A 72089-nucleotide genomic window follows, 5' to 3' on the forward strand; every position below is an offset into this window, starting at 1 on the left:
GCTCCAGTTGTGCTGCTGCTGCATTTCAGACGCTAGGCCTAAAACGCTCAGCCACTGCCTCACCTTGAATGAATCTCAAAGCGAGACGCTAGTCACGCAAACGTTTAGAATGAAGGGAAGAAGTTTAATCAAAACTAGCTAGTGCCAACGCCACGACACTAGTGCCAGCATCACGACAGCATTGAGTTGCTATTGGTGAGCTTTTGCCAACAGCTTCATGCTCAGCAAAGGTGGTTCTGAAAAATCGGTACCGGAGCAATTCTGAAAACGTGCTCCAACCGTTTTTGCAGCTGTAAACCTGTGGATCCCTTCACGTTTTTTTTGGGTCCCCTTCCAGTGTGAATGGGACATTAGGGTAAACACCCAGTGAAATCATTGAGTGACCCATGTAGAAATGTCACACTTTCGATCGATGACAACTCATAGATTCTGGGGACGCATTTTTCCCTGAACAGCGCTGGCGGTTAACATTGTTTGTTGTAAGGGAGAAAGGATGTTGGGTGTACCTTTTCAACGTAGTCAATAAATAAGCTTCATCTGTGATCAGTAATTGCAGTCAAGCTTCTGCTCCATACAAGACTATCAGCAGCAGCATTAACAGCACCCGTGGTTGAGACAGTCAAATGCTAATGGTGGCCCAGCCAGTGTTGCCTGTTGCCAACATCATCAAACACAGCTTCCTGCGGTTGCCAGCAGCGATTCCTGAAGGATCTATTATTTAGCACACACCCTCTTTCCGTACCAGGGCCCTCTGGAGGTCCCTATTCAGCTCTGTGACGATCTGCAGCTCTTCTTTTAATCTTCGAACTTTGTTCTTCGCTTTCTTGTACTTCTCGCGAAATTTGGCCATCTCATCAGCGTTCTGGGTAATGATACAAGAAAAAAAGACGATTAAGACAGACACATCACTGCATATGCACATTTACTAGAGACATTCGAGTTACAGAACCTATAAACGTGCCTTAGAAAGAGATTGAGATGTTTTGACTTCCAACACTTCTGGGTTCCCCTTTCGCCCCCTCCCATTATCAGCGACGCCCATGGTGATAAAATATAGAAGGGTAGAAAACATCAAAATTTGCAGTCCAGGTGCAACTAAGGCCCATGCCAATACTGAAGAAAATCAGCTTGCGACATGTGAAACGTTACTGGTTTCGCGCCTCGCTGCTGTTTTCGTTAGGCATAGCGTTTCTCCTTTTTAGCACACTGTCGTCTTTCATGGCACTCTTCATCGCTTAGCTTGTTGCGTGCCATTGTAGACAACCTACGAGCGCAAATCCTCGCACTCTGTTCGCGACTTCACGCGCCGCAAGCACGGGTGGCGTGACGTGCCACTCGGCTCTCGGCCGCTGCAGCGGAGCGCGAGCACGAATGCTTGTGCTCTGCAACCATGTTCACGCGCCATAAGCATGGCGCGCGACATTTTTAACATTACTGTCACAACCACACAATGATTTCTGCGTATGGCCCCATTCGTTATCATTATCTACACTTTAGCTTTTGCTGTCTTTCGTGGTACTATCACGATCAATATGATTGTAAACACCGCTCCGCGTGGCCCGCGGTACTATCAGTGCCCCCGGGGCGATTTCTCTTAGTATAAGTGCACCTTGCGGTCGAGACATATCGTCTCTAGCGATCGCCGCACCACTCTGCACTTTCGGGTCGTCTGCTAGTGGAAAACGGTCGCTCGGCGAAACCGCGAAACTGTTCACCAGTGATGAAGCGCATTTTTCGCTAGCAATGTGTGCCAGCAGAAATAACTTGTCTAATAATTTTTAAGGAAGTTTTAGTAGATTATTTGTATGACTCTGATAAAAATATCCGATACTTCGCCGGCGCCTTGTAGCATGCATTATATTGCTATCGGAGGTATCAAAAGAATCAACTAAGACTGCCTATTATTTCCTTCGAGTGAGTTTTGCGAGAGCAAAGGATCACCAATAAGCAGAGGCAAGAAGTTAGTGCGGTGCAGGGTTGGGCAGAAATACTCAAAAATGTATTTGGAAATACAAATACTGGGATACATTAAAATAGTAGCTGAAATACTGATACTGAAATATATCTCTAAAAGTGTATCGCGATACGTATCGGAAATATAGTTTAAATAGAGGCAAAAAGTATTTAGAAATACAAATACAGGAATACATATTAGGGAGCGCAGAAAGACAAATACAGAAATATTGATACTGCAATACATTTTTCAAATTTGTTTGAGACGCAACAAGAGATGAAGGTTGAAGTTGGAAGTGGAAGATTTTGATCCTGAAATTACTTTCCCGTAGGCTTGGCACTTTGCCTTGAAGGTAGTGACTTCGGACGACAAGGTGTTTTCAATGGGCTCAAAAAAACGCTCCATCAAGGATTGACCACGGTCCCTTCCCTGACATTCTGTCTGTCTGACAAGGAATGCGAAAAGACTGCGACCTTTAAATAAATTCTGTGTCATCCTAAATCCCATCAAAGCGTCACCACGCCCCTGTCAACATTTATCACATGACGTCACGGTGGAATGAACTGCTATTCTTTATCTGTAGGTTTGGCCTTGAACATGACACTTTACCACGCATATCGTATGAAAGGAAAATACGTATGTACTTTCGTTGTAGGTTACCTCGTTGAAAATCGTGCAGGCAGTGTCATTTGGAATTTTCGAGAATAGCAAACCACCTGAAGCACCCTGGAACACATGTCTTATCTTCTGTTACGGTTAAAAAAAACAATACGGTGGCATCCCTGTTGTGAAGGTCCTTCCTGCCGACCTTTCGCCACCGACGCATGAATTGCAGTCCTCAAGTTTCGTCTTGCATACTCCAAATAAAGACCTCGTGGATTGCGACATATATATTGCCGGCACAGGTGCGAGCTCTCCGAGAAACAGCGCGCTCGAGACGAGTCGCAGGTGTACGAAGTTTGGGTCGGCACAGCGAGGCCACGTCTGACGTCCTTCCTGGGTTTCGGATCACCAGAACAGCGGGTCACGTACATGTCGGCTGATGACGTACCCTTGAGCCGTGCGATATTACAGGCGCAGCCGCAAACACATTCCAATATGTGTTGAACTTCACAGCGTGAGTCATTCTACTATTTCAAGTCAACCACCGCCAGGCATGTGCTGCAGCGGACTGTGACTCAGCTTTGCCGGCTGGGTGTACTCTGTACGCTAAGGCAAGAGAGACGGTTAGCAGCGGGCTTTGGGTGCCAGCAAACAATGGCTCAAGAAACCCCTGCCTAAGGACCTGCGGCAGAAGATGCTCTGACTCCTTTCCTGGCACGCCACCTGGTTCGAGTCCCCGACTATGCAACACTTCTCAGAAGAGAGAAGAGCACGCATAGAAAAAGAGTTCGGAGAATCGGAAGGAACCTTGGTCAGTATGGTAACAATCCCCCAGCACCTCTTGACTTTTGTGCTTTCAGAAAACAAAACGTGTTTGGATTTGGATTTTTATTGGGGGGGGGGGGGGGGGGGGGGGGGTGAGTATTTCTCAAAAAATGTAACGAAATACATTTCACCCTGATTGTATCGCGATACAAAGGAACATTCATAATGTATTTCGATACAGCAATACAGATACTGGTGAAAAAAAATGTATCGCGATCAGACTTGTACCGTACTCATTACAAGTAGTCAAATTACTTGTAATCGATTACTTTTTAGAGTAATTTTGTAATCAGTTGATTACTTTTATTAGGCAGTAATCACAAGAGTAATCTGATTACTTTTTGAAGTAATAAAATTACTTGTAACCGTTACAATTTGTCCACGGGACCCCCCCCCCCCCCCCCCCGGCACACGCCTTTTTTTTTATGAAAGGACAAAAATAAAATTTCCTTTTTTTTCCGATCGGAAAAAAGAAAGATTTTTGCGGAGCTGTAGGAAACGAGGTCAATCTCTTTCTATGTACAGTTTCTGTAAAATGTCAATTTTTTTTTCTTTTTTTTTTTTTCGAGTTGGGACTGGGAGTGGGAAGCCCCAGAAAAGCCACACTGCGTGACAAAGGCCATTTAGGGCGAAGTTTGAGGAAGCAAAATGTAGCTTTGTGAGTCCTTCGTTCAATCTAGCCCCCTCACGCACACACATACAGAAATAAAAAAATTAAAAAATCCTGCTCAGGGTACCTACTCGCAGCCCGTAGGGGAACCAGAACCGAAGAATTCCTAAAGCGGATGCAAAGTATAACAAAGGCAGTTGACGTATTTCCCCATCTCCCCTACGTGGTCTTTGTCACAAGCAATGTTTCGAGTTGAGAAGTGGTCGGGGCGATCTCTTCCGCTAATGGATACTACACATGATCCGTTTTAAATTCTGGAGCTGCTGCTCTTTTGTATAACATGCGAGCTCATCCACATGTGAATAGTAAAATGAGCGACGCAAACTTTGAGCGACAACCCTTGCTCAAGCTTAACAAGATCTAGAACCCCCTCCGCTCCCCCCCCCCCCCCCCCACACACACAGACACACTGCCGAACGCACAAATCATTAAACGTCTTCAAACGAATTCTATGCTTGTGTCCGCATTGTGAAGGTACGACGACCACGAAGAGGGAGCCAGTTTTTCTTCTTCAATACTTGTGCAAATGTGAAATATAGGTTGGAAGTAGTTCATTGTTATGAGCGCTTAAGATGTGTCTTCACCCAATAAAGTAATCGGAAAAGTAACGATTACTTCTTTAAGTAATGTCCAATTACTTTTGCCGTCGAGTAATCAAGTAATCTAATCGAATACTTTTTAGCCAAGAGCAATAGTAATTGTAATCGATTACTTTTTTTTAGTAACGTGTACAAGACTGATCGCGATACAGAAATACAGATACGATATGTGTTTCTGAAATACTATCGCGATAGATTTGTATCGCGATACTGCCCAACCCTGGTGCGGTGCGAGCTTGGGTGATACGCTTCATCATGGAAAATAGCGAGAAATAAACGACGATGACGTAGAAGAAACACACAAAATGCCCGCGGCGTATTTGTTTTTCTTTTTTTGCCCCGTTTTTCATGATGAAGCGTATCACCCACGCTCGCACCGCACAAACTTCTTGCCTGTGCGCATTTGTGGTTCCTTGCTCTCGCGAAACTCACACAGAGGAAATAATAAGCAGTCTTAATTGATTGTTTTAATATCTTCGATAGCAATATGATGCACGCTTTAAGGCGTCGGCGAAGTATCGGTTGTCGTTATCGGAGTAATGGGAATAATCTACCAAAATTCCTTATAAAAAAGACGACCCTAAAATATTTATACTTGTTATTTCTGCTGGCGCACATTGTTAGCGAAAAATTCGCTTCGTCCTTTGTAAACAGTTTCATGGTTTCACTGACCGTTTTTCGCTAGCAGACGACCAGAAGTGCAGTGTGGCGCGGCGATCACTGGGGACGACATCTCGACTGCAATGTGCACTTCTACTTCAAAGAGCAATTGCCAGGGCGCACTGATAGTACCATGGACCACGCAAAGCGGTGTTCGCACTTACATTGATTGTGGTAGTACAGGCACCCCACACCCCCCACCCCTTTCCCCCCTGCAATAGTATGCCCCGGGCTCTGAGAGTCATAAAATCAATAAGAGTATTTCAGTGAGTTAGCTGCCGTGCTTGGAGAAACACTTTGGACAGGCAATTACTGCATTTCTTACCTCATCATCAGAGATCCAGCTGGCACAGGTAAGTCTCTACCCGCAAAAGCGGGATTTTTTCGTACCTTCTTCACTCTCAAGAAAAGAGGGTGTCAAAAGGTGTATCGTTACACCCTTTGTCCTACATAATACACCCCAAAACTTCAATTCGACGTACAGCGCCCTACAGTCGAACAGACAGCCCAAAATTTTACGATGGGCTTGATAGCCGTGAAGTACAACATTTTAAATAGCTAAAGTACGTGTCAAAGACCACATAAAGAAAACACTGAGCTTTTACAGTAGGGCCAAGAAAACCCTGATTATTTTTTTTATGTGGTCAGTATAACGTACATTAGCTGTTTTAATAAGTTGTACCTGACGGCTATCAAGCCCCTCGTAAAATTTGGGGCCATCTGTTCGACTGTAGGGCGCTGTACATCGAATTGAAGTTGGGGGGCGTATTTAATGGGACAAAGGGTGTAACGATACACCTTTTGATACCCTTTTTTCTTGAGAGTGTTGTTGTGGACATTCAGGATCTCGTCCCAGTTTGTCACCTGGTCAAGAGCTGCACTAGCCTTTCGAGTCTGCAATAAGAGAAAGGACAGATGCCATATTAATTTTTCAGATGAGCACACTGATAACAATGAATGTATGTGCTATTCTTTGCGAAACCTAATACTGTAAACGACTTAAATTTCGCGTAGACCTAAATTTGTGAATTTCGCGAATCACCTACAATTCGCGAAAAATAGGTCCCGCGAACAATCTTGGTAAAATGTAAACACATTGGAATCTATACTGAGATCCCACCGCGTCCCGAAAATTAGAGCTCGCGAATTATTCCAAAACTTCAGCTTTGACCTCAATCGCGAAATATTGAGCCCGCGAAAAATAAGTCGTTTACAGTACATAATTTTGTTAAGCTGCTTTGACCACACCAATCAATTTGGTGTCAAGAAGTATAGAAACAAGCATAGGCATCACATGTTTCTTGCCAGTATTATATGGTGAAAATGTCAGAATGAGACTGTCTAACAAACACCAACTCATACTGATGGCCTATATGTGCAAGATGTCGCGCATTAAAAAGGGCATTCGCTATTTAGAATGGTGGCATGAATCTTATGCTTCATCATTGCAAGAGTATTCGCCCAGGATGGTTAGTGATAGCCAGCAATCGCAAGCATCAGTAGGGCACGCATGCAAATCTGTGCGTGATATACTCAATGTTCCTTCCAAGACAAACAAACATATTAAAACAAGGGAACTGGCGTTAGGGCACTTTCAATAATGCCTTCAGCTTGCCCAAACTAGTGGCCACAAGGAAAAGGTTGCTTGTGCAATTAGGTACCTAATTAACAAAGATATCTTTGGTAACTTCAATTAGTAAAAATACACGTGTACCGGTGTTCCGGGTCATGAAATTGCGCCACGCCCGCAAAGATTTCGTTTCTTATCCGCTTTTTCGCTCCACCAACCCTGTGCCTGCATCCAACATGGCGACCTTATGCTACACTAAGCTTCATACACAATCCCAATCTTTCTAAAACTGACTACTCGGGTGGTTTTTAATTATGCCCAGCAAGTTTACAACTGGAACTTTGTGTTTTTAACTAATAATTAAGATAATCATGTAAAACAATTAAACAAATTAATTACCATAAATGCTTTGTGCCCCAATAGGTCCCTAGAGTGTGGGTAATATGGTGCCAACCCTATTTGTATACAATTCATAGTTTTTACATTCAGCAACTGTTACTCTTATGTGAGACAGGGTGTTTAAGTACAGTTGACTGCAAAATTTCGCAGGACATGGAAGCGACAGCCGAAACGCATCGCTGCGCCGCCTCGTCGCCCGCTGTCTGGTACCGAGACCTACACATTGCGCATGCGTGGCCCTTCGTACTAGCAGGCATGTCCTCTTCCAGGGTGTCTAGCAAATTAATATTTTGAAATTCCCTGACCTTTCCAGGTTTTCCCTGACATTTTCAGGTGAAATTCCCTGACCAATGTAGAGGCGGTTAAATATATAAAACCATTGCAACACAAGACATTGAGCATTGAGCACTGTGGGGATCATTTTGCACGGACTTAATCCAACCTGCATATTCCGAAATATTCGGGTTCGTCCAGTCCAGATTAAACGAGCACTTTCTTGCCGACATCGTCAGTGGAGAGGCCACTTCCGGAAACACAATGAAAATACGATGCTCAGCCACACACGTCGATAACCGAATGGCAGCATAGCTCTGAAGGTTTCCAGCTGAACGTAGACGTAAAACCAAGGAGTGGAGAAAAAGAGACACACTGCTGGTTTTCTCCACTCCTTGGTTTTACTTCTACGTTCAGCTATAAACCTTCAGAATCATGTCATACCAACCGGCTCAGCTCCAGGCAGGCAGCATGGCCGCCAGATGAACTCTTTCAGATACTTTCGGCTTAAGAATTGGATTAGATTGGGGTCTGCGGCTTTCCCATTTGTTACTAAATCTAGTAGCTCCAACTAGATTTAGCCTAGAGTCGCGCCCTCAATCTCATGCAATTCAAGGCTTGAACTGGATTTGTCGGCTGTTCCCTTTGCGTCGGGTAGCATACTCTACATCGGGTGAGCAGAGTCTGCGCTCCGCTCTAAGCAGACTTTGTTGCCTATTTTTCTGCCCCCAAGTCCTCAAGCCTTTGCTCAAGGCACTCAACGGCGTTTCCGGCTCATTTTCCCTGACTGGGCTTGCTTTCTGACAATATCCCTGACAATATCCTCATTTTTCACGGTAACTAAAATTTCCCTTACATTTCTCGGTTTTCCCGGTCGCTAGACCCCTGGGTTCCGTCCGACATTGTCCGACGAGGGAAGAGGACACGCCTGCTAGTATGAAGGGCCGCACATGTGCAGCGCGTGGGTCTTGATACCAGGCAGCGGTCAACGAGGCGGCGCACCGATGCGTTTCGGCTGGCACTCTCATGTCCCGAAACATTTTGCAGCCAACTGTTCATATACACCCTGTCTCACATACAAGCAACAGTTGCTTAAAGGGGCCCTGCAATTATATTTAGCGTCTACCTTTTTCGCGGTTCCCACATCTCTTGGGGCGCGGGCAAGCCTGCGGGCACGAAGGGAGTAACTAAATATCAGCGCACGATATTTTAACCGGATGACGCGGAAACCTCCTCCACCTACGGGCACGCGATGCGTGACGTGTTCGGTCCTGGGCTTACTACTGGTCAGAGCCGCTAAAATCTTCTTATGAGTCAAAATACAAAATATAAGTGGTGCGAACCGTTCCAGTTATTAATGAAAGTAGTTTTTGTTCAGTATTTTGAATCGGAAAATAACAAATGCAGTTTATAAAGTACGGAGACAAGAAATGACCCGTCGGCATACCCGCCACCAAGAGGCGCGCAAAAGGCGGCACATAATAGAAAGGGGTAGTGGGATGAGGCACCGACGAGCGCCGAGCAAAGAAAGATCCCGGATGTTTGCGGCGGCGCTGCGGTCGTAAACGGGCTGGAGGATCCGACCAGTTCCGAACGTTCCACAGGCTGTCAGCGAGCAGGTTTGGCTTGCGGTTTGGCCGTATGGCAGCGCGAAGTGCCTTCCGTTCTGAACTGATCTTTACCCCGTCTTTGCTGTCGTTAGTGGCCAATGAAGTGTCATGCCGAATTAGTCTTTAATCGCGCAATTAATGCAATGCGAACCGCCATGGCCGCCCACTTCATACAGCCTATCCGGCACATGCTCTAGTGGCACCCTCTCGAGCTGTTGACACGCAGTGCGGCAGCCGTGAGCGCTCACTGAGCTTACTTCTAGTTTACGGCCACTCAAGCAACCAGGGATGCCATGAAGGAGGTCATTTTTTGCTTGTTTTCGTAATTTTAATTTGCCTATAGGTTTTAAAATAAAGCGAAATTCGTGAAAAGAAAACTTTCATCAAGTTACTACGTTCAGTGTGCTCGGGTTCGGTACAAACCAAAAACCAGTAAAAAAAGTCTTTGCACGGCCCCTTAAATGTCAAAACTCTGAATCATATACAAATAGGGCTGGCACCATATTAGCCACACTCTAGGGACCTACATAACGGGGCACCAGAAAATAATAAAAAACATGAGATGACCGGGCATGTTTTGAGACTTCTTCACAATATTCTCAGGCATGATGTGAATACCGAGCACTCCTCCGCCAAACCAAAATTAAAAGCCGTGCATGCCGGCCCAGCCAAGCGACTTGTCAAAAGCAAAGCAAATTGGACACTAGGGTTTAGACAGCGTAAGCCCAGCCTCCCAGTGTAAGGCGACACTGGTTTACGCTACAGATGACAAATTTAGCCAGTGTGGTACAAATTCTGCCCCAGAGTCTGCATGGTGCGCACTATGCAGTACTGACAACTACCATACCTGGGTTCTGCCATGCGAGGTTTCGCTCCATGTGCTCCGAGCTGGTGTGCGCTAAAGGCTTATTGAGACGATGCATCTTTTCAACGCGCCACAGTTCAGCGTAACCAAGATTTCGTGAAATCGGCCTGATCACACGTGGAGTTTGGCGCGCGAAACCTGCGACGTATTGACTCACGAGAATTACGCCAAACCTTGTCATCTGCACCGGGAATACCAAGCGTTTCGCATCAAAATGGTATGAAGTACCCACAGTGTGAAGAGACAGTCTGTTTTATTAATAACACTCAATAAACTTCCTCAGATTCGGCTTACTGGGTTCACTAGTCCTGCCAAACCCGGGAAAAACCGCGAAGGTCAAAGAACAGTCAGAAGATCTCCAAACATTTCTGACATTTTTGCACCGCTAATAAAGAATGTTATCCCCAGTCATCATGTTTATATGCGGTGCTTGCACTCGTCCCGACTGTTGATGAATCTGCACCGTGCCACCAACCCGTACTGTAGGCGCCGTTCACACACCTGCGACCGAGTAAGACCAAGACTCGTCGCCCGAACGTACCGCTTCTCCGCTTGTCGCTCGCCATGTTTGTTTGTTTTCTTTCGGCTTCGACTCTGACACGGAATCGGCCAAAAATCAAACTCCTCCAAAAGCTCGCTCCTCCTCGAAGGTCAGACGTCATAGCGAAGTCGAGCGGCCATTGGAAGCGTCGACGTTTCTCTTTCGGGTGATTGACAGGCGTCGGTGAGGTTTCAGCGAAAAATTGCTCTAGAAGCGAGGAACAGGCGCCACTTTTTTCGGAGGCGCGCCACTTTTTCGGTTGCGTTCAGACGGAGAATTTGTTTCCCGAAACCTAGTTTCGCGACACAAAATTCGCCAACAAGATGCATCGTGTGAATAGACCTTGACACACTCGGCCACCGATCTCTCCAACAGACTTGTCCTTTTCTCAGAGCAACATGGAATTTATAAAAGCCGCCCAGCTTCCCCGCCAGCCACTGTCTCGGCCACGCACTCCAGGTGGGTTGTCATATTGCAAAATGCTGTACTTAAAGTCTCGGTGTCTGACGCCTGGCAGTGCATGCGTTACATCTTCCTTCCAAACAATCTTGGAGAAGAGTAATTTTCAAAAGGGTCAATAAAGGTTATGGTCTCTAATGCTTTGGGCACATATACCTTTCCAAGTGTCTTGGCACTTTCTTTCGCCCCAGCTGCAGAAACTTCGGCAATCCTGGTGCTCCTGATGCTCTGGGCTTCTTTGAGTGTGTCTATAACATGTTTAAAATAGATGGGGAATGGAGGTCACGTAACCATACTAGGTAACAAAAAAGTGAGGACAAAAGCACAACACAACGTCAACAATACCGCGGTTACACGAGATCATCCGCGATGCTGCATGCGTTCTTTTTTTTTCTTTCGTGCATATCAATTAAAAATTAGGAAGTTTCTACCCCCCCCCCCCCCCTGGCCCCACCCGCCGCCGCACGCGCGCGCGCCCCCCCCCCCCCTCCTTTTTTTTTTCCTTTTCCTTTCCCCCGTACTTTGAGGTGGGAAGTGGCAGTGATCGGCTCTCCTATCGACCGATAACAGAGCCGACTGTGTACGTTTTTAACCGGCGAAATTCAGCGTTCCCGCAACAGAGGCAAGAAGAAAAAAAAAAAAAACGCGTCAAAGTTTCTGCCGAGAGCGCACATGAAGGCACCCTAGCCACAACAGATCCAACCCTAGACAAAAACAGCCCAGCTAGCGCGAGGAAGAAGGTGCACGCAAAAGATCGGCGTGGACCAACAAGCACTGTGGCGCGGTGCTATAGCCAGAATGAAAAAATAAAACAAAGCAACTCACCAATCAACTGCAGCACTACTCCTTTGTAATACTTCACCCCTTCCGGTGGTTCTTGATTCTTCAAGTTGATGTCTACACACCACGCGATTTTATATTTTCCGTGCTTCCTGACATTCTCTGCTTCCTTGTTCTTTACATAGTCGATGGGAACTACTTCGGAAATATCGTCATCGTAGTGTACAAGAACAAAGTTCGACATTTTCGGGCAGCAGAGACAAGGTGACAACCATGACAACAGCGACGCGAATAAAAGAAAAGCGACATAAAACAAAATGGCGTCCTTGGATTTAGATTTGACTTCGAATCCGTTGCGCTTTCTGACTAGACCGCTAGACCGGCCAGTAGCAGCGTTGATGCTAGTCGCGGTGTAGTGCCAGTGAAAATTTTATTAATGACAATACCATTTTTAATTTTACATTGAACCAGCGTATGTTGTGAATTGCACAAATATTCAGAAAATGCAAAACTAGCCTACGAAGATGAGTACAGGGTGTTTCACGAAAGGTGGACAAATTCGATATTGCAAAAACTACCCGTCGCAACAAAAAAAGGCTTGTGTCATTTTGGTCCTGGGCCAGGGGCCTATTCAGGAAATTTTACTAAATAGGCCCCTGGCCCACGACCAAAACGGCCTTTTGTTGTTGTTGTTGTTGTTGCAACGCGTAGTTTTCGCAATATCGATTTTGTCCACTGTTCGTGAGCGAGCTGGACAGGAATGACGAAAATAATCCCTGGAGAAGAAACACAAGAGGGACAAAGGACAAACACAAATCTCCAAACACAGCTAGGTTACTGGTGCGCGACCCAAAAAATCCGCCGGTCCGGGTTCAATACCCGGACACTGCCACGCCGGCACCGCATGAGGAACAACAACAAACAGTAACACATGTCTGTTAAGGAAACAGAAGAACACCTAAACGCCTAAACGAGCGCCTACAACTCGCAGATGGATATTATGCTGGTACCAGGCGCCGCAGAGTGTAACGTGCCCTAAACACGTAAATAAAAAATAACAGGCATTATTAGGTTATATATGAGCCCGAGCAGCTAAGCCAAGAGTGAAGCCCCGGAGAATTCGATTGAATCAAGGAGATTATATTGGACGGTTCTTCGGAACCGCCAAGGTATGGCAAGCGGCCCCGAGGCTATACACCAATCGGGCGAAGCGGAAAAATGATGCTCCGGTGTGCCTCTCAAATAATCGAACGCTTGCTCGTGTCGACGAAACGATTTGTCGATGAAACGCTGTTTGATGAACTGATTGGCACCGAGCCAATTACTGTTCTCTATATGTCTACAAATACATGCTTTAGGTTCCGGCTTTACAAAAATAAGTAGCTATACGTTTTATGCAGCTGTCTATGATTTCGAAAGTGCTTTCTTGTCAACGTATCAAGGGCATGGTAGCGCTTTTAGACGAGGACAAAGAAGAGACCTAGACACACACGAGCGCTGACTGCAACTGAATGAATAGTTGCAGTCAGCGCTTGTGTGTGTAGTCTCTAGGGGGGATCGGTGGCAGAGTGGGCTAGCGTACACCAGCTCGGAGCACGTGGTGCAAAAGTTCGCGCTACAGAACCCAGGGATCCTGGTTTCAATCCCCACCCCCGCCTGTTTCGATGTGGATGAGCATCGCACCTGCGTGCGGTCGTGTATCACTACTGTGTGGTGCACGTTAAAGACCCCAGGCTAGCGGTTGTACTGCACTGGCGAAATTGCTCATCTATAGCTGGGAGACTCGTCGCCCGTTGAGGCAGACCAAGCTCTAGGCTGTATAAACATACACACAACCCAATTTTCTAGTCCCTTCTTCGTCCTAGTCTTAAAGCGCTACCGTGCCCTTGACATCCCAATACCAATCTAGCCCAGCATTCTGCATTGACAAGATATCAAATGCGGCATGCTCAGCTAGGGTTGTAATATCGGATTGCTCTGGACAAAAACTTTTGTACACATATATCCTATCCTCGGAATTCGGTAGACATCTTCACAAGTCACAGTAATAAGTTCGCGTATCACGCTGTCGGTGTCTTTCCTCTTGGGGGACCGTAGGACCGCTGCGCGAAGATATAAGTACTAGCAAAGCCGCCTGGTACGTATGCCGGAGAGCGCACACGAATCATGGCGCCCGATAAAGTAAACAATACAGGCCATCTACTCAATGCACGCCATACAGTACTACGTTTTCTGTTAATAAGCTCATTTGAATAAGAAATCAGTCGATTGATCATACCTAATTGTGCTGAAGTTTTGATGTAGAGATGGAGGGCGTGAAATGTCCATGACCATTCTCCGGAACCTAGGAGCTGACGCTCATGCAGGAATACTTAAGAAATAATCGTTAGAAATTATTTGAAAGTAAACAGATGAAACCTGAACAGATAGTTTTATTGAATATTTAAGAAACTTGTCGGCGCATTCGATTGTAACATGTGTTGCGTACTATTTCCAACTCTAGCATGCCCTTTTGATCACGTAGCTCGTGCGTACTTAGGTGCATAACATAACTATATGAGCGAATGGCGTTTTAACTAACGACTATTTAGCGAATAGAAATCCTTTGAGCGAATGGACGTTTCCGCGAATGACCGTTTAAGCGAATAGGCTCTTTGTAGGTGGTGGCAAGCTACGCTTCTAGACAGACCACCTCTTGCTATCCGTCGTGGTAAATAAATGTAATATGAAGTTCGAGGGTGCCCCGCCTAGGGTTCACCACCAAGGGTTCGGCAAGCTAGGCTGCTAGTACTAGCCAGTGTTGTACGGAACGGCGTTCCAGGGAACGGCGTTCCTGGAACGCGTTCCTTTTAGGAGGAACGAAGGAACGCCGCCGTTCCATTTTGCATCGCTGGAACTGGAACAGGAACGCGTTTCATTTTAACTGGAACGGAAAGAGTAACGGCGTTCCTTTTTTCGTCTAGTGGGGTGATTCCTATTTTATTTCTAACAGGGAAAGTACGAAAGTACAAAAACAATATCTTTACGAAGTGCAGGATCTCTTTAACGTTTTGGCTACTAATCTTGTGAACTATTTTGTGTGGTCCTCGCTTGCTAACAGTTTCGGGTGCAGGAGAGCTGGCGGGCATTGATGCTTTTTTGAGTGCCCGAAACTGCGGGACAAAAATCAAAACTTTTAGTCGTAGGAAAAGGCAAAGAAAGAGGGTTGTTGCAAACTCAGGTACTTTCTTTGGTTCTACGAATCCTCATACACCCAGAAATCTTTTTCCGATTACATCCATTTTTGAACTTCAATAACGAGACCTCCAATTACAACAAGATCACATATTGTCAGATATCGGACTCACCCTCCTATCCCGACCATTATTCACTTAAAAGAAACACAAAAAATAACCTTTATTCCTTTCCTTGCACCCCACCTTCAAACTGAACAACAAATCTAACCTTCACAACGAAGCATTTGTAGCTTTCAAGACTGACGTTCCAAAAGCCCTAGCCTCTCCTTCACTTGCTCGTCTTACGGACAGCAACATCGAAAAGCAACTGTTGTTAAGTTCTAACACGGGACCCTGTTGAATTGAAACGTGTGAAGTAGTTGTAAAACGCTCGTGCAATCTTGGATAAAAGTACATTTGGCTCGTTCAAATTATCCTCTACAAACATGGACATGGTTATTAGCTGAGATTTTTAACATGAACATGTCAACAAATGAAACCCTGCTTCCGCGTGTTTTCTTTTCCTTGTGCCCTTCCATCACGACATACAAAATCGTATGCTGACTATTCATGGGAGAGATAAAAAATAAAAAAAAAACTGTTTGATTTAACTAAATATGGCAATTAGCAAAAATTACAAATGTAACGTATATGTAACGATACGTTCCATTTTCTAAACTGTAACGGGAACGAGTTCCTTTTTCACATATGGAACTTGTAACGGGAACGCGTTCCAAAAATCAGAAGGAACGAGGAACGAGATTTCGTTCCTTTTTTTGAGGAACGTGTACAACACTGGTACTAGCACAGAGCCATTCGCCAATGCGGAGTGCAAGCTTGTCTTCTACTTGTACAGTGGTTGCGATGATGTCAGAACGCCGAGCTCTTGTTGGCTGATTGAAAAAGAATAGTGGGTAGACCTCGAGGTACCTACAATTGAGGGCTGCCCACTGTCTTTCAATCAAAGCCGATCGGAGCTCAGCGTCGATCTGATGTCCACGCAACTCCTGCGCAAGAAGCAGACGACTTGGTCTGGTTTCGTTTTCGTTCGCTAAAACATCTTACGATCAACTAAGTGCCGTCCTGTGAACTGAATGTTCATTTTCTCGACTAAATGTTTTGTAATACTTAATTTGTTGATTAAATTATCGCTCTACGTTGTTTAAATGATATTTGCTGCTTTTGCTGGCTTGGAATGCCTGCATTTTACCAATTTTACCGCCGAGAAAAATTTGTCACATATGTTATCCAATCCAATCCGACCCGGCAGACGCACATGGTGCCAGTTATTTGTCACCGGGTCTGTGGGTGATTGCTGGTGTCTCTTCGTTTCATTTGAGTAGCTAAAGGCTTTGATCAGGTCAACATGTCTGGCACGAAGCGAAAGCAGTACTTGGAGCCTGGAAATGAATTTGTGCTACCGAAAGCAACTGCCTGGCGCAAGCAAATGAAGAAAAACAACGATGGAACTGCGGAGGAAACCGATGAACCCGTAAGTCAGAATTGTTTGCAGAAGATATGAATAGACGATTTGGTAAATTTCCCAATTACCAAGGACTAGCAGCGAGTATAGTTACACGAGCTGCACGCGCTCGCCTTGCACATTGAACATAATCGAAGTAAATAACAAAAATAAGACGACAAACGCTCGCGAAACGGTGCACTTGTTATAGTAGTAGTAGTAGTAGATTGGGGTTTTGTGGCGTAAAAGCAACTAAGGCTATGATGCGCCAAGAAATGATACTATTGCAGAAAAGGGTTTTGAAGAAGAAAAAGCTTTAGTAGCTGGTAATTTCAAAAATGTATAAAATAGGACTAGGACCTTATATTATATATAATGCTACAATTTGTGCTACAAAACCTGGGTGGGTGGGAGTAGTGGCTCATTTCCAAGCAACACACATAGGTGTAGAGGAATATGCTCTTTGTAGAGCTGGGAGAAGTAACGGCGGCGTTTATCATCATGCGCAGGGCATTCGAGAAGAATATGCAAGACACTCAAATGTTGCTGGTAATGCTCACATTCCGGAGCGTCCTCCCCACGCAAAAGGTGTCCATGCGTCAGCCGCGTGTGCCCAATGTGTAGACGACAGAGGACTACCTCATAAAACCTGTCTCTGTGCCTAGCACTCTCCCATTCACTAAGAAAAGGCTTAATCATGTGCAGTTTGTTGGACACCTGTAGGCTCCATTATGTTTGCCACTGAGCTTTAAGATGCCATTTGACTAGGGCACAGTAATCTCTAAATGGGATACCACTAATGTCCACAGTACGAGTGCCACAAGTGCCCGCAGCATGATCTACCTCTTCATTTCATGGGACTCTGACATGGCTCGGCACCCAGCAGAATAGAACATTACATCCCTTCCTGGTCCCTGCTACTATTTTGCTTTGTAATAAAACAATGAGTGCATTCTTTGGGGTTTCAAGTGAAATCAGAGTACGTAACGCACTCAACGAATCTGTATATACAACTGACCGGGAGTTCCGTGTTTGGATGATGTATCTATTGCAAGCAGAAGGCCGCACAGTTCGGCAGTGAAAACTATCGTGAACGAATTTAGCCTACGAACACTTCTTACTGATGGGCCGATCACGGCACAGCCAACAAATGATTCCGTTTTTGTGCCGTCTGTCTAATAGTGTGAATGAGAATCATGCTGCTTCTCGAGTTCGTAAAATTCTTGTCGCATGACCTCGGATGGGGTATCCTTTTTATTAAACTTTGTTAGTAACAAATCGCAACGTATGCAGCTGAAATCCCATGGGGCCACTGTTTTTGGAACTGCGGCAACTGGAAGCTTACTGTCTATCCCAACTGACTCAGCCACATTCCTATTTCTCATCGTAAATGGAGAGATAATGTTAGGCTTGTTTTCAAATGTCTCTTGATATTTCGTGCCCTCCACTGCCTCCCGGGCTGGATGCTGTGCGACTGATCGTATTCTTCATTTCATTTCATTTCATTTATTATACCTTAAAGGCCCCTGGGGCCATTACATAAGGGGGGTAACATAAAACACAATATAACACTTCAAGGGTTGAAATCAAATGTAGGAACAAATAGGTTGAAAGAACATATGTTATTTTACAGTGCAATATCTTCATTATACAATCATATGCTCAGTAAGTTCCGCTAAAAACAAGGTAAGATCTGTAATTGTTACAATGGACTCAGGTAGCGCATTCCAATCCCGTAGACACAAAAAAAAGGGAGAGTTTTTTAAAATGTTGGTTCCGGCAAAGGGCATTTCTATCTTCTGGCAATAATCACGGCGTAGGGAGACATGACTGGCTGAAGAGAAGAATTCATGATCAGTCCAGGGCTTGTAAAACAGGTTATGAAAAAAGGATAATCTATCTACGGTGCGTCTAATATTAAGGAGAGGTAGTGATAAAGAAGCCTTCAGGGCAGAGATGCTCGTGGGTGAGTAGTCAGCAAGAATGAATCTACTTGCGCGGTTTTGGATTGATTCTAACATGTCGGATAGGTAAGCCTGATGGGGGTTCCAAATGGTAGAAGCGTATTCCATCTTGGATCTAACAAGGGTGCAGTACGACAGCTGTTTGATTTTCGGTGAAGCTTGACTAAGATGGCGTCTTAGAAAACCTAAAGTTTATTAGCACTGGAAGTTATGTGTTCAATATGAGTTCTCCATGAAAGGTCAGAGCTTAAGCGCACGCCAAGGTATTTAAAAGATGAAACCTTTTCAATGGGCTGGGATGCAAGTTGATAGGTGTAATCTACTGGATTACGGGATTTAGAAAAAAATGCACATTTACATTTATTATGATTAATGGACATAAGCCACTCGGCACACCAGGTTTCAATTAGGGATAGGTCTTCTTGTAATGTTAGGCAATCATCTTCACTGGAAATAGCGTGATAAACAACAAGATCGTCAGCAAACAGACGAACACAGCTTCTCAGGCGATAACCGATATCATTTATATAAATAAGGAAGAACACTGGGCCCAGTACAGCACCCTGTGGTACGCCTGAAATAACTGGTAAGGATTGTGAAGATGTTTCACCTAGATGTACGGATTGGGTTCTAGTCGTGAGAAAATTTTTTATCCAATTAGCTACAGTTGCATTAATTTGTAAGTTTTGTAATTTTACTATAAGTCTGTAGTGTGGCACACGGTCGAAAGCTTTCGAAAAGTCTATAAAGAGAGCGTCTGTTTGTTTTCGTAAGTTAAGATTACTGTGAATATCGGTTACTAACTCGAAAAGCTGTGTTGTGCATGATCGATTCCTACGAAATCCATCCTGGTTAGAAAATAATACATTATTGATATCAAGAAACTGCATTATGGCTGTAAAAATAATATGTTCAAAGAGCTTACTACATACACTTGTTAAAGAAATAGGCCTGTAATTGCTCAGATCGTCAGATGACCCAGACTTAAAAATTGGAATGACGTCTGCATGTCTCCAGTCATTGGGAATCATACCTGTAATAAGTGATTGTTTGAAAATTTTACCCAGGTACAGGGACGGGGTGTGCTTAGTAATGAATACATAAATCCCAAGGAGAATCGCCGTCTGTCGAGGGACATCTCATTTCCCTCAGCGTAGAGACTGAGCACAGGTGACGTTCTGAAGGCCCCTATTGCCAAGCGAAGTCCCTGATGATGGATGGGACCAAGTGCCTTAAGAGCTGATGGCCTAGCAGATCCGTACACAAAGCTGCCATAGTCCAGGCGTGAGCGGATTACCGAGCGATAGATTCGCAAAAGACATAGACGGTCAGAGCCCCATGTTTTGTGGGACAAGACTTTAAGGAGGTTCAGTGATTTCCGGCATTTTAACTTCAGACTTTTTATATGAGGCACAAACGAAAGCTTACGGTCGAAGGTGGGGCCCAGAAACTTGTGACCTACTTTCACCGGGATAGGGGTCTGTCGCATATATAGAGAAGGAACCGCAGGGACTCCCCGTATACGGGAGTAACAGACAGTAACCGTCTTTTCCGGAGAGAAACTAAAGCCGTTTTCATCCGCCCACTTTAGGAGATTGTTGATGGCAACTTGAAGCCTCCGTACACAAATAGAAAGATTGCACGATGAAAAAGAGATTTGAAGGTCATCAACATAAAGTGAGTATAGGCCCCTTTCGAAATTTCGGCAACCCTGAAAATCTTTAAGCGGCAAAGCAGAAACATCTAGCAACACTGGGCGACCGCCGCCATTGTGAAGTGTTCGGCCAGTTCGGCAAGTTCGGCCACTTCGCTTCGGCGGTGCGGAGCGCGTCTGCCGATCTCTGTTCCTTCGAACAATGGCTTGTGCGGGCGTCTTCCCCATCACCGGCTGGGTGAACGACCTTTCGAAACTGCCACCGATCAGCGACAGCGAAGTGGAGAAGTTCTACAGAAGCCGTTCAGCCACGGACCGCTCCATGGAGAGAAGTTACAACTTCGTCGTCGAGGCGTATGTGGTGCCCGCTTCAATAAGGGCGAACTACTCGCGAAAAAGGCAAGTGATTTATTTTTTTACGGTTTGAATCGCATATCGTGTGCCAAGTCGTTCACACCGGCGATAGATCGCATCGCAAAAATATTAGATGTAACGGCGTGCGCGATGAGAGAGTCCAACGCCTTCGTTGGCGAGTCCTTCGGGAAAAAAACTCGCTCCGAACGTCGCTGGTTTGCTCAGCCGCTCCGCGACTAGATCGCATCGCAGAAAGTCGGGTCAGGTAGCGACTGCTCAAATTGCGTCGTTTTTTTTTTTGTTTTTTTTTTTTTTTTCCCCGCGATGGTCGCTGTAGCGATGAAAGTTATCGCGCGACTACATCGCATCGCCGGTGTGAAGGCGCCTGAAGCTTCCAGTCGAGAAGTTAGCCGCGGAGGCACAAATGATCTTTTACCCGTAGTTCTGAACGGTGCCTCGCCCGTTTGAATTTTCGGAATATATCGTAAAGCGCGAACACACCAAAATAGAAGCCGTCTGAACTGCTATGACTGCACAACTGAAGAAGTTTTTGCTGTATCGCAAATATAATGTCCTAAATTCCAACCGTGGTAGCTTCGGTGTTTTCCTAAAAAATAAACAATAGGCTACTTGGATCAGTAATGTTATTGTAAATGTATGAAATATATGTTTGCATGTTGAAACTATTTCCTTAGGCTGTTTGCATGGCAAGGGGAATTCGCAGCTGGTTGTGTATGGTAACTGATCCTTATTTTGTCTGGAAATGTGTATGTCCAATTCACAACTGCAGCTGCTTTCAAGTCTCTGGAATGTGTAAACACACTGTACGATTTTTTTATTCCAATCAGCGGAGGACGCTTCTACCTGAAGGGCTCCTGTTTCCGCAGCAAAAAAAAAAGACTCAGCCTCCTTACACGGTGATGGCAACAACAGACGTGCAAGGCCAACTGTTGGATGAAAACTGTGACTGCCCTGCTGGAGGTGTGGCGTGCAACCACCTGATGGCGCTGCTTCGGACCGTAGCACTTTTGCAGGCCAAAGGCTTCAGCGAGGCACCTGCATAGCTGTCCTGCACGGACCTGTCGCAACAGTGGAGAGTATTTCGAGGGCCTCACATCCACGGTACTTCAATCCAGTTAGTAGACTGGAGATGTGTGAGGGAGGGCGGCCAGGACACCCCACTTATGTCCCGCCTCTATGAGAGCAGGGTGGCTCCCCGAAGCCAGGAGCAGCAAGAAGCTTCTACGAGGAAGTTTGCGGAAACACTCCTCAGCCTTGGCAGCTGTACTGACTTTGCAGCAGCTTTGCTTCAAGTGCAAGACAAGACCTCGAAGGACACGAAGTTCGGCCCTGCACTGGCTGTTGCACCGCTGGCGTACCAGCAGCCTGTCTTCCCCCATGGACTCAAGGTCATCACCAATATCCCCCAGTGCGCAAGCCACCCCTACCAAGCCCCACGAGAATGCCAGTTCTTCCGCGGAAGGGAACTATGGGAGATTCCCCTTCCGTTCCTGGGAAACGAGATTTTGGAGGTAATGATACAGATCGTTATTGTAAATGCCACTATACAGCGAACAATTCTATGACATCACATTGAAGTGCGGTTGTAAGGTCTGCCACTGCTGTGTGCACGGAAAACTATGGAGACGCATTTCTGCTTGCCGCATCATATTCTCACTGATAATATTGTTCTCATGTTACAGGAAGGGGGGGAGGGGGGGGGAGGGCAGCTGGGGTCTATGTGTTTGTTTTAATGTTGTTGCACTTAAGTATGCGCAGGAATAGTTCTTGAAATTGCGTTATTGAGAGCACCCTATGTTCGTAATGGGTGGGATATGCTCGCACACAATGCCAACAAACTGATCTTGAAGCTCGGTGGCATGCCAGAGCTGAGGTGAATTAAAATAAAGAATGCAGCTTTACTCACGTTGACTATATAGTTGTCGGTAAGTCCACAATTGAGCAGACCAAGACCAAAAAGCACCTTTATGGAATGAATAACGTTGGTCCCTCATGCAAAGGTGCATGTAAATTGTTGCAAAAGGTGCAGTGCCCTCCACCGGCACCGAGGGGTATTCTGGGAGTCACTTTCACGAACCGTTTAAAGCAGCCGACAGTGGTTGACGTGAGGCAACGTAACCAAGCGAGCGGCCTTTTGGGATTTTTGCATCTATTTAGGACCAGCCATAAATTTATCTGGTTCTAAACAGTTTGCACTACAAAATGCTCTGGTTCATTATTTCAGCATTGTTTTTTATTTGTATATTCTAGAGCCTGCAGCTAACAGCACAGCAGGCGAGAGACCTCGAGAGGAATACGAGGCAGCAGTCAAGGAGTCCCACGTGGTGTAAAAAGCGCAAGCTGCGGTTGACAGCATCCCACTTCGGCACAGGCAGCAGTCACGGAGTCCCACGTGGTGTAAAGAGCGCAAGCTGCGGTTGACAGCATTCCACTTCGGCACAGCCTTCCGAAGGACAGTGTGGACTGACAAGGGTCTGGATGCCCTCGTCACCCCAAAAGACATATCAAAAGTTCCTGCTGTCAGGTGAGGTGTTAACAAAAACCACAAATGTTAAAGAGATGGGGAACCACAATTTTGATTTCAGAAAACAATGCAGGAGCTGTAGGCGGGACGCTACAATCCCTACAACACTGCTCGTAAGGCGATATCTCGAATCGACGGCCGTATTTTTGGGGAAAAAAGGTCGAGATTGAACGAGGCCGTAGACGCGCGTGACGTCAAAATATCTCGTTTCCTCCTCTCTTGGTTCCGCCCCCTCAAGGCGGCGAGGCGGAGAAGACACGATATCATTCCCCCCTCCTCGAAGAAACAAGACGTAAACATAACTGTTAAATGCGCCTCCTTTTTTTTTTTTTTTTTTTTTTAGAAAAATATGGTCATTTGTTTGATATATCGTTGTATGAGTGATGTTTTGATGTTTGTAGCATCCCGTTGTACGCTTTTGCTGCCGTGCCTTGTGGAATCCAGATTTCGGTTCAGCATCCTTTTAAGGTGTTTCTATGTTTGCTAAGGCACATCTGTCTCATTCCGTCATCAATTTGTGTTCAGGCAGACTACACTCATGTATATACGTCTGGTTGCTTTCCAGTGTTTTAGAGCACTCTGAAAAGCCGCTGTGCATTTAGCTGGTCGATGCTGGGCGCTCCAAGTATGTTCGGTGGGTTCTTTTAGAGCGCTATCGAAGCTCCGACTCTCGTATTCCTCCAACTTGTAGCGATTTGAGGCGTTCTGACTTTGAAGTGGGAGCGTGCAGAATGCAGACCTGCTGCCAACCGGTCACGTCACTCCAGCCATTCCGCCAGTCCATTGTTCGGTTGAAAGAGAACGGCTGACAGACTTTTCGCGCCTAAATGCCGCACCGATCCCAGCGTTGTGTTGTGCTCCCCATATGGCGTTTAATGCTGATGGGGCATTGCGTCATTGCTGCTGTCGACCTAGCAGACAGCAGTGATAGCAGCAGCTCGGACGACAACGACGATGGTTGTGTTTACGAAGCCAACGGGGAAACTGTTTGCACAATTGTTCAAAGTGCCATGCACAGTTCCCAAAATGAAGCCTCATGTTTTCACAGTAATGAGGATCTACTCTGACAAAGAGGTACGAACCAGAGTACGAGGAAGTTTTGAAGCTGTAACGTTGCTTTGTTTGATAGTTTCGCAGAAACTTCCATTCGGCACTGCTTGCTTTTCGCCACTCGGAAAACTTCACGAGTGTTCGACTGGCGCACTGTTTGTCTCGATCGGATTCAGGTGCGCTCCGGTGTCTTATAGATCAGATTTAGATGACGGGAGCGCTGGAAAGCGACCAGCGAGTATACCATTGAGACACAGGGCTTGTACATGAGAGTGAAGCCCCTTCTGAAGCTAATTGCGAAGAAAGATATGTGCTACAGTAAAGCTTGAAAGGTTTTAGTGCAGAGCCGAGGTTCAATGAGCCACAGGAATCACACTATAGGGCGATTTCATGAAACACAGTTTTACTTCCGGTTTGTAATGCTTGAACATGTTGGTGTTGCACTCTGCTGCCGTGTTGCTTTCCCCGGCGTAGGCACCACTGTATGCCTTCTGACATCTGATCGCTTATTGGCATCGTTTGTGGTTATGGTGAGTCTCAAAAGCACAGCGAGTGGTTCCGTCGACGACGAATCTTGGTGTAAGTTTTGTCCCTACGCATTCTTATGAACGGATGCTGTGAAGTTGATTTTCCTTTCTCGTTTAAGTTCTTTGGTGTTTTGATTCACCCGCACTCAACAGCAGTCGGCAACAATAAAAAATATCAGCTGGCACCCGATTTTCAAACGTACAAGTCTTTATTCAAAGCTATACTCTGCTTCATGCTTAGCGTGCAACGCTGTCAAAACTACTGGCATGAGCGTGGGGCTTGATCTTGTTGTTCATTTGCACTCGTTCTCGCGCAAACAAAACCATAAATGAAGCCACGCGCTCGCGCCAGTAGCTTTGACAGCGTTGCACGCTAAATATGAAACAGAGTATAGGACATGCCGACGTGTTAGCAGACGGATGTCATTGACCGAAACGGCCTTAGGAGACACGTCGAGGGTCACTTCAAAAGGAACGAAAACAGAGTAAGCGATGTGTTACGGAAAGGAAATACGTCCCCGATTGTGCGCCTTTCCGGCAAGATTTTGAACCAGAAGTATGTCGCACGAAACCACCCTATTGGCGGACAGCATTTGCTTTTAAATACGTACCAAACTGAATATTAGGTCAAGGTCCAAAGCAGAAAGCATAGTGTATAGATATGCAATACATCATTCTATATCAAGAGGAAATATCTTGCGAACTGCCTTAAACCTATAAATGTTATGGGCCAGACTTGGCGAGAATAGTTTCACCGTAGCGATTTTACTCGGCGAGAAAGGAAGACTATTTCCTCAGGTGTACAATATAGGAGAGGTAAAAAGGGGGTTGGTGAACAAGAGGCGGAGGACTGTGCGTGGGAACAACTTGAAGGCAAATAGGGCAGTGACATTTGAAAATAAATATACTTGTACTCCATTCACACCTAAGCTGACAGGGCGGCGGGGGCTACATACTCGGGGGATAAATTTCTTCCCGTCTTTTATTGCTTGACTCTGTGCGCTCGTATAGGCAGGGACCCTGATTGTGTGGCGCAAAGCCGACACTTACTGGTCTGCCATACACATAGCTTCTATCGTTCTGTCAACTTAGCAGTGAACGGAGTATGGCTGCTGTTTACAGATCTTGTGCATCCATATAAGCACACTTAGAGCTGTTTTCATCATACCCTAAATTTCTACTGTCAATGCCTCTGAAAGTGCACATAATTGTTTTTGATAATAAAAAAATTGTGCACCTCAATGCAGAATCTGCTGTGGGTACCAGTCAGGTGGCACTAAACATACTTTTATATACAATATTTACAAGAAAACCGAAACAGTAGAAAACATCGTCCGATCTAGCCGCCGGTCCGCTCGGTCGCCGAATCGCAAAGCTAGTGTCTCGTGGTCTCTTCCCGTGCGCCTCGGCTTCTTTTTCTTTCGCTCTAGTGGTACAGCTGGCACGGCTGCTACACTCCTATGACTTGAAAAACGTGTTTGAACTATTTTGGCCTTTGAGCTTTCTCCCCAAAGTGCATTGTCAAATCTCCTCAGTGTGAGGCGACACTAGTGGTGCCTTTGGGTTGTTGCAAGCCTGCTTCGGGCTGCATTGTTTGTGGTGCGATTCATGGTGTTCCCTGTTTCGGAGGCCTCTTGATACCTCGCACCTTGTTCAAGCTGAACACTGATGGCAAAGCAGGCTTGTGAAGCAGCCTGTGCCCGCTAGTGTGCACTGGGCTGAAAAAATGGGAACATGGCATGCAGACACAGCATCGTCATTTATATCTGGGTGGTAATATAACCCATATCTAATTTTTCAGGCACGGCATCATCAACGAGCCGGTCGCTGCAAGGTTTTACGAAGATGTCCTAAAAGGATTGGGGCACCAAGTTACAGTCAGCGGCTGTGGACTTTTTGTTGACCCGGAAGCTCCATGGCTTGGAGCATCACCGGACAGGATTGTGTATGATCCCGCCGAAGACCCTCCTCATGGCATCATGGAGATAAAGTGCCCTTCGTCTCTCTGGCTGAAGACTACGGACGAGCTCGAGCACTTGGAATTCTGCTCTAAAGTGGACCAGGACCAGTCAAAGCTGAAGGACAACCACCCCCATCACTTCCAAGTTCTTGGACAAATGGCTGTTTCCGGGCTACAGTGGGGGGACTTCATTGTCTACGCAAAGCACTTCATACTCATCGAGAGAATAAGGTTCAATGCGGGCGAATGGGCGAGCGTGAGTGCAAAGCTCGAAGACTTTTACTTCAACGTGCTGCTGCCTCACCTGGAGTGCAGCAGGTAGTTGTCCAACATCGAGATGGAGCCTTCCGTGTTCCGAATAAAGGATTGATTAAACAAATAACACCAACTTGACAAAACAATACTAACAATTTAATCAGCTGTTTCGTCCCAATTCAGGACATCGTCAGTGTGTGCCAGGGAACACAAATAAAAAGTACAGCAACTAGTGCGCTATTTAAGAACGTCCACATACAGTTCGTAGAGGGAACCGTGCTTAGCATTGCACCGCGGTCCCCCCCTCTCCCCCCCTTCCCCCACACTTCAAAAGCGTACCCGGTGCTGCACCTCCATGATCACCCTCCCCGAAGTGTATGCAGGCATCCTTAAATAGCGAACTGGTTGCTGTACTTTTTGTTTGAGTTTGCTGGCGCACACTGGCGATGTCTTCCAAATTGGGACGAAACAGCCAATTAAATTGTTAGTATTGTTTTCTCAAGTCGGTGTTACGCGTTGAATCATCACGAGTCTTGGCTTTTGGAACATTTTTGCATAAACGAGTTTGACCCATTGCATGTGCCATTTTAGCTGCCTCAGTAAACACACTAGGCGAGGGTACTATTCTCTTTTCACAATAGCTTTGCAAACTGTAAAAGTTACCGCCCCCTTACTAATTAAGTATTCTGAACAAATAGATGGTAAGTGTTTAGAAGTCTTTTATTCACAAGGTGGAAGTGCACTGACAAGCAATATTAGCAGGGCTTGGCAAACATGCAGACACGGTGCACTCGATTCGTTAAGTGTGACAATCGCCGACATTTCAGTCTACTCAAATCTTTACTTCGCCCTCTCTCCTAACTGGAACCGTACACAAATCTGCAGTGAGGCACACGGATCCTTTCAGTGTGAATTCACATCAGTTAAAGGGATGCTTCAACATATTTTGAAATATTCCCGTTGTGTTCAAAGATAGGTTGAATATGATCCACAATATCCGTAAAAGAAAATCGCACGTTTGTATTTTGAGCTTTCGGAGAAGGCCCAGCGGAGACCACGTGACATCCAACGCAATCGTGACGTAGGTCGTCTTGGGACGAGCAAAGCTATGGCGAGGCTGACGTTGAGAGAATGGCCTAGTCTTTCCAGCCACCGAAGCGGCTGCTTTATACGAATTTTGAGTGACGGGTTAATCTTAAATAATATTGTAGAGGGACAATAGCGAAAAAACGGTTAATGAAAAAACGGTTAAAGCGACTTCTGCAACACACAAAAGCGATAGCGACTTCTGCAACACACAAAAGGCATTCTCGGGAAAAGGGGAGTACCTCCTTCCCCTCTTTTCTCGTCGTGGCCGGAGGCGAGACAACCTCCGTCACTAGCTGTCAAGGTTCCTAGGCGAGCATTACAAACGAGGCGTCAGCGAAATCCACCAGGTGCTCTTTGCTAATCGTTTAATTCGTTTTAAAATTCCTTTTTGAGACTTTTCTAGCAAGGCATTGGTATGTTCGATGTGATACTGCTCCTTTGAACACATATATAGATAAAAAAATGAGCGCCGAATTTTTGTTGTAGTATCTTTTTAAACAATAAATTACCTTTGAACAATCGAAGCTATCAGCTTTGCAATGAGCATTACAAGTTACCTTGCAGTTTACTCACTGTCCCTGATGAGTGGGGACTGCATGTTAGTGAGGACTGTGCATACAGTCCATATTTGGTTGGCAAGGGGTGCCAACGAGATGGGAATGGGGCGGTCGAAAATGTGGAAGGACTTGATTCTCTGGATTCGGCGTTCAACGTGAATCCGGAGGGCAGCGATGTCCTGTGTTTCTACGACTTCCTCGGTGGAGAAGTTGCCTCGATTCAAAAATGGAGGAATGTTGAGTGCTACGCCAAGCTTTTGGAGGAGGTCGACAATCTTAAAGCCCTTGTCGGCCATGACAGAATCGCCCCTATCAAAGGGCATCTCAAGAAGGACACTCTGGATGACAGTCTCTTTGTCAGAAACGGAACCTATAAAAAGCTCAGACACAAATGTTACCAGGCCGTTGGGTGAAATGCCCACCAGGTCCTTAAACGTGTTCGTAGATTTGTAGTACGAGTACGTCCCCGACTGAGTCACAAACGAGCTTGTCACCTCACACCTAATCTCTGTGGCATCTAAGATGACCCGAGTTGTCGGAAACTTTTCCCTGAAAGCTGGTGGCATGGTGCTGTCGATGGTCTCTCGTGGTAGCCAGAGAGCCAGGTTCGTGAGATGGAGATACAAAAAGCTCATCCACGCGCTGAACAGTTTCGACACTGTACTTACTGAAATGTCGAACACATGTCCCAGGTGTTTATGGAACATGCCACCTTTCAACTTAACGAGAACAAGAAACAGCTGATTCTTTGCCGATAGCTTACGTGGCCGTCCAGCCTTTTCTGACGCATGCAAGCTAACTCCGGATCGCATAACAAAACTTTTACCATTCTCTCCAGCGTCAATGAGCTCGAGGAAAGCAATAAAAGTACCATAATTGGGCAGTCCGGTGTAAAACTGAATGTCCTTGTCGCTCTCCTTGAATCTTTCAACGCTGAAAGGAACATTTTTCTCTTCTAACACCTTGCAGTTTGCTAGAGCTCTTTGGAGCTCGGCTTTCAGTCGGTACACTTCGGCCTTGGTTTCTTTCAGTTCATTTCGCAGCAATTCCATTTCACTGTGCAGCTTCCTCTCTGCTACCTTCCTTAATTCGAGCTCGGGCTCCAAGCTGCACATGCAGACTGGCGGTTCCATGGGCACTGGGCTCGCTCCAGGATCTTTATCCGGCAGCTCGGGGGCAGTGGTGGTGTCTTCTGATTGTTGCTGGTCTGCTTCGGGTTGTAGCAAGTCTGCTTCGGGATGCGTTGCTCTTGGACGCTTCCTAAGAACTTTCGGCTTCTTAAAGCTGAACACTGATGGCACAGCATGCCCATAAAGCAGCCTGTGCCCGTTAGTCACATTCCGCACAAAGTCACTTTCTACGAAGTGCCTCGAGCAGACTTTAGTTGCCTTCGACACCTTGAATGATGTGCCTTCGTCACGCTTGATAGCAATTATCCACTTCCGGTAGACTTCCTCCAATTTGGGGAATCTATGGAAGGACACCTGCAAATTAAAAAGGTAGTGTATCAAAAATACCATTCTCAGAAATTACAAATTAACAACCCAATTTGTTATAGATTAATAAATGTGGGTTATGTATTATGATTACAAATTATAACGAGCATTTGTTATATTTTATGCCTGCTGGTATAAATTCTAACAAAAGCTCGACATCTCCAAATGTTAAGCGGTAATGCCCTGCCGCCTTGCTGAGGCGAGCTAAACGTTTAAAACGGAATGCTCCGGCGATCCCTCGGGGGCCTTTGGTTTTACTACGCCTTCTGCTGCGGTGTACACATGATCTAGCTCTACGCTCCTATCCCGGGTGTCAACTTTCGAGTTGCAAGTAAACGGAAGGAGCCTACCGACAAGGGGCCCACCTCGCCGTACGATTTCAAGCGATGGTTGCCACGGAGGGTGCCGTGGGCCCATTTACAACTTTTAAGCCCGGATTATCGTGTGCGACATTCATGCCCACGGGTGATAAGATCGTTTTCTATCAGGCCTGCAAAAGCTGAGGAGAAAGTAGCTGAACTGACGCTTGTCAAAGTCAGGCTCAGCAGCGCGAACACAAACCGCATCAAGGATATCGCGCGCGGGCTTCTTTTTTCAGAACACTTTTTAGAACTCTTCTGATACGCACCTTCTTTGCGCTTTCATCGACGTACCCATTCTGCGTACAGAGAGGCACGCAGCAGTGCGTAGGCATCTTGACGCAGCACGCGTCTCAGACCGGGAATCGTCGTCCACAAAGCACCGATCAGACTACGCCAGCGGGACCACTTCACAATGGCGCCGGACCTGGTTGCATTTGCATGCGATAGAGGGCGCTTTGCTTCGAAAGGGGTCTATTGCACAGAGGAAGGTAGGGAACGGGCTATTGAGTTCATTTTTACCAAAAAGAGAGCAACGCTGAGGACTCCCCCTTGAGGGACCCCAATCTCCTGGACGAATTCTTTAGAGAAAGATGCTCCTAGCTTCACCAAAAAGGATCGGTTAGAAAGGTAGCTATTGATGGTAGCAAGCATCCTACCTTGTATCCCAACTTCATGCAAATCACGGAGGATTCCATGGCGCATGCTGTGCCATATGCCTTCTCCATATAAAAAGCACTGACACGCACAACTGTCAGTTTACGAAAACTGCACGAATTACAGTCTCACGACGAAACAAATGATAGGAACGAAACCCACGTTGATTCCTATCCAAGATGTTCTCTTTTTCTAAATAGCACATAAGTCTTTTGTTCACAATAGAACGACAGGAACGAAACCCACGTTGATTCCTATCCAAGATGTTCTCTTTTTCTAAATAGCACATAAGTCTTTTGTTCCCAATACGCTCAAAAGTCTTGCTCAAACAGCTAGTAAGGGCGATAGGGCGATAGCTTGACGCAGAAGGATCCTTACGAGGTTTTAAAAGAGGAACAACCGTGGCCACCTTCCATGCCCAAGGAAATTTGCCCTCGTGGCCTATGCGATTGAAAAGGTACAGAATAAGAAATAATTTAGAAGGATGAAGATGTGTTAACATCTGGTAGCCTATGCCATCAGGTCCTGCAGCTGAAGGCTTAGTTAAGTGAAGGACCATTTCGAGTTCACGCATTGTAAGAGGTAGATTGTAGTCTTCATGGGCGGCACCAGCAGTCTTCACAGCATGTGATTCTGCACGTGCTTTGTATGCGAGAAATGCAGATGAATAATGTTCGGAGCTCGATACAAGAGCAAAATGCTCACCGAGATGATCCGCTTGCTCCTTTAGACTTTCCGGATAAATGCCATTGTAGGAGAGGAGTGGGAGTGAAAAGGCATCATATCTCCCTTCAATGCGATGAACTTTGGCCCAGACCTCTTTGACTGTTGCACCACTATTAATGGAAGAGGCATACCCCTGGAAGTTTTTACGCTTTGACTGTTGTCGGATGTACCTTGCCTGAGCTTTAATTTGCTTAAAGCAGCCGAGGTTGCTTTGCGTGGGGTAACGTCGAAAGATACCCCAGGCTCTGTCTTGTTTTTTCCGTGACTCAGTACACTCTTCATTCCACCACGGCTTGGGTCGCTGCGGGAGATGCGTAGAAGTCCTAGGAATAGCAAGCTCTGCAGCTTGAAGAATAAAATTACTTAGCAACTCTGTAACTTGGTCGACAGAAAGTTCATCAAGTGACGTGCATGCAAGTTGTGTCGCTTCATTGAAAAGAGACCAATTCGCTTTCTCAAACTTCCCACGGACAGTTCGCGTTGGCATGCACTTTGGAGGTATGGTGTTCTTTAAGAAAATATAAAAGTGATTGCTTCCATATGAGTTAGTGCCTGCTGCCCACGTAAAAGAAGTAAAAATGGATGCACCACTGATAGAAAGATCAATACCAAAAAGGACGATAATGATGATGGGCTAAAATAGGTCGGTTCTCCAGTGTTAAAAAGGCAACGTGCATGCGACATTAAAATTGACTCAATCATTCGACCACGGGCGTCAACGTGGTCGCTACCCCATAGACAGTTGTGAGGATTAAAATCTCCAAGTAAAAGAAAGGGCTCCGGGAGCTGGAGTAAAAGATCATTAAAATCATTTGTCGAAAAAGTAAAAGAAGGAGGAATGTACAAGGAACAAACAGTCACTACTTTGTGAAGCAGGAGACGCACCGATACTGCCTCTAGCGCAGTATTAAGAGCGATTTCGGAACAGGGAAGGTGCTTTGGGACAACCACTGCAACTCCTCCTGCAGAAATACACGCATCCTCTCGGTCTTTTCTAAAAATATGGTAGCGTCTAAGAAAGTTAGTATGCTTTGAACTGAGATGCGTTTCTTGTAAGCATAAAGCTTGTGGGCGGTGTTGCTCCAGGAAGAACTCGATATCATCGAAGTTCCTCAGTAGACCTCGGCAACTCCACTGGATGATCGCCGTCATTCTTTATAGAAATTTAACTATCAGAGGAGTGATAGAAAAAAAGGGGTGATGTATGTGATGCTTCATTTAGGAGGGAAAACTGGTGTTTTCCCTTTGTGGGAAAACACCAGTTTCTGCGAGATGCTGGAGTCGTAAAAAATCTGCCTGGCAGCCATGTTGAAAATATTTGTTTGCAAGCACAAGATTGGTTCGCGCAGGTCGTGATGTCATGGTAACAACGGGACAAGATTGGTGGCGAAGTAATACTAGATTCTCTTTGAGGGGCATTTGCCGCTACCTCCTTGACTTGTAACCAACTATTGTGTTTTGGTCATGGTTACCGTTCCGTATGAAAAAACAAGTTAATAGACAACAGGAGTCAGTTATGTTTTAAAACTATTCATTTTGTTAGTAACACTGCTTATTGGACAACATTTAGGCATGGTTTGTGGCACATAAACAAGATACATATTGAGTGCAGCTGTAATTGCCATCACACTTGGCACGTTTCTTCGTAGTCTGCAAAACGTTTTAGAGTCAGTAAGATAGGTTTGTGTGAAGTCGAACAAGTTCTTTTGCGGGTTCACTGGTCTTCCTGGAAGTACTTAAGGATAAAAGAAGCTGTCCCACTTTGGCACAAGCTCTCCCTCGTTGTAGAGGTCTAAGCGTTGGAAGCAGGCCTCTTCACCAGGCTGCTTGAGGTAGACGTTGTCGGTGTTCTGCACTCTATAGCTCCACCTGTGTCCGCGGAATCTCTCCACTTGTAGCTCATTGAGCAGAAGGAACACTTCACGATTCACCATGTACACTGTGCTAACTTTCGCAAAGCTCAGTGACGTTGTCTTGTTCATGAGAAGGACATCGTTAGTTCTGTACTCCCGTGCTTGTCTCGATGCATTTGGCTTCCCAGACCTGCAGGCCATCAGATGCCAGGCTCTCTGCGCACTAATGGAGTTCTGCGGGGGCTGCCACTTTGAGACCTGTGGCATAAACAGGTTTGTAAAGGACAACGCTATGAAGCTCGTAACTCTGCAGGAGCTGGTGTCGTGTAGACAGGGTCTTGGTGATGTTCACAAAATTTTTGGTTTTCAATGCCAGACCTTTGAACTACTGCTGCTTCGCCTCGAAGCGCATGCACCAGTACTGTTGCAGGGGCCCATACTCTCGGATAATGCGGGGATAGTGGACAAGGTAGTGCAGCTTGGGGGGCACACTGGCTGATGGGTATGTCTCACTGAAGTCCTTTAGAAAACCTTGAATTCTGTCTTCTAGGTATGGCAGGAAGTCAGTGGGAACCTCAGGAGCAAGACTCATGTCTGGGATCTCCCGGTACTTCAGGTAGAGCTCCCAATGCACATTGCCCTCTGGGATGCTAGAGGCAATGATCAGTGGGAGCAGCCTAAATAAGCACCACTTTTGCGAAGCTGTGCCTTTCAGGGCACGGTGATCCTTGGTGAAGTTGACAGAGACTCGTTCTTTCGGTCGTTAAAGCCAAGTTTGAACCTGGCTACCTTCTCAAAGTCTGAAAATTCAAGGGTGCCCTCTTGGATGAGCCCTTGAAGAACGTAATGAAGAACAACTGCAAATCCTCCTTCAAACATGTCGTGCATTATGTCTGGCATGAGTTGTTTTGTTACGTCGAAGTCTTCCAAGGATAGCATTGGAGAGGGCCCGGTTACTCCGTATTGCTTTTTCAAGGATGGGTTGATCGCAATTGCCGATAAGTGTATGCTGTGTCGATCTGCACTTCTTATCACACAGAGTTCTTCTCTCGTGAGCTCTGCCAGCCTGGCTTTAGTTGCCAAGCAGAAGCGACATACCCTGCCACTGCTGAAGCAGCAGGAAAAACCTCCACGCTTGTTCATCGAAAGATTGTCATCGCACACTGTGGCAACCGTGGCCTTCACTGGCATGGTGCCTTCACCAAACCGAACTTGAAGACCATTGCTCTTGAGCTCGGCCAGGTCTTGTAGCAGAGGTTGTAACACGTTCTCCAGTCCATCCGTCTCTGTATCCTTGTACTTGGCCATCAGTGTCAGATGTATGTGCTTCAGGGTCGCACGGTACCTTCGGTGCAGGTCAAGGAAGGAGAAATACACAACAAGCAACTTGTGCTGCTTTTGGTTGGCCCCCAAGGGGTTGGCGATTCCCAATTCATCCGTGTACAACAAGAGGTTCAGATTGTGCGTGGGTTGACTGGAGCTGGCACTCGCTGCCACTTGTCTGGATGCCGTCCCGTCACGAAAACACCTTAGGACTTCCGGTGTGGTCCCGACCTGTTCTCTTGGTTGCAGGAGTCCCCTTGCCTACTCTGGAACTTCGAAAACTTTTTGGATGACTTTCCCAATAGGGATATGCTGGAATGAGGAACTCTGTGGACTTGGCAACAGATGCTCCTGAGGCTTCACATACAAGAAGTTTGTTCTTGCATATTTTTCTCTCTCCTAGCTACTACGTACTTTGTCAAAAAGACAGCGCGGGAAGTCCTCTTCAAATGGACAATGGCTGTCTGTGGAGCCCTTGGCGAAAGAGGTGGCTTGTTTCACCTGTTGTGCGTGTTTGTTCAGGATGAACTCGAGTAGGCACTGAAAATCCCCGAAGATTTTGTCGCAGGTACTGTGTGGTACCTTGTGCTCTTCCGCGAGTTGGAAAAAGAAGCTGACAATGCTGTCTTGTACGCTCTGAACAAAGTCATAAAATGTTTCGGCAGGCGCTTCACTTTGTGAAGCGAGAGTAGTCCAGGTTTCATCCTCGTGGTTTGAAAATTCCTGTCCTCCATCAGGCAAGTTTCCGTGGGGTCCCGCGCTTCCGATGGCATCGGGATCAGGGACGCCACAACTGGGTCCCGCGCTTCCGACGGCATCGACATCAGAGACGCCGCTATCGGGTCCCGCACTTCCGACGGCATCGGGATCAGAGATGCCACTACGGGGCGGCTCTAAGTGTTAGCGGTGATTGCGGTAAAGGTGACGGCGATAAGAGTTCACGACCTTGAACGTATGGCAGCAGCCATCTATGCCACAGAGTATTGTGATGTTAGGCTCGGAGCCATGCATTTCTGCGACATGATTGATGACTCTTATCAACTTCGGTGCGAAAAACTTGCACAGCAGGCATGGCCAAAACGTCATCTTAACCAGGAAGGCATTGGTACCTTTGCAATAAGAACGGGAGCCCTTCCCCCCCCCCTCCAAAAAAAAATAATAAAACGGACAGGACGTTAACAGTGGGGTGGAAGCTGCATGCTCGTTAAACCAGTGCCGGCCTTGCACCACGTGATAACCTCCCCCTCATACTTACTCGCGGAGAGCGAGGTCAGGCTTTAGAGGCACGCCATTGATTGGTCCGGCGAGCACCCAGCTTCCACCGCACTACAACCCCTGTAACCGCACTGTGAGCTTAGGGGCGAGCAATTACAGTGTTGCTCGGGTTTGATGGTTGTTATCGCCTTATCGCCTAATTATCCTTAAAGCGATCTTCACCAATATGCCAAATCCGAAAAAAAAAAGAAATTTAATACCTTTAAATTATTCGAGTGTGAGCGGTGCGTGAACGGAAATATTTGCCTAATTCGCGCTAGGGCTTCCCTCCCCATTTTCCCTATCACGCCTAATCTCTTTGTCAGCAGGCTCGTCTGGCTCGTTACGTTAGGGTTGTCTTGTGGTGTCGTGTCGTCAGCGCCGTTGTGCCGATCCGTTGACTCGTACCGACTCCCCTTCGTGCTTACCCAAACAACTGTGTCTGGTAAGCTTGCTTCTTATTTTTTACGGGTCGGTGTCGGCCCTTGGCAATGTGGGTACTCATCCTTATTTGACACACTTTTGGGACAGCCGCGTTAACACGTGCGTCCGTATCAAGTTCAATGTGCTGTCCATGTACTCGTTTTTGGTAGCCAGAGAGCTTTCGAAACAACTTATTCGCACTCATAGAAAGGAATCCCGGCTTGTCGCATTCTTGCTGGCTAAACAGTCGGATGAACGGTCATTACCGAAGCCACTTTTTGCCGAACGACCAGATCAAAAGCTTTGCATTCCATTGCGTCGGGGAGAACCGTAAACGACGCAGTCGCCGCTTGCGGTCCCGACTTACCGTCATGTTTCCGCAAGAAATGTCATCCCAAAACATTTTGTATATGTCACGCCTGCACTAACATAAAAGACTACCGTTTTGCATTGAAAGAAAACCTGAGGCTGGGTGGGACAAATAAAATGGAGTAAAACCATACGCACTACGTCGCGCACCTCGACCGGAAACGGCTATACGACTGATCTTTACTGCGCGGAGAGCTCATGCCATTTGGGTCACCCTTTTCGGACGGCGCGTGTATCATTGGTGAGCGGATTAACTTCGCGCGACAGTGTGCGGCTGCTAATTACAAAACTTGACAGCGGCGTCTAGCCGGCAACCCAAGCCCCGCTGTCCCTGATTGCACCTCGAGAAACAGTCTCATACCATTTAGTCCTGTGAACATCTTGGAAAGGAACAGCGGCAAAAAACTTGGGACAACATTTACATGACATCTGCGATTTTTAATGTGCCTCCGAAAGGGATTTTCGCTCTCCCTCGGCAGGCATCGAACCAGCGACCTTTCGTGCAGTAGTCCGATGCGGTACCCACCGTAGCATCAGTAAATTATGTGTGTGTTTGTCTTTAATGCATCAGCATTCGGGTTTTGGCCTTCAAGTCGTCTTGGGGATAATATGAGAAACCCTGTGTTTTTTTTTTAATTTGTCCCAGTCTCAGATTTTCTTTCAATGATGTTCCCTAAACAGCTCGCCTACGTACTTGTCCTCCTTGCAACCGTTTTGCAGCAGCTATTTTGGGCGTTCTGACTTGAAATTTTCCGTACAGGAGAAAAGTACAAATTCACCACCGAACATGCGTGACTGAATTTTTTTTTTATTTATTTTTAAAACTGCTATGGCCTATTGAATGTTGAACTAAAATCTCTTAATTGTGGGCTGAGTGGTACTTGCCCATGTCAGAAGCAACATAAAAAAGTTTGTTATACGTGCTATACTGCTGTAAACTTAACACAAATATACAGCTGAGGGTGGATTTGTTTGCTAAATCATTAGAGAAAATACTTGCCTCGGTTAAAATTTACAAATTAATAATTTTTCTGCAGACCTGGATGTGAATAACACTTTAATGGTACAATATTTTTATACAACATGGTACCATTACACCATATTGGAACAATTTTTCTATAAAAATATTGTACCAGTATGGTTTAATTTGCTTTGGCGAGCTGACACGTTAACTCGGTGGACTACGTTTGACAAGCTCGGCTCGTCACAATTCGTTAAGGAGTTTAAGGGAAACTCCACTTCATTTCTGGCAATAAATGTATAAATAAACAAGGCTTTGCCAAGAAAGTCGTAAACATAGAAAAAGGTTTGAACAGCAGTAGAGTACACAGTATTTTGGGAAGAGACTTCCCTTTTTGAAGTCAAGTGAAAAGACATTGCAGACCTCTTTAGTATTATTGAAGAAGAGCACATGTCAAATATTATGATGCAGTTCCGTCTGAATCTCTATGAAATGGGCCCGCAACTTTTATAGGAGACATTTCGCCAAAATCTGCTAACTCTAGCAGGCAACAGAGGTGCAGTTAACAACGCAGTCAGTACTGCGGTGTTGGCGCCGCCAACGCTGAGCCGCTACGTCAAACGTTCTCATGTTTTGTATGTTTTTATTTCTCCGGGCAAAGCTGGTTGATCATGTAAGCAGTGTCTCCTCCCGGTGTAGGCTCAGCGATTTCCACGTGATCAGCACGAACACGGATGCTCCCAAGGCTTCTGTGTCGTCTGCTTCATGTCTGTACGATATTGGCATTTAGTTTGCGCTGTGTACACATACTCTGCAGCTTATTATGTGCTATTTAGTAGACAACCATCTACTAATGTTTACGAGATTATTTTGAGAAAACTTAGCTTTGTGTTTGCAATTAAGCGTTGTCTAAGGCCACAGTGACAGACATTGTGGGACGCTAAGCAGACGACATTCACGCTCGGCGTCTGCGCCGTCCGTCCATTCCTGCCTGGAGTATCACGTGATCATTGGTACCCTGTGATTTTGGTGGCATAATCATGCTTTCGCTGTCTCCGCCAATGTCGCCCATTGGAGCCGTTGTTTCGGGGTTGGTCTCTGCTCAAGTTTAAAGCAAGCTTTCATAAAAAGAATATACCGGATTTCGCGAGTCAAAATATATTGGGCCATTTATTAGTGCCTATCAGTATAGAATCAATCATGATCCCAAAATTTTTGGAATCAAGTGTAGTTGCCCTCTAAGCTTTTCCATATTACTGAGAAAAACGTTCCTGTGCACTGTTTGAATGAGCAAGTTATATCAAAAGAAGGCAGGGAAGAAAATCTGCTTGAATTCATTCCTTGGTTTCTTCCACCAAATGCATCAGTGGCCACAAGAATGTTTTTTCTCAGCATGAAAATGCTCAACCCCATCTCGATACATAAAAAAAGTGAAAAAAGTGAATCTTGTTTTGTAACTTTTGATGTAGGCAATTTTTTTCTTTAATATCTTCACAAAACAAATCCACTACCTCGCAACATCTTCGTGATAAATTACAGTACCACGGCTTGGAAACACCAAACTGATTTTTTCAATTGAAGTCGGTCACTTCCATTCAGCCTACCCTGCATTGAGAACGTCATATAGAAGTATTACACGTTTGCTGTTAAGTCCTCCCCATCCAATATTAAGAATAAAGATGTTGCAGACCTCCCCAGGTTCAAGTCCGGAAGGCTTATAAATTGTCTTACCTGGCAGTGGTGCAGTTCTCCAAAATTTGTAGTTTCGTAACTACACGGAGGTTACAATTCACAAAGTTAAAGCTACGGTGCTTTCTTGACATTCAAGTTCACCTTTCTAAGATTTGGCTATCATTCAAATAGTTAAAAAATTTTGAAGATATTGCATTTTTTGAGAAACAAGTTCAAAATGTTAGAAGATTAAGCATATTCTTGAAATCGAAGTTTGCAAAGTTCGAAGTCCACATATCTCATAGAGTTCAACACTTTCAAATTAAGTTTTTACAGATTTAAGTCCTTGACTCTGTTTGTGCAGCTGTGCAGTCATTCAGTTTAAAGGAATAGGGAAACGAAATTTCAGCGCTCATTTTCTAGCTTGAATCTGTTGCATGTTGCACCCTAACCTAAAAAACACCAGTCTTCCGTTGAAAGGCACAAGGAAACTAATTTTAAAGCTAAATAAACTATCTTTCAATGAGCACCTGGTGGATGCATGCAGAGCCTATTTGGGAGGTAGTCTAGCAACGTTGCGGAATCTGCTACGTAGTCGTCACGTAGCAGATTCCTTCGGAGCAGCGCCGCCCTTTGGAATTTCAACATTTTCCTTCTTGGCTTTCCTCCTTGCTCAACTCACAAAGCACACATTGTACCAAACGGTCCAAGAAGACTGAAAGGAAGGACTCCCCTCTTTCTCGTACCCTCGTTTGTGCAACCGGAAACAGTCATTCTCCCCCTAGAAGATTAGCCCATCGCTCAAAACTCGGACAAACGTTGCTTTCCCCACCCCGTTCAGCCCTAAGCTGACAGTGTTGTGGAAGCTACGTGCTCCTTGGGCCAGCCACACGCTCGTCACCCCACGGGTACTTCAAACGGCTCGGTTGTAACGCGTTGACGCTGACAACGACACCAAGGACGAAGCCAGCCTTGCTAGTCACGAATGCGGGGAATCTTTTCTTTCTGTTTTTGTTTGCGCCGGATATCCCATGATGCATCGCGCTCCCCGTTCGCTTCTCTTCGAGCGCTTGCTCGAGTGCACCGCTTGGAACGAAAAATATATCAAGTCGTTCAACGTGCGATTATCATTTACGGTTATTATCCGTCATGCTTGACTCATTTCCGAACGAAATTTGAATATTTCAATTTTTGTTTCCGTACCCCTTTAGAGCTGGCATTAGCCATAGGGCCATAGCTGCCACTACCAATAGTTTCCAAGTGTGCTTGCAGCATAGCTTGCCTTGTGGAGTCAGTCTTTTATAGTTCTACTGAGGCAATTATCATGATCATAATGTGATAAGCAATTGCTTATTTTTCTCAAAAGGTGAGGTAGATACTGAGAGAGGATTGTTTTTGGAGGCTAAATCTAGTACTGTTCAGCTCATCTTCAAATCCACTTGTGTTTCAAAGGAATGTTCCTTGTAAATAAAATAAATATTGAAGCACATTTACTTCCAGCTTGTCAATCAAATGGACATCACGTGCCTGGTAAGGCTTGGTCAATCAAGTAAAACAATCGCAGTCGGGGGCTCCTACCGGCTTGCAGATGTCCTCATCGCATTGAGGACCTCTCCACACTTCAGCCACCTTGAGCCAGAGAGCTTGCTGGTCCAAGTAAGCTTTTACTGTACAATAGACCTTTTTTTTAATTATCCAAGTAGCAAGGAGCCTGCTGAGACCATAAGTATTGTGTGTGCATGATGACACAATTTAAAGCTTCCGTCCCCATCATAACTGCTCCTGTGAGTGAGTCCATGAAATTAAATGCCTGCCAAAGTTAAATATGGAGCCAGCAGAAAGCCCTCATTGTGCCAATAGCATACATGTCAGACCTCTGTTCTGAGCATGCTCTTTGGTGCTTGGGTACTTTTGCAACTTAAGAACAGCAGCAGCAAGCCCCTCCCACAAAGCGCCCCTCTTTCCAAATTAGCAGAGCAAAGGCTCGATAGAAGGAAACCAGCAATCCTGGCGTAGAGAGGTGGTTTCTCCTCTCCACTCTTCTGCTATTCTTGAGGTGCAACAAACTATAGCAAGGTTTGTTTTCACTGTGATGTGCCTTTCATTGAGTATCGAGGTATTGATAGACAGTTAAAATGCATTAGCATTAGAAGCCCCATTTCGATAAAAAAGCAGCATTGTTGTCGGCATTGCCATAGGTGTGCGCACCCGGCAGCCCTCGCCCTTCGCCTGTTGTTTTTCGTCCCTTATTAATTGAGGTTACCAACACAGTTATTGAAGTGGCAGTCAGATTGTTTAGGCCTAGTAGACGATCTAGCGATGCTGGCAGGTGCAAGTCCCCATGTGGCTGGCCGCCCTAACCCTTGTTCTGACGCGGACAGACGCGCAACCTCGTGAAAAGTGCTCCATGTGGCTGGGCCTTAAATGCTGAAGTGTGCCTTTAAATCTTGCAGAAGGCTGCTACCATGAATGTAAGATCAGAGACTGGGGTAGAAAACAGAAAAACATGCAGTGAAAACAGGCAACTTTTCAACACTGTCTTTTGCTATATTGGGCTCACATTCGGAAATTTTGTTCTGTGCAAAAGAACTGTTTTTCAACTAGAGCGAAAATTGTTTGTTTGTGAATGTGTGAATGAGTAACTAGCCTCTCTGCCGCCGCAGAAGGTTGTCAGCTCCAGTGTGCTGTTGTTAAACCTGCTATGAAATATGATCTCGTTACTAACATTCTTGCTCTACCTAGGTGTTCGATGACTGCTTTCAAGAATATGTCGACCTGGACGGTATCACTGTTTTACAACAATATTCAAAAATCAAACTTGAAATCCAGCTGGAAGCTCGGGCTACCGAAGCAGCTACTGGGTAATTCCAAACAAATAATTTTTTTTTATATTTTTTTCTAGAACTAGCTAGATTTCAGTTGCTGTCAGGGGCTTCCCCAGATATTAAAATTAAGGCGCGCGGTGTCTAAATCTTTAGAGGGGGAGAGGGGCATTGAGAATGGAGGAGTCGTTGCGAGAAAAACCGGGAACGCGACAAAATAGCACACGACAAAACAGCACACGACAAAACAGCACAGTCAAAACAGCACGCGTCAAAACAGCACAGCGTCAAAACAGCACGGCGATAGAACAGCACGCGTCAAAATAGCACGCGACAAAACAGCACAGCGTCAAAACGGCAAAGCGACAGAAGAGCACGTGCCAGAACAGCACGGCGTCAAAACAGCACAGCGACAAAACAGCACGTATGTAGCAACTTCGAGCGCACTCTTCACCTCTCTCGGCGTGAATATTTTCGAACCTCCTTAACCCTTTCATTTATTGTCGCTAGGTTATAAAGGAGTTTATTGCCTATTTCATTGCTAAGTCAGTGTCCCGACTGGTGCTGCTGTGTTATTGCTAAAAACAAACGAAATTAGCAGTAGTTACTACTACTTAACTGCGCTGATCTCTGAAGAGATTGGGTAGTTAGAGCTGATATCTTCGCGTCAATGTTGGCCGCGTTGTCAGGTCTTTTTTTTTTTTTTTCAGATCCAGCGAAAGAGGAAAAGTTATTGGGACAAAGAAATCCATAAGTTAAAATTATGAACCGTCTGGTTTTCGGCGACCGGTGAGGGTACTCGTCGTTTCGTAATTACCACCTAAGCGTAAAACGTCCCCCCCCCCCAAAAAAAAGCGGGAGATGCGCAGATTACAGATGCATTGATAGAACCGGGAAGATAAGGCAACTTAATGTCGAGCGAATTCAAGATGTACCATGGGCACGGATTCTGTAGGGTTCATTTGTCGTGATCAAAATTTCCCGGAAACACGCAGCTGCAGCTTGCAGGCGAGAAGTTGTTTTGAGTTAAATTCACAGATTATTGCCGATGAAGGGGGCCTCGATCGAGTGGAAACCGGTGAAGCAGAAACATGCCATAGCCTCAATGCTGTTGCCGTACAGCATTAAGAACACTTATGAAGCGCTAAATTTGCGGGGAAAAAATTGCACAACCACGAACATCCCGCATAATTGCAGGAGAAACATTTTAATACCCGAAGCACGTCACACAGCAACATGTCTTCTTTTTTTCTTTTCGTTTTCTTGGCTTTCTTTTTTTTTTTTTTGTTATGGGACTCTAGTTTTGGGAGGTTGACTTGCATTTATGATGCATCATTTCCATTGAGCTCTCATAATATTTATAAAAAGACTAATCAGCATCAACAGGAGTTCTTTGAGAGTTTGCCAAAAGGAAAAAAATATATACATATATGACACACTGTTGTATAAGATGCACCGCTGAAAGGTTTGGAAAAAGTGTCTTATACATCGGAAAATATGGCAATTGGTTTTGGATTATGCTGCCAGTATGCTTCTATATTTTCAAAAATTTTGTACATGCCAAGCAACTCGTTCTTGCTGCAAAGTTTTCAGTGTTAAGATGCACTGAAAATCTGTTAGCCAGAGCAGCACCTGTATATCAGAGACTTTCATGCTTCAGAGAAGGGGTCAAGAATACGTTGTGGCCTCCTTCGCATGTTCTATCATTTTATGTTTTTTTTTACAAGGAAGGTGTGATGTCGTCTGGTCCATGTGTACTATCGCGGATACTATGTGCTGAAACGGCAAGACGCATGGCGCACGGTGCTGCTAGCACCATTTGGCGTATCACTCCACAAACACTGGTGCGTGCTGGGCCGAGAGAAATTCCCTCCTGCACTTGCTGCGCCATTCAGCACTTCCGGGCCATCTGCCAGCGAAAACAATTGTCAACAAAACCGCCGTCACGATCAATACACTTCACGTGTATTGACGCGGATTGCAAAATTCGTTGTCACGCACCTACCTTTCTTTATTCAATGCCCATTCCTTCCTTACTTGCGTAATTGCTCTGCATGAAACAGCATAAACTGACCGCAAATTTTATTAAAAGAAGTTCTGCAGTGCCTTCCCCCCTTTTTATCTTCATATGCGGTGCCTCGACTTATAATGCAATAATCAGGTCGCGATTAAGTGGCTCAGCCGCAGGTGTCGGTTCGTATTTGTGGGGAATGACAAGTGTGACCTTGGAGCCTCCGTGGCCAGTGCAAGGTTGGCCAGTGCCGCACCCCTCCGTCTCGCTAGCAGACGGCTGGAAGCGCAGAGCTGCGCAACGATTGCAGGAGGGGATTTGCCTCGGCGTCGGAGTGTGTCGGTGTTTGCGAAGCAATGCGGCAGGTGGTGCTAGTAGTTCCGTGTGCCGTGCGTCCTTTCAGCTCGTAGTGTCCACGATAGTACTATATGTTGGAGAGGGAAAGCAACTCTAAGAAACTGCCACGGAAACATACAAAGCCTCAGCATTGCATTTTTTCCCGAAATTTTGCAAATAATTATTTATGATGATAAACAGTAGCAAGGGGGGCTGGTTGGCAAACTCAAGAAGGATATGCTCTGTGGAGCATCAGAATAGCAGCTTGAGCTATCTGTCCTCTTTTGCACCCGTAGATACTTTGGGAAGAGCTCACCCTCCAGAACTCTGGGATTCTTAGTTCAAAGCTCACACTTGTCTGTTTCATTTTGGATGCGCATCATACCAGCATGTGCTGAAGTGAAAACGTCTTCTTGGTGCATATCGGAGACTTTAGGTTAGCAGCCATACCGCACTGACCAAGTCGCTCATTTACAGTGGAAATATTATGTGCTCCTTGAGACGCACAAACCCCATTGTCTAAAAACTAATTGAAAAATATTGTACAGGAAGGTCTAGATGTTGGGCCGAGACTGAAATAAATTCCAAAAAATCAGATGTATAAGGTACGATTCTGTAATTTACCAGACCAGTTCGGCTACATGGTGGATTTAATTTATGAAAATATCAAAGAAAAGACTTGTCCCAGTTGAAAGTTTAAAATGAAAACAAGGAAAGCTTATGGGGTCTGTTCAGATAGAATCACACACATCCGGTCGACATTTTTGTTTCTCTTCATATTCGTATATGTTACTCCCCAATGTGTGGGGAGTAACTAGCCAATTATGTGAAGTGCGAAGCGCTATAGTTTTGACGGTGGCCAAATAATGCAATATGTTTTTTATAGAAAAATACGCCGATATGGTGTGGAATGCTTTACCTTAATTTTTAAAAAATCTGATTTCTTTTTTTATTGCACGTTGGAGTTACGGGACTTTTCACTTTTGAACATGTTTGAAGCGCTGTAACTATTGTTAATTGTAACTTATGTCAACAAGTTATATTTAGGTGATAGACCCTTTTAGGAAGAAGACATACAACAATTTTCAATATTATATCTTATTTAAAGCACGCTGGGATAAAAAATCGCAAATAGGCAAAAATGTCAAAGTAGCCAAGTTTGTGCATTTTTGACGCGTGATATGTATTTCACTATCCTATAAATATTTGTGAATATAGTCACTAAAGCTACTATTTATATAAAATATTTGAGTTTTCTATTATTTGTACGTTGTCTTACACCAACTCGAGTTTACAAAGAAACAAACACACCGCGTGTGGCGCCGCACGTGCATGTTGGGGTGGCAAAAAGCGTGCCATCTCGCATCAACAACACATTGCGATGCCTTGTTGACAATGCCCGTTTCAGTTCGCGTTTTTTTTTCTTTTCAAACACGTGAAAACCTGTTTTAGAACCTTTCCTTGATCTTGACGCGCAGCCCCGAGCTACACAGCTCTGAAGCGTTTGTGCTATGCAAGCAAATAGACTGGAAAACTCACCAAAACGCCATAGCGATTCACGGCACACCTGTTTTCTTTCACCCACAGGTCTTTACCTGAAGTGCTCCTGAAGCGCCACCACCGCGGCGTGACGTAACAGACATGATTTGGTGTATTATGTACCGACAAAAATGACAAAACTCCAAAACTGGATTGCCACCTTCATGTAGTTTTAATTTTTTTTTTCTCACAAAAAAATTTTTTTTTGCAAGAACGTTTGTGCTTTTGTCACACATAAAAGGGGTAACATAAAAATCTGAAGAAAAAAATGTTGACTGGACACGCGTGCGTGATCTTATCTGAACAGCCCCTCTGGACCGACGTGAGGTTTAGCCTTTTCCTCTCAAAGCTAGAAAACTTTTTTGTGGGCCACTGGGACGTTTGATAGAAAAAAAATGGGGAACGATAGCAAGGTAAAACGTTTTGTTTTTCCTTCCACTTTTTTAGATCAATGGCCCACGACAACACCGTTTTGAATAAATTGAAATACATAAGAATTTTATTGTTTTCCTTCGTAACTTTTGACGGGGGCAAGTATTGTACTTGGTATTTTAAATAATTGCATCCAACACCTATCCAAACTTATCTAGTAAATTAGTGTCGTAGCTCGCAAATTCAAATTTTTTTGCGGTTTATTTAGGTCTCGTCTTGACATCTAGACCACACTGTAAATACACAGCTGAAGAGGAGCTTTCTGGTATCCTCAGGGCAGTGGTTGATGTTTTGCTGAGTCTTATTTAAACTAAATTTTGCATCATCTCCAGAAGTTGACTGTTACAGGTCAAGAATAGCAGAGAGATCTCTCCTTCTTGCTCCACATTAGCGAAGCGAACACTGAAGAGGAGGAAACCACCAATCACGGTGAAGAGATGTGATTTCCTCCTCTACATCGTTCTGCTATTTTTAACTTGTAACAGACTATAGCATTTCCATTGAGCCTATGTGCATTGTTTTGCAGCATTTCTAAGTGCCTGCAGTTAATGTGGGCTTTACCAATTAAATGTTCCTCTCTATCATTTTCCAATATTGGCACAGATTCGTCAGGAGTTCCACCTCCTGACGAAACACCATCTAGACCCTGAGCTGGAGGAAGCCATAAAAAAATATGGCAAGAGAGTTCTGACTTTGGCGGAGAGGAAATGGCGACTCAAAGCCTCCGTGGAAGAACTCCGCAAGCGCCTGGACGTACTGCCGGGAGTTGAGAAGGATGGTAAGCTGCTCTCGAGCTTTTACCTTTTGTTGAGCTTGGCTGCAGTGCTTGAAGCATGTTCCAAGCACACATGCTGTTAAAACCCGACCTGCAGAATATTTTTCAGACAGGATGAAAATTCTTTGTACTACACTTTTCCTCTCACCATCTCCCCCTGGGGCGGTTTGCTCATCTTGCAGTCGCAGCTGCGGCCAAGAGGGATTTTTATGTCACGTGACCAGCTCCATGAGAACAAGAAGTACCTAGCGTCCCTGCTTAATTGCTGAGAAATCGTGTCGCTTCGAATACAAAAGTCTAATTTCGCTCGCAGAAACTGACTGCAGAGGCTTTAAACTGTAGTTCAATTAACTGCCCCATCATACTTTAGGAGCGGCAGGTAAAGTCACGGCCAAGGAAGGTAAATATGAGTCATAATAAAGGAAAAGTCATGCGAGAAAAAAGCGGAGCAGTATAGTTATATACCTACGCCAGCGTCGGCGAGACTCGCCTTTTGCTGTAGTCGAGAGGTAGGAGCGCCGTGACTTGTCATCGCGGCGTGAAACGTCCCAAGTTCAAATCGCACCAAAAGCTTTTTTTAATTCATATTTTGCGCGTATGTCTTATTTTTTAACTGTGATCATTTTTACAAATTGTCCAAATCATCCACTTGCACGGTGTTTACTACTTGTCCCACCTGTTGAATCGTCACACCGGAAGAAAAAAAAACATCAAGACAAGTTGGCGTGCCAATACAATCGTTTCATAACATTCATTAAAAGGAAACCAAGATTACAGCATCGGTATAACTTCAACACAAACGCGGCCAACGAAAAGCTTTCTTCCCCCAGCAACTACATGCACTTTTATGCGTTTTCAAATATACAACGCTCTTGCTACGACTTTTTTCAATAACAGGAAGTGTCTAATTCATACTTATACACACTGTAGTTGCGTCATTTAAAAAAAAGGAAGTTTCCAGCAAGGTTTGAATCCGGAACTTTCACGCCGCGACGATAAGTACTGGTGCTCTTACCTCTCGACTAAAGCAGAACTTAGGTCTCCAGCACTAGCGCGGAGATGTAAATATACTGCCGCCGCTTTTATCTCGCGTGATTTTTTCCTTTATTATGGCCAATATTTTACCTTTCCTGGCCATGACTTTACCTGCCGCTTATGAAGTATGCACGGAACGGTTAATTGGACTCCAGTTAAAAGCATCCGCAGTCAGTTTCTGCAAGCGAAATTAGACTTTTGTACTCGAAGCGGAACGGATTTCTCTGCCATTAGGCATGGACGCTAGATACTTCCTTATCCCCATGGAGCTGGTCACGCGACATAAAAATCCCTTTTGGTTGCAGCTGCGGCCGCAAGATGAGCAAACCGCCCCCGGGGGTGGAATACCTTTTTTAACGAAGTCTTCTTTACTTCATTAGCTAACTAATTACCTCATTTCAACCTTTTTCTAGTGGCTACCGGGGCCGATAGCACTGCCCCAGGGCTCAAATTATCTTATCTCACGTTCCTCTTTTTTTGAAAAATTGGTGCAGTTAAAAAAGAAAAACCTTTTATATGTCTGAGGGAGCAATAGACCATTTAGGATATCCCCCAAGTGCCCCGGCCCGCGCTAAAAGAATCATGGGAACAGTGTTCCTTCAGTCCCTTAGTGATCGGTAATTTCGACCCTATTCTTTGTTACACAGGTTTTGAGCGTAATTCGGAGTCACCCTGAACAAGCGCCTGATATACCCCAATGACCTGTCATGTCGCTTTTACAAATTCTCCTCAATGTCAGCGTGTTTGATACTGTGCATGGTGTCCACCCTTCAATCTTAATGGGCTGCAAAAATCTCTTAAATTATTATCATGCTGATATTAAGTTAGAAATGCTAAAAATGCCATAAACAGCCCCGCGGATTCCGAGCTAGATCCTGGTTTTTGTTGTGAATTGTCGCCGTTTTAAGCGATTCCTGTTCAAACAACAATCACCAGAATGATAATACTGTAAGAGATTTCTGCAGCTCACCCAGGTTGAAAGGTGGATGGCATGCACAGTATCAAAAATGCTGACGTTGACGAGCAATATTAAAAGTGATATGACGGGTCCTTGGGGTATATCAGGTGCTTGTTCAGGGTGACCTCGAATTACACTAAAAAACTGTGTAGCCCTGGAGTTCGTCACGGATTAGTGATCACTACCCTATTGGAAAAACGTACAAGAAACAAACCTGCTGCTTGTACAGTTCTGGTATGACACCAACATAATTTCTTTGTGTTACGTATGCAGCTAGTTTGGTTTGGCGTTCTGCATAACTGGAGATACCGGCACCGCTATGGCCCCAGATCTGTCTATACCGGCAGGGTAGTTTTGCTTGCCGATATGATTCGGTGTGGCTGACATAATTTTGCGTTCGATGACGTAGGCGACCGCAATCTTTCCCACAAAACGCATATACCACAGGACCACCGGTATAACCAAATCATACATGCAGAAAGACGACCGCCATCTTCCAACAAAAACGTCCATCGTTCACCACCGGTATCGTTACATACACCATACATGTCGAAAAAGAACATGAGCCGCGTTTACATGAATGCGACTTAGTCGCATTGAATCCAGTTGCCGCATCCAATATGCGGCCATGTAAACGACATAATGCGCAAAGCGCGTCGCATTTTGGAACGGGGAGGATTATCGGAAGGCGCTCACTGCGGGAGCGAGTGAACAGCTGAGAACATGGCAACGGCCAACCTCGTCGGCGGCGGGGAGAGCGGTCCCGCAATTTTTTTTCCCGAGAGTAAATGCAAGCTTTTATTGCGATCATAAGTAAGCGGAATAGAGCGGAGCTGCTCGGTGAGGGCGGCCCCGTCCAAACCTTTGCGAAGTACGACTTGCGCGTCCGAAGGGGTCACAAAGGCTTCGGTGCAAGCACGAACGACACCGAGATCTCCGAGAACTGTAGAGCACTGCATGGTAGCGCAGAACGAGCAGCTCCTACCTCGGTGCCGTTCCTGGCTGCGCAAGAGACTCTCGGACTCGGGGTCCGGTTGGTCCGGTCGCGATCGGCGAGGTCTAGCGCGGCGAAACGCGGAGGCTTCCTCAAAGCGTGCACACACACGGCGCCTCTCGTTCAGAGTGAACCGGCGGCCCGGCCCGGAGTCCTAAACGCCTTGGTTTTGATGCTTCTTCCGTCTCCCAACTTCTTCCACAGCACCGAAGACGGCGGGCACGATCTTTACGTTCACTGAATGCGTCGAAAGGCCTCCACGTGCGATGCACCGGAAAACGTGGTGCGGCTGGTGCCGGAATGGAACTGCTTAACTTCGAGCTTTGATTCAACGTGCACGGCAACAAACCAATCGTGACACCAAGCCGCGGACACCGCATCGCCGGTCGACAGCGGCAAACGGCCCGTTGCTCGTATCGTGGGCCGTGACTCGTACTTGGCCAACTCGGCGTCTTTTCGTGGCCCCTCGCGTCATCGCAACCAGCCGCAAAGCCACCAGCCCGCAGCCGTAGCCGGCGTCGGAGAAAAGCGAAACCGAAACGTAAAGGTTCCGCCCAGTGGCTTCCGCTGCCGCGCCTTTCCCGGCTTCCACGCTTCCGGCACTTCCAGTCGTCGCGGAGATGGCGACGTAGCGGTTTTGGCGTCGCTGGCTCCTTCTGCGTTTTACGCAACAGATGTTTTACGGTCCGTTTCTACTGCGTCTCTGGCTCTCAACTCGACGGCGCCTCTCATAGTTCAACCAGGCGTGGTCAGCGTGGGTCAGGCCGGCTCGATTCGTCCGATCGCCGGACCACAGGCGACTTCCGATTTCGGCCGTTAGGCCTAGGATCCGAAGGCCTAGGATCCGTGATGCGGTAAGCGAATCTCGTCCCGTTTTCGTTCTACTTTTAAATTACTTTAGGTGCGCTACAGTGTAAGCATGCGTGCCACGTGTTCGTGACAATTTTGAACTAAAATAATTGTGCTTCATTGCGGTTTGTCATTTACCGAAAATGTAAATCGAGCAATGAACGAGGAGCCATGCTTGAAACGATGTATGTACGATGTTAACTTGAACCTGTGCGGCTTTAAAAAAAGTCAAGACTCGTTACGGTTGGATGCGAGGCTGGTCCCAATGCAATGGTAAGCACTTAGGGCGCCTTTCTGAACCGCATGTAAGCTATATAGCGATCAACGAGACGAGCGACGGCGAGAAGCTACGAGTGCCGGCGCTGAGCGACGAAGATTTCTCACTCTCGCTGCTTGCGCCGCTCGGCTCTTGGGCTTCTAGAAAACGTCGCTCATCGCCTTGGTCGCTCGCACCAATCGCTTTCATAATATGTCTCGTCGCGCGGCTGACTGCCGTGTTTATTCGAATACAAGTCGACCTTTTTTTTATTTTTCGGAAATTGCGATTAAAGAATTTCGACCTACATTCGCGACCAAATTTTGCGACCCTACTGGAGGCATGAAGCTATCGAGTCACCGAGCCGGCGTTGTTGTAGAGCCGCGCCACTTCTTGTTTCAAAAAGCGTTTGGTAAACAACCGAAATGGCTCGCCGCCCGCGGTGGCCGGTGCCGCTATCGCGCGCACCCCTCGGGCGTCGGATTTCGCCATCGCGCCTCTAGCGTTCCCCTTGCTGGGCAACGGGGAAGGAGAGGAACGCGATGCGCCATGCACTTTGCCCTCCATCCTTGCAAACGCGCACAAGAAAAGAAAAAAAAAAAGTTACTTTTGTTAGTTGCTTGAGGCGGCTCGGCTCGCGTGTTGCTCATGGCGACACAGCGGCTTTGCTTGCGTCTTTGTAGTTTGTCTTTTGTCGCTTCGCACCTTCTTTCATTTCTTGTCGTCATTTTACAACGGTATCAGTGAAGTATTGTGGCGAATTTGCGAAAATGTCTACCCAGCTGACGAAGCTTCGGACGACGATAACATGTCCATTAGTTCTGACGGTGATTAAGTTTTTGGCATCGCCCCGTGATTTAGCTGAGAGTGATGTAAATAAAGGTTTGTTTCTTTCTTTTGCCCAAAATTTCCCCTGTTCTTAAAAATAAAAAAAAGTCGACCTATATTTGAATTATTTTTTTTTTTTTATTCTCTGTGGGTCCAATAAATAGGGTTCGACCTATTTTCGAGTAAATACGGTAACTTCAATTTTTATTTTGGGTTACGTCGGACGCAACTCGAATGCTTCACAGTTACGTTGGGCGAAACTTCAATTTTAGTTCGGGTTCCGTCGGACGTAACGTTAGACAGTGTTACACTTAAGCAAAATAGGGGCTGCTGGTTCATCAAATAAACCAACCATTTGTGTTTACTTAACACGCATCACTGACCTAAAAAAAATACTGCTATTCTAGAGTTTATGCTATAGGAATGTAGCACTTCAGATAAATTTGTTTATTTTTACTTTTAGTCCCTGCCCCACCAGATAAAACATCTGGCCTAAAGCAGTGTTCCGGATCTCCTTCCAAGACATCAGGCGGGTCGTCATTCAATCCAGGAGTCGGCGGCGTCTAATGGGCGTGTTGCTGGTGCTTCTTACTGGATGGTGCTACCGAGGGAAAAGTGGTCGTGCTTCAGAAAGGCAGGTATGGCCGTCGTAAGTATACATATTGTTTTTACCTTTGCTCGAATCCACTTTTAAGAAATGCACAGTTTGCATGTGTGCATCTCTCATTGTTTCCACAGTCTGCTGTTTTTTTGTTTTTTTTTGGAGTGCTCCAACTGTGTCAGCGCTAGTTTCTCTAAATCATGCAAATGGGATACAACAATAAACCACATATGCTCTCACAACAAACAGTGCTGTGCCGAAGCACTGTGGAATTTACTCTAGCTTTATGATGCAGCACAAAATAGTTTATGCCAATTATAGCTACTTTTGTGACTCCGTTTTAGCAAAAGCTCTGCCGAAACAAACTTGCCGCCTTATAGATAGTGCAAAAGAACCTCGCGTGCCTAACCTGGAGAAGGGCATTTTTTTCATAGGTCAATTTTTTCTTAAATTAATGCCTTCAGCCTCCTTGAAATGTTAACATCATGTGACACACGGAAGAGCAGTAAACCCTTAATGTTGGCGAACCTTTAATTTTTGCGGCCTTTAATTTTGCGGAATTCAGTGGCTGCGATTATGTTTTCTGTGACCGATTCGAGAAGAAATAGGGGCCACGAAGATAAGGGGGTTTTACTGTACATCCGAGGAAAGAGGAAGTCACTTTTGTTTGTATGCAAGAGTAAAACCAACAACAACAATCATGGTGTCGACACTTTGTGAGCTTATCTGTGTCTATTGAATGATATCAATTTTGTTTTAGTTCATTAAACATTGTTGCCTGTACATTGTGGGATGTCGTCTTCAACACGAGCAGTGGTTTTCCTCTGAAGCAGGCAGCATGGACGCCATGCCACAGCACAACATAGTTCATTTGCAGGTGGTACCGCAGGTTGAAGGATGGTTGGCACAATATGGGAGAATCACAATTCAATGTTCTACCTCGGGCGTAGACAAGATTTGCTCATTCTAAATCATTTTGTCTAAAAATTGGGGATTTGCGACGAATGTACCCACGTGGTTGGAAGGGCCAGACAAGCCTTGTGAGCGCTTTGTTTTCTAGCCTCTCAGTCATGAACCCACTCACGCACCACATGTGTAGATGTTCCGATAGGTGGGAGCACTTATTTAGAAAATGGTGAATGGCAACTGTTATCTTTATCAGAATTCTGTATTATGGTCAAAGTTGAACTGCATATTTGCAATATTTTTTCTCACTTAAAAATATGTCATACTAAAAATATGTAGAATAGCCGATGACTAAAAGAGAATGGCTGGGCGTCCTCCAGCACGTGCTTGTGCTTTTCACCCCACTTTGGACAGATGTGCTCGCTCAAGGCTCATGAGGCGCTGAAACGTCATCGAAGGTAGCAGACGGGCTGGTGGTGGAACAACGGAGACTTCTCCCTGCCTTTCTCATGCTGTCGGTGAGCGTGTACTTCTATACTCTAACTTAGCTTAACCTACACAGAGCTGAGGAGAATAGGCTTGGCGAGTGCCCTTACTGCATATGCATTTGTACAGCTGAGGCACTTTCTGAATCAAGAACATTGTGTATCTTACCTTCAAAAACACATCATTTTGGGGGTGAAAAAGGAATCGTAAGGCATATTTTTGTTTGTATTGTCCTATTACGCATCGCAGGCACGTAGCCAGGGAGAGGCCCATGGGGCCCGGGCCCCCCCTTCCCCCTCCCCCTCCGAAATCGTCCATTTTGCTTGTGTCCTCCTCTCCCCCCTCCCCCTCATACAGCATTTTGTCATGAGTGGGCCCCCCCTGAAACAAAATCCTGGCTACGTGCCTGACGCATGGACTCCTTCAACTTAATGCGGAGTCGACCCACCCCGTTGAAAAATTTAATGCCTGCCAGGTAATTGTTTTGCATTTAGTTAATATATCAGTATTCAGTTAGGTATCCCAAGTCATTAGTCGTTGAGATGCAGTATCTCGGTAAGTCAGTCATGTTTAACATTCATAAAACTGCTTGTCAAATAATGGCACTGTCGAGGACATGTACTCGGCTCGAGCAATCGCTGTGCACAAGCTGGTCGTGTGGTTACAGGCAGCAAACATCCCGGTTGGAACGTCTTACCTCGCAATGTAGCGGAAAACTAGGTCAGGGCCCCTCACAAACGTCTATACCTTGCCTCTCTTTAAGCTGGACCACTTTTGACACTACAAGCCATTGCAGCAAAAACAGTGTGACACATGATTATAAGCTCGACGTACCATGGCATCCATTGCAGGGAGTCACTCCGAGAGCCTCACCAGAGGTTCCTGCCCGTGGTCGTTCTAAATTTTTTTGTTGTAGGTATGCATCCTTTCTGTCTTTCCCTTAATTGTACTCGGGCGTTTTCTTTTCATTGTCGCAGATTTGCCTCAAAATTGGTTCAGCACAGAAATGAACGCTGTACAACTGTATCCCACATATTTTGTTCCAGATAACTTCTCTTTGCGAAAGTTAGATTTTTTTTATGAAGGTGCGCTAAATACCTTAATATGTTAGACTACCAACTAGCCCAAATGTCAACTTTACTGTAGTCTTTTTTTGTTTTTATTTACAAATTTATTTGAGTTTCCATGGGCAACACTAAAACGTTATGCCAGGGGCAAGGACAAGTTCACTGCTCTAACTTGTTCTCAACTGATTGCAAGAAATCTTGGTAATGTCGTGAAACCTCTTTCCAGCACTTCCTTTGCAGCATGAAAACAAATTATACATAGGACATACTCGTTTTTAGACTGCTTGCTCATTCTGCAGGTCTGCCTTCTATAAATGTCGTGCTAATGTAGAGCGGGCGAACTCGATTGTTGGTTTTGCCATTGCTTTTTTCTTAGCCGTTGTCTTAACAGTTCTTGTAAATTTAAAAATTTTCCTAAAAAGCAAGTCGGGAAGAATATTTAGTTTGACTAGTTAGCTGAAAATAATGATCTAGTACCCTTTAGTCAGTAAAATAAATACTGTGTGCCGCTGTTAGTATCAAGTAGAGATCCACGCTTTTTAGGCTTTTTGCACAAAGTAGTACCCATTTTTATTGGTTAGCCTCTTGGTGCGCCAACTAAACTCTTTCTATCTAGACACCTGCCCTTTCCTTTTATTTCGCGGGCTCTGGCATCAAAATAATATAGTGTTATTCCTCGGTGGCTTAAAAACCTAAAGAAAGAAGTTTCTGCGTGTTTAAACGCAAACTTTTATTCAGGCAAAAATGAAATAAGCCAGTAGCAGACGACGCGTAGCCTGAACAGTGCTCCGCGCCAACAGCGTTGCGTCAAAATGGCGGTCGTCTCCTCTTTGCTGCCATCTCTCTCCCTCCTTTGGCGCTCTCCTCCCTTTCCTCCTCTCCGGCACCTTCGTCACCACACCCACTGGCAAAACTCTCCCACTATACGGCTCTGCATTGCAGTAGTAGTTTTTTTTTATAGTCTTTAGAGTTAAATGTGAATATTTGACAGAAATCTCTCAGGTTGTGGTGAAAGAGGGATAAATGAATGCATTTGATCATTCGCCTTAATTCGGTACCCATCATTTCAAGGCCTGTGTGGCCTTGTCCTGGGGTGTGACTATGACTGTGGTTGTGAAGGAGCAGTTTTTTAATAGGTACAAGTACAAAGTATAAAAACAAAAGGATCTATGTGCTGATCACGAAAGAATATGCTAGCCATTCTAATGTAGGTCTGCCAAGTACTTGATTGTGATTTGTTTTTATTTTTAGCTACTTGGGTGGCCTCAAGATCTGGAGATCCTAGTGGCCACAAGCTTGAACTCAATCTTCTTCTGTGGTCCGGCCCGGACCATGGGGGAGGTAATCCCAGCAACAAGAGCATCACAGTATCTCCCTGCCTGTGACTTTCGATTAGCATCACGACAAGGGAGTCCTCGTGCCACCAGGTGTTAGGTATGCTACTCGAAATAAGCATTCTTACCTATTCTTTAAGTGAAACAGCAAAAGCACTACTAAGCCTAAAATGCAAAAAAAATATTCAAATCTTGGGTTGGATGGAGTTCCAATTACAAAAAGGAGTCTGCAGACATGATTCACATGTGAACTTAAAGCCCGCGGATGTAGGTTCGACGGAGTCAAAGAAATAACTTCCCGCAGATGGCTTCGCTAGTGCTATACCCAAACAAATTCTTAAAATAATCATTTTGTTACGTTGGTGTCATCAATCTTAAGTACCTATCCCACCCAGCAGCCGGGAGATGTGAAATATAAGAAAAAGGTGAACTTGCACATTGTCAGCTCTGCAAAGATAATATATTGAACCGAGCATAGCACGTTCAACTTAAGAAAGCAATTCAGTGCCGGCCTAGTTTTAAGGTTCACATATGTGTTATTGCCCTTCATAATGAAGTAAAAACTGCTTAGGTTGTGGCCCACTACAGGCTTTCTATTAGTGTTAAAAAGTGTTATGGCGTTTTAAACAGCTCGCTCCAAATATTTTCTTGAAATACGTAGGTTTATGGAAATTATTATGTGGATGGTTGCAGACAGTCATGGTGAGACCAATCTTTGGTGCCAAGTGTTCCACTTATTCAGAGTTGGTTAAGTCTGTAAATATTATAGGTCGCAAATTATATTTTTATGGTATGCGATGGGCACAATCATCCATAATGACTAGCTCTACCTAGGGGAACTTTATACGTTTACTACGGCAAGATGGTTTCGCAAAACTAAGTATTTAGTTTATTCAACTCCTGCACTAACCTTATCTCTAGAAACTTTTTATATTCTTTACGATGCTGAGATAGGACTCTGGAAGTAGTTTTTCTAGAACTACGCTAGACATTTCCAGTTCATCATTTTTCTCGCAAAGCATTCGAGAGAGCCAAACCCTGTAATATACGGATGGAACTCACAGAATGATGCGACTGGCAGTTTGAAACATTCGGCACTGTAACAGTAATAATGACATGTCACTTGCCTATGTAATGCTCACTGTCGGAGATCGAACTGCTTTTTCCGTCTACACTCATTTTCAGTGGACTCATTCAGCGAACTCGCACCCGAGACTGCAGCGCTGAGTTCTGCGAAGTAATTTTCATGAATATAGATGCAACAGGTTTCTTTGAGTGTGCGTCTAACACGTATTCTTCATATTGAATCTGCTAACTGTATTCATGACCATGTCCATAATTGTATCCACATTCCAGCTTATTTTTCTTTTGACATTTGAGTTTTCTTCAGTACTTTTCTCAACATCTGTGCTTGTTGAGCCGTACTCAAGTCTATACATCTTGTCTTTCGCTGTTACATTAATATATAAAACTGTTGATGCCAAGTGAGAATTCAACGTACCGAATCTGTTTTGCGAGTTAAATAAGAACCAATAAAAAGCCTTACAAAGGAAATTTTGTTAAAGGAGGCTGTATAGTCATTAGAATAGCACATGCCATGCTAAAAAAAAAGAAATACAAATTCTTGTTAGGTATGCAAGGATGACAGTGCTGTGCTGTTTCTGATGTGTCACGAAAAAAATCGGTGCCATACAGTGTTCCTTATGGAAGTACAAACTGTTGAATTCGAAGCCCAGAAGTTTCATTCAAGAATGTTCCTCAATACAAATGTATTTAGAGATCTGAGCCACTGACTCATACATGACTATGTAGCAAACATTCATTTTCATCTGCATTATAGTTTACAAGGTCTAGTCTGGATTGATTTATTGCATTCATGCTGAAACTGGGAGGGGTACTCTGGGTATGAATAAAGATATATAAATTTCTTGAAATCAAAACATTTGAGAACAGACAAAAGGAAGGATCTGAGAACAGTATCTTAGATTCTCTTTTCTTTTTCTTACAGTATGTTCACTTTATTTCACCTGACGCATTTAGTTTTTAGCGCAGCTCTTAGCACCCGTTTCCACGTTTCGCAGCGTCGCTGTCGGCCTAACCGCCCAACTAAACTTGGTAGGAAATTGAATTAGCGTTGCGATCATGTGACATTAATATTTCCGCTAAGTCTAGCTGAGAAACTGAATTTTGTTATGGATGACGTGACACGGTCATGCAACGTCATTTTCCCCGCTACCTTTAGCGGGAAAACTGCATTTGTGTTGAGGTCATGTGACATGAATTTCCGCGTTAAATTTAGTGGGAAACGCAACCCGCTAAATTTAGTGGGGAAATTTTCCCGCTAAATTCAGGGGAATTTCCCGCTAAATGGGAGGGAGCAGAAGAGGAGGAGGGGAGGGGGAGGAGGGACATACCCTCCCATCCTCCTCTTCAAGATCTGTGCTCTAATTTCACATTACAGAGAATTGTAAACGTCTCATATTTCATCTCATGTTTATTCAACTTTTATATTGCAGGTGCGCTTGCAGCACAAATCTGGGTTGTGCTGATCCTCTACGCACAAGTTAGGAACTCCTGAGTGGCAAGAGTGGGAGTTTGGTCTGACAGCTCAAGGGACACCATTGTTCAGTATTGAGTTTTTAATTATCTTCTTCTGAGCAAAGTTAAGCTTTGCTGCTTGCAGTTCTTCTAAAAATAAATACCTGCAACCAAATTTACCAGGTCACGACATTTTGCCTCTGCTCTTAGTGCTCCTGGTGAGCCTCGGATAAGAGCTTACTGGTGTGCAAACATCATGTTTGTTTGAAACCACTCACTGATGTAGACCCGCTGACATCCAGCATTCCAATGAAACGCTGGATGTCCACAAGTGTTTCTTGAACAATGCAAGCGGGAAAGGAACCATACAATCGTATCGTATTGGGAAACATTCTACAGAGTGTTTTTTTGTATGTTTTACAGACTTTTTTTTAAAAAAGCCATAAAAGCTACATTTACGCGGTCTGTGCACGTGAGTCGCATGGCCAGGGCGGCATAGTATAAAAGGCTAATTTGTAATGATCAGTCGGCTTATTACAGAGATGTGCCAGACTTCTTTCAGTAAACTAGATGGAGGTTCATTCTAGCGTAGTTTTATCCCGCAAATCTGAATATCCCGTTCGTTTTCCACAAAGATATAACTCAACGTGAGAAAACGCAAAAAAAAAAATATCCTACCAATAGTGACATCGTAAGAAGACCTTTCGGCCGCCAAGCGTGTGTCGCTTAAGGGCCGCGCGTCCAATCGCAAGTTATCTAGATATATTCTCCCGCATTGGTACCAGTCGTGACACATTTTACTGCCCTTTTAAAAAATAATATGTGCGTGCATAGCTTTGATAGGCGCTGAAGATGCGTGAGCAAAGATTTCGAAAGCTGCTTTTGTGACGTCGCTCTCCAGGGAAGTGCTTTCACAGCGCTTTAAAAATGACTCTATGCAGCCTTGATTCATCAAATTACCAAATAATTTTGATATTTGAGATTCTGGAGGTCAAATGAAGGTTTAAAAGTGTTTTGTCAAATACAAAACCGCTTCAGCCTCTCTAAGTATATAGTGTGTTCCTGAAATTTTTAATCAGTGAAAATAGACCCATGGTTCCAATTAGAAACTTGCTAAGAGTCATCAAAACGCACTAAATCAACTTTCTTTGTGAAGATATAAGACAAGAGAAGCATTTTATGGCGTTCTAAAAAAATGATCAATTTGGACGCGTTTCCAGACTTCGGTTTCTTACCAGAACGCATCTTTGCACCTGCGGTCCTGCTGCCCGGTGGCCGCAGTGCGAAGCCGTCCCCTCGCCTCCCTCGTAGGATGGAGGGAAGCAAGGTGCACGTGTGTTGCGCGTCTAAGCCCCTGGGGAACAGGACCGTGGGCGTAGAGATGAGCTCTCATAAGAAACTGAAACCTAGAAACTCTTCCAAATAAAGCGTTTTTACAGAACGCGTAAAATGCTACCCCTGCATTATATCCTTCTAAAAAGAGTTGATTTTGTGGTTTTCAATGACTCAGCAAGTTTTCAATTGAAACCATATTTTCATTTTCACTAATTAAAAAGTTAATTAACAAATTGTATTTAATTATCTCACTGATCGTTACGACTACGTCCCTATACTACGTACACCTGGCCGTATAACTCGCCTGCACAAACCGCATTAATTTAGCTTTCACGACCTTTCTAAACATATATGTAAAGCTTAAAACTAAATCGCCCTGTACAACAGTGAAAAGGCAAAACCAGTATGTTGGAGCCATATGGCTCCACCATCCTGGTATCGCCTTTTCGCTGGTATAGGATGTCCCATATAACGTTATGCATGTATGGTTCCGTCCGCCTACGTGGTTCCGCAATACTCCACTACGCTGGTATAGGATGTCCCATAATACGACACGCTTGTATGGTTCCGCATACCTGTATCGTTCCGCTTTAATCCACTATATTGGAGCCACCGTTTCGCTTGTATAGGATGTTCCATATTATGGTTACGCTTGTCTTCAACGGAAGACACCAGTCTTCCGTTGAAAGGCACAAGGAAACTAATTTTAAAGCTAAATAAACTATCTTTCAATGAGCACCTGGTGGATGCATGCAGAGCCTATTTGGGAGGTAGTCTAGCAACGTTGCGGAATCTGCTACGTAGTCGTCACGTAGCAGATTCCTTCGGAGCAGCGCCGCCCTTTGGAATTTCAACATTTTCCTTCTTGGCTTTCCTCCTTGCTCAACTCACAAAGCACACATTGTACCAAACGGTCCAAGAAGACTGAAAGGAAGGACTCCCCTCTTTCTCGTACCCTCGTTTGTGCAACCGGAAACAGTCATTCTCCCCCTAGAAGATTAGCCCATCGCTCAAAACTCGGACAAACGTTGCTTTCCCCACCCCGTTCAGCCCTAAGCTGACAGTGTTGTGGAAGCTACGTGCTCCTTGGGCCAGCCACACGCTCGTCACCCCACGGGTACTTCAAACGGCTCGGTTGTAACGCGTTGACGCTGACAACGACACCAAGGACGAAGCCAGCCTTGCTAGTCACGAATGCGGGGAATCTTTTCTTTCTGTTTTTGTTTGCGCCGGATATCCCATGATGCATCGCGCTCCCCGTTCGCTTCTCTTCGAGCGCTTGCTCGAGTGCACCGCTTGGAACGAAAAATATATCAAGTCGTTCAACGTGCGATTATCATTTACGGTTATTATCCGTCATGCTTGACTCATTTCCGAACGAAATTTGAATATTTCAATTTTTGTTTCCGTACCCCTTTAGAGCTGGCATTAGCCATAGGGCCATAGCTGCCACTACCAATAGTTTCCAAGTGTGCTTGCAGCATAGCTTGCCTTGTGGAGTCAGTCTTTTATAGTTCTACTGAGGCAATTATCATGATCATAATGTGATAAGCAATTGCTTATTTTTCTCAAAAGGTGAGGTAGATACTGAGAGAGGATTGTTTTTGGAGGCTAAATCTAGTACTGTTCAGCTCATCTTCAAATCCACTTGTGTTTCAAAGGAATGTTCCTTGTAAATAAAATAAATATTGAAGCACATTTACTTCCAGCTTGTCAATCAAATGGACATCACGTGCCTGGTAAGGCTTGGTCAATCAAGTAAAACAATCGCAGTCGGGGGCTCCTACCGGCTTGCAGATGTCCTCATCGCATTGAGGACCTCTCCACACTTCAGCCACCTTGAGCCAGAGAGCTTGCTGGTCCAAGTAAGCTTTTACTGTACAATAGACCTTTTTTTTAATTATCCAAGTAGCAAGGAGCCTGCTGAGACCATAAGTATTGTGTGTGCATGATGACACAATTTAAAGCTTCCGTCCCCATCATAACTGCTCCTGTGAGTGAGTCCATGAAATTAAATGCCTGCCAAAGTTAAATATGGAGCCAGCAGAAAGCCCTCATTGTGCCAATAGCATACATGTCAGACCTCTGTTCTGAGCATGCTCTTTGGTGCTTGGGTACTTTTGCAACTTAAGAACAGCAGCAGCAAGCCCCTCCCACAAAGCGCCCCTCTTTCCAAATTAGCAGAGCAAAGGCTCGATAGAAGGAAACCAGCAATCCTGGCGTAGAGAGGTGGTTTCTCCTCTCCACTCTTCTGCTATTCTTGAGGTGCAACAAACTATAGCAAGGTTTGTTTTCACTGTGATGTGCCTTTCATTGAGTATCGAGGTATTGATAGACAGTTAAAATGCATTAGCATTAGAAGCCCCATTTCGATAAAAAAGCAGCATTGTTGTCGGCATTGCCATAGGTGTGCGCACCCGGCAGCCCTCGCCCTTCGCCTGTTGTTTTTCGTCCCTTATTAATTGAGGTTACCAACACAGTTATTGAAGTGGCAGTCAGATTGTTTAGGCCTAGTAGACGATCTAGCGATGCTGGCAGGTGCAAGTCCCCATGTGGCTGGCCGCCCTAACCCTTGTTCTGACGCGGACAGACGCGCAACCTCGTGAAAAGTGCTCCATGTGGCTGGGCCTTAAATGCTGAAGTGTGCCTTTAAATCTTGCAGAAGGCTGCTACCATGAATGTAAGATCAGAGACTGGGGTAGAAAACAGAAAAACATGCAGTGAAAACAGGCAACTTTTCAACACTGTCTTTTGCTATATTGGGCTCACATTCGGAAATTTTGTTCTGTGCAAAAGAACTGTTTTTCAACTAGAGCGAAAATTGTTTGTTTGTGAATGTGTGAATGAGTAACTAGCCTCTCTGCCGCCGCAGAAGGTTGTCAGCTCCAGTGTGCTGTTGTTAAACCTGCTATGAAATATGATCTCGTTACTAACATTCTTGCTCTACCTAGGTGTTCGATGACTGCTTTCAAGAATATGTCGACCTGGACGGTATCACTGTTTTACAACAATATTCAAAAATCAAACTTGAAATCCAGCTGGAAGCTCGGGCTACCGAAGCAGCTACTGGGTAATTCCAAACAAATAATTTTTTTTTATATTTTTTTCTAGAACTAGCTAGATTTCAGTTGCTGTCAGGGGCTTCCCCAGATATTAAAATTAAGGCGCGCGGTGTCTAAATCTTTAGAGGGGGAGAGGGGCATTGAGAATGGAGGAGTCGTTGCGAGAAAAACCGGGAACGCGACAAAATAGCACACGACAAAACAGCACACGACAAAACAGCACAGTCAAAACAGCACGCGTCAAAACAGCACAGCGTCAAAACAGCACGGCGATAGAACAGCACGCGTCAAAATAGCACGCGACAAAACAGCACAGCGTCAAAACGGCAAAGCGACAGAAGAGCACGTGCCAGAACAGCACGGCGTCAAAACAGCACAGCGACAAAACAGCACGTATGTAGCAACTTCGAGCGCACTCTTCACCTCTCTCGGCGTGAATATTTTCGAACCTCCTTAACCCTTTCATTTATTGTCGCTAGGTTATAAAGGAGTTTATTGCCTATTTCATTGCTAAGTCAGTGTCCCGACTGGTGCTGCTGTGTTATTGCTAAAAACAAACGAAATTAGCAGTAGTTACTACTACTTAACTGCGCTGATCTCTGAAGAGATTGGGTAGTTAGAGCTGATATCTTCGCGTCAATGTTGGCCGCGTTGTCAGGTCTTTTTTTTTTTTTTTTCAGATCCAGCGAAAGAGGAAAAGTTATTGGGACAAAGAAATCCATAAGTTAAAATTATGAACCGTCTGGTTTTCGGCGACCGGTGAGGGTACTCGTCGTTTCGTAATTACCACCTAAGCGTAAAACGTCCCCCCCCCCCCAAAAAAAAAGCGGGAGATGCGCAGATTACAGATGCATTGATAGAACCGGGAAGATAAGGCAACTTAATGTCGAGCGAATTCAAGATGTACCATGGGCACGGATTCTGTAGGGTTCATTTGTCGTGATCAAAATTTCCCGGAAACACGCAGCTGCAGCTTGCAGGCGAGAAGTTGTTTTGAGTTAAATTCACAGATTATTGCCGATGAAGGGGGCCTCGATCGAGTGGAAACCGGTGAAGCAGAAACATGCCATAGCCTCAATGCTGTTGCCGTACAGCATTAAGAACACTTATGAAGCGCTAAATTTGCGGGGAAAAAATTGCACAACCACGAACATCCCGCATAATTGCAGGAGAAACATTTTAATACCCGAAGCACGTCACACAGCAACATGTCTTCTTTTTTTCTTTTCGTTTTCTTGGCTTTCTTTTTTTTTTTTTTGTTATGGGACTCTAGTTTTGGGAGGTTGACTTGCATTTATGATGCATCATTTCCATTGAGCTCTCATAATATTTATAAAAAGACTAATCAGCATCAACAGGAGTTCTTTGAGAGTTTGCCAAAAGGAAAAAAATATATACATATATGACACACTGTTGTATAAGATGCACCGCTGAAAGGTTTGGAAAAAGTGTCTTATACATCGGAAAATATGGCAATTGGTTTTGGATTATGCTGCCAGTATGCTTCTATATTTTCAAAAATTTTGTACATGCCAAGCAACTCGTTCTTGCTGCAAAGTTTTCAGTGTTAAGATGCACTGAAAATCTGTTAGCCAGAGCAGCACCTGTATATCAGAGACTTTCATGCTTCAGAGAAGGGGTCAAGAATACGTTGTGGCCTCCTTCGCATGTTCTATCATTTTATGTTTTTTTTTACAAGGAAGGTGTGATGTCGTCTGGTCCATGTGTACTATCGCGGATACTATGTGCTGAAACGGCAAGACGCATGGCGCACGGTGCTGCTAGCACCATTTGGCGTATCACTCCACAAACACTGGTGCGTGCTGGGCCGAGAGAAATTCCCTCCTGCACTTGCTGCGCCATTCAGCACTTCCGGGCCATCTGCCAGCGAAAACAATTGTCAACAAAACCGCCGTCACGATCAATACACTTCACGTGTATTGACGCGGATTGCAAAATTCGTTGTCACGCACCTACCTTTCTTTATTCAATGCCCATTCCTTCCTTACTTGCGTAATTGCTCTGCATGAAACAGCATAAACTGACCGCAAATTTTATTAAAAGAAGTTCTGCAGTGCCTTCCCCCCTTTTTATCTTCATATGCGGTGACTCGACTTATAATGCAATAATCAGGTCGCGATTAAGTGGCTCAGCCGCAGGTGTCGGTTCGTATTTGTGGGGAATGACAAGTGTGACCTTGGAGCCTCCGTGGCCAGTGCAAGGTTGGCCAGTGCCGCACCCCTCCGTCTCGCTAGCAGACGGCTGGAAGCGCAGAGCTGCGCAACGATTGCAGGAGGGGATTTGCCTCGGCGTCGGAGTGTGTCGGTGTTTGCGAAGCAATGCGGCAGGTGGTGCTAGTAGTTCCGTGTGCCGTGCGTCCTTTCAGCTCGTAGTGTCCACGATAGTACTATATGTTGGAGAGGGAAAGCAACTCTAAGAAACTGCCACGGAAACATACAAAGCCTCAGCATTGCATTTTTTCCCGAAATTTTGCAAATAATTATTTATGATGATAAACAGTAGCAAGGGGGGCTGGTTGGCAAACTCAAGAAGGATATGCTCTGTGGAGCATCAGAATAGCAGCTTGAGCTATCTGTCCTCTTTTGCACCCGTAGATACTTTGGGAAGAGCTCACCCTCCAGAACTCTGGGATTCTTAGTTCAAAGCTCACACTTGTCTGTTTCATTTTGGATGCGCATCATACCAGCATGTGCTGAAGTGAAAACGTCTTCTTGGTGCATATCGGAGACTTTAGGTTAGCAGCCATACCGCACTGACCAAGTCGCTCATTTACAGTGGAAATATTATGTGCTCCTTGAGACGCACAAACCCCATTGTCTAAAAACTAATTGAAAAATATTGTACAGGAAGGTCTAGATGTTGGGCCGAGACTGAAATAAATTCCAAAAAATCAGATGTATAAGGTACGATTCTGTAATTTACCAGACCAGTTCGGCTACATGGTGGATTTAATTTATGAAAATATCAAAGAAAAGACTTGTCCCAGTTGAAAGTTTAAAATGAAAACAAGGAAAGCTTATGGGGTCTGTTCAGATAGAATCACACACATCCGGTCGACATTTTTGTTTCTCTTCATATTCGTATATGTTACTCCCCAATGTGTGGGGAGTAACTAGCCAATTATGTGAAGTGCGAAGCGCTATAGTTTTGACGGTGGCCAAATAATGCAATATGTTTTTTATAGAAAAATACGCCGATATGGTGTGGAATGCTTTACCTTAATTTTTAAAAAATCAGATTTCTTTTTTTATTGCACGTTGGAGTTACGGGACTTTTCACTTTTGAACATGTTTGAAGCGCTGTAACTATTGTTAATTGTAACTTATGTCAACAAGTTATATTTAGGTGATAGACCCTTTTAGGAAGAAGACATACAACAATTTTCAATATTATATCTTATTTAAAGCACGCTGGGATAAAAAATCGCAAATAGGCAAAAATGTCAAAGTAGCCAAGTTTGTGCATTTTTGACGCGTGATATGTATTTCACTATCCTATAAATATTTGTGAATATAGTCACTAAAGCTACTATTTATATAAAATATTTGAGTTTTCTATTATTTGTACGTTGTCTTACACCAACTCGAGTTTACAAAGAAACAAACACACCGCGTGTGGCGCCGCACGTGCATGTTGGGGTGGCAAAAAGCGTGCCATCTCGCATCAACAACACATTGCGATGCCTTGTTGACAATGCCCGTTTCAGTTCGCGTTTTTTTTTCTTTTCAAACACGTGAAAACCTGTTTTGGAACCTTTCCTTGATCTTGACGCGCAGCCCCGAGCTACACAGCTCTGAAGCGTTTGTGCTATGCAAGCAAATAGACTGGAAAACTCACCAAAACGCCATAGCGATTCACGGCACACCTGTTTTCTTTCACCCACAGGTCTTTACCTGAAGTGCTCCTGAAGCGCCACCACCGCGGCGTGACGTAACAGACATGATTTGGTGTATTATGTACCGACAAAAATGACAAAACTCCAAAACTGGATTGCCACCTTCATGTAGTTTTAATTTTTTTTTTCTCACAAAAAAATTTTTTTTTGCAAGAACGTTTGTGCTTTTGTCACACATAAAAGGGGTAACATAAAAATCTGAAGAAAAAAATGTTGACTGGACACGCGTGCGTGATCTTATCTGAACAGCCCCTCTGGACCGACGTGAGGTTTAGCCTTTTCCTCTCAAAGCTAGAAAACTTTTTTGTGGGCCACTGGGACGTTTGATAGAAAAAAAATGGGGAACGATAGCAAGGTAAAACGTTTTGTTTTTCCTTCCACTTTTTTAGATCAATGGCCCACGACAACACCGTTTTGAATAAATTGAAATACATAAGAATTTTATTGTTTTCCTTCGTAACTTTTGACGGGGGCAAGTATTGTACTTGGTATTTTAAATAATTGCATCCAACACCTATCCAAACTTATCTAGTAAATTAGTGTCGTAGCTCGCAAATTCAAATTTTTTTGCGGTTTATTTAGGTCTCGTCTTGACATCTAGACCACACTGTAAATACACAGCTGAAGAGGAGCTTTCTGGTATCCTCAGGGCAGTGGTTGATGTTTTGCTGAGTCTTATTTAAACTAAATTTTGCATCATCTCCAGAAGTTGACTGTTACAGGTCAAGAATAGCAGAGAGATCTCTCCTTCTTGCTCCACATTAGCGAAGCGAACACTGAAGAGGAGGAAACCACCAATCACGGTGAAGAGATGTGATTTCCTCCTCTACATCGTTCTGCTATTTTTAACTTGTAACAGACTATAGCATTTCCATTGAGCCTATGTGCATTGTTTTGCAGCATTTCTAAGTGCCTGCAGTTAATGTGGGCTTTACCAATTAAATGTTCCTCTCTATCATTTTCCAATATTGGCACAGATTCGTCAGGAGTTCCACCTCCTGACGAAACACCATCTAGACCCTGAGCTGGAGGAAGCCATAAAAAAATATGGCAAGAGAGTTCTGACTTTGGCGGAGAGGAAATGGCGACTCAAAGCCTCCGTGGAAGAACTCCGCAAGCGCCTGGACGTACTGCCGGGAGTTGAGAAGGATGGTAAGCTGCTCTCGAGCTTTTACCTTTTGTTGAGCTTGGCTGCAGTGCTTGAAGCATGTTCCAAGCACACATGCTGTTAAAACCCGACCTGCAGAATATTTTTCAGACAGGATGAAAATTCTTTGTACTACACTTTTCCTCTCACCATCTCCCCCTGGGGCGGTTTGCTCATCTTGCAGTCGCAGCTGCGGCCAAGAGGGATTTTTATGTCACGTGACCAGCTCCATGAGAACAAGAAGTACCTAGCGTCCCTGCTTAATTGCTGAGAAATCGTGTCGCTTCGAATACAAAAGTCTAATTTCGCTCGCAGAAACTGACTGCAGAGGCTTTAAACTGTAGTTCAATTAACTGCCCCATCATACTTTAGGAGCGGCAGGTAAAGTCACGGCCAAGGAAGGTAAATATGAGTCATAATAAAGGAAAAGTCATGCGAGAAAAAAGCGGAGCAGTATAGTTATATACCTACGCCAGCGTCGGCGAGACTCGCCTTTTGCTGTAGTCGAGAGGTAGGAGCGCCGTGACTTGTCATCGCGGCGTGAAACGTCCCAAGTTCAAATCGCACCAAAAGCTTTTTTTAATTCATATTTTGCGCGTATGTCTTATTTTTTAACTGTGATCATTTTTACAAATCGTCCAAATCATCCACTTGCACGGTGTTTACTACTTGTCCCACCTGTTGAATCGTCACACCGGAAGAAAAAAAAACATCAAGACAAGTTGGCGTGCCAATACAATCGTTTCATAACATTCATTAAAAGGAAACCAAGATTACAGCATCGGTATAACTTCAACACAAACGCGGCCAACGAAAAGCTTTCTTCCCCCAGCAACTACATGCACTTTTATGCGTTTTCAAATATACAACGCTCTTGCTACGACTTTTTTCAATAACAGGAAGTGCCTAATTCATACTTATACACACTGTAGTTGCGTCATTTAAAAAAAAGGAAGTTTCCAGCAAGGTTTGAATCCGGAACTTTCACGCCGCGACGATAAGTACTGGTGCTCTTACCTCTCGACTAAAGCAGAACTTAGGTCTCCAGCACTAGCGCGGAGATGTAAATATACTGCCGCCGCTTTTATCTCGCGTGATTTTTTCCTTTATTATGGCCAATATTTTACCTTTCCTGGCCATGACTTTACCTGCCGCTTATGAAGTATGCACGGAACGGTTAATTGGACTCCAGTTAAAAGCATCCGCAGTCAGTTTCTGCAAGCGAAATTAGACTTTTGTACTCGAAGCGGAACGGATTTCTCTGCCATTAGGCATGGACGCTAGATACTTCCTTATCCCCATGGAGCTGGTCACGCGACATAAAAATCCCTTTTGGTTGCAGCTGCGGCCGCAAGATGAGCAAACCGCCCCCGGGGGTGGAATACCTTTTTTAACGAAGTCTTCTTTACTTCATTAGCTAACTAATTACCTCATTTCAACCTTTTTCTAGTGGCTACCGGGGCCGATAGCACTGCCCCAGGGCTCAAATTATCTTATCTCACGTTCCTCTTTTTTTGAAAAATTGGTGCAGTTAAAAAAGAAAAACCTTTTATATGTCTGAGGGAGCAATAGACCATTTAGGATATCCCCCAAGTGCCCCGGCCCGCGCTAAAAGAATCATGGGAACAGTGTTCCTTCAGTCCCTTAGTGATCGGTAATTTCGACCCTATTCTTTGTTACACAGGTTTTGAGCGTAATTCGGAGTCACCCTGAACAAGCGCCTGATATACCCCAATGACCTGTCATGTCGCTTTTACAAATTCTCCTCAATGTCAGCGTGTTTGATACTGTGCATGGTGTGCACCCTTCAATCTTAATGGGCTGCAAAAATCTCTTAAATTATTATCATGCTGATATTAAGTTAGAAATGCTAAAAATGCCATAAACAGCCCCGCGGATTCCGAGCTAGATCCTGGTTTTTGTTGTGAATTGTCGCCGTTTTAAGCGATTCCTGTTCAAACAACAATCACCAGAATGATAATACTGTAAGAGATTTCTGCAGCTCACCCAGGTTGAAAGGTGGATGGCATGCACAGTATCAAAAATGCTGACGTTGACGAGCAATATTAAAAGTGATATGACGGGTCCTTGGGGTATATCAGGTGCTTGTTCAGGGTGACCTCGAATTACACTAAAAAACTGTGTAGCCCTGGAGTTCGTCACGGATTAGTGATCACTACCCTATTGGAAAAACGTACAAGAAACAAACCTGCTGCTTGTACAGTTCTGGTATGACACCAACATAATTTCTTTGTGTTACGTATGCAGCTAGTTTGGTTTGGCGTTCTGCATAACTGGAGATACCGGCACCGCTATGGCCCCAGATCTGTCTATACCGGCAGGGTAGTTTTGCTTGCCGATATGATTCGGTGTGGCTGACATAATTTTGCGTTCGATGACGTAGGCGACCGCAATCTTTCCCACAAAACGCATATACCACAGGACCACCGGTATAACCAAATCATACATGCAGAAAGACGACCGCCATCTTCCAACAAAAACGTCCATCGTTCACCACCGGTATCGTTACATACACCATACATGTCGAAAAAGAACATGAGCCGCGTTTACATGAATGCGACTCTGTCGCATTGAATCCAGTTGCCGCATCCAATATGCGGCCATGTAAACGACATAATGCGCAAAGCGCGTCGCATTTTGGAACGGGGAGGATTATCGGAAGGCGCTCACTGCGGGAGCGAGTGAACAGCTGAGAACATGGCAACGGCCAACCTCGTCGGCGGCGGGGAGAGCGGTCCCGCAATTTTTTTTCCCGAGAGTAAATGCAAGCTTTTATTGCGATCATAAGTAAGCGGAATAGAGCGGAGCTGCTCGGTGAGGGCGGCCCCGTCCAAACCTTTGCGAAGTACGACTTGCGCGTCCGAAGGGGTCACAAAGGCTTCGGTGCAAGCACGAACGACACCGAGATCTCCGAGAACTGTAGAGCACTGCATGGTAGCGCAGAACGAGCAGCTCCTACCTCGGTGCCGTTCCTGGCTGCGCAAGAGACTCTCGGACTCGGGGTCCGGTTGGTCCGGTCGCGATCGGCGAGGTCTAGCGCGGCGAAACGCGGAGGCTTCCTCAAAGCGTGCACACACACGGCGCCTCTCGTTCAGAGTGAACCGGCGGCCCGGCCCGGAGTCCTAAACGCCTTGGTTTTGATGCTTCTTCCGTCTCCCAACTTCTTCCACAGCACCGAAGACGGCGGGCACGATCTTTACGTTCACTGAATGCGTCGAAAGGCCTCCACGTGCGATGCACCGGAAAACGTGGTGCGGCTGGTGCCGGAATGGAACTGCTTAACTTCGAGCTTTGATTCAACGTGCACGG

General features: G+C 45.1%; 2 protein-coding genes across 2 annotated transcripts; one reads left to right on the forward strand and one right to left on the reverse strand.

Moving 5' to 3' along the window:
* Positions 1 to 16389: 16389 nt before the first annotated feature.
* On the forward strand, positions 16390 to 26861 carry LOC115313766. Its single transcript, XM_040213690.1, has 6 exons — positions 16390 to 16515; positions 21345 to 21509; positions 21594 to 21989; positions 22729 to 22849; positions 22921 to 23002; positions 26381 to 26861. The coding sequence occupies exons 1-6, from the start codon at positions 16390 to 16392 to the stop codon at positions 26859 to 26861; spliced, it is 1371 nt and encodes a 456-aa protein (XP_040069624.1).
* A 1587-nt stretch (positions 26862 to 28448) lies between these two features.
* Positions 28449 to 29960, reverse strand: LOC120842553. Its single transcript, XM_040213689.1, has one exon. The coding sequence runs from the start codon at positions 29958 to 29960 to the stop codon at positions 28449 to 28451; it is 1512 nt and encodes a 503-aa protein (XP_040069623.1).
* Positions 29961 to 72089: the final 42129 nt, after the last annotated feature.

Source organism: Ixodes scapularis, unplaced genomic scaffold (genome assembly GCF_016920785.2).
Source record: "Ixodes scapularis isolate PalLabHiFi unplaced genomic scaffold, ASM1692078v2 ptg000460l_1___fragment_1__unscaffolded, whole genome shotgun sequence".
NCBI classification, from domain to species: Eukaryota; Metazoa; Arthropoda; class Arachnida; order Ixodida; family Ixodidae; genus Ixodes; species Ixodes scapularis.

Coding starts and splice junctions, on each gene's coding strand:
- LOC115313766 (XM_040213690.1), top strand. CDS start 16,390: ATGTCTGGCACGAAGCGAAAGCAGTACTTGGAGCCTGGAAATGAATTT. Junction 21,510..21,593: donor AGGCCAAAGGCTTCAGCGAG/GCACCTGCATAG, acceptor ACTTCAATCCAG/TTAGTAGACTGGAGATGTGT. Junction 22,850..22,920: donor AGCATCCCACTTCGGCACAG/GCAGCAGTCACG, acceptor ACTTCGGCACAG/CCTTCCGAAGGACAGTGTGG.
- LOC120842553 (XM_040213689.1), bottom strand. CDS start 29,960: ATGGTATTTTTGATACACTACCTTTTTAATTTGCAGGTGTCCTTCCAT.